This window comes from Phaseolus vulgaris, chromosome 10, assembly GCF_000499845.2.
Source record: "Phaseolus vulgaris cultivar G19833 chromosome 10, P. vulgaris v2.0, whole genome shotgun sequence".
Classification (NCBI taxonomy): domain Eukaryota; kingdom Viridiplantae; phylum Streptophyta; class Magnoliopsida; order Fabales; family Fabaceae; genus Phaseolus; species Phaseolus vulgaris.
The window spans coordinates 8,729,738-8,801,826 of NC_023750.2; the positions used below are offsets into that span (position 1 = coordinate 8,729,738).

Sequence of the window (72,089 nt, forward strand, 5' to 3'; positions counted from 1 at the left end):
AAAATACTCATAATGATGCCTTTTACAAATCCCCATGGAAGGATAAAAATAAATTCTACAAAAACTTTTCCTTCCAATTTTTCAAAAGAAACCACTTCTCACCATATAGTTTCTAAAGACAAACCTTCCACCTCTACCCCCAAGTCACCCACCAAAACCTCAAGTATATAATGTTTTAAATGTTTAGGTTTTGGGCACATAACTGCCAATTGTCCAACCAAAAGAACAATGATGGTAAAAGGGGGAGTTGTAGTGAGTGAACATAGTTCCCAATCCTCAAGATCTGACTCCCCTACCTCTTCAAGAAGCCTAAATGAGGAAGATTATGAGTTACTATGTGAGTTGATTTTTGATTGGCACATTTTATAGGCTACTATTTTGTTTAGGCTTTTTGAATTTAACAAATATGGTGAGAAACCCAAAGAAGATTCCCACTGGACACAACCTTAACCAAGTGGTTAAGTAAGTGTGCAGGTTCACTTCTAGAGGGCAAAGAGAAAAAACACAAATATGGTGACAATGATAAAGATAACTTGCGGAATTAAATGAACACAAAGATGAAGATAACAAGATAATAACCGAAATTAAAAGGACATGAGATTATAATGGAGAAAAGAAAAGTGGCGCAAAAGAAGAACATAAAAGAGAAAAGATGAAAAGGATGAAGAAAGCTTATGGAGAATGGGTAATGAAGCATGCCACTTGGATGATGGGTTACTCCAAGATAAGTGGTGAAGAACCGCCACTTGAAGTGTACACACACTCAAGATAAGACCCTTTAGGAGAGAACACTCAAGCCTCGCTAAACACTCATGCAAAGTTTCTTTAGTATTTCCAAATTCAATGTGTCAAATACATGAGGCAAGGCACTCTATTTATAGGAGAGAGTGTCTTGGAGAGCAATATAGAGGGGTAAGAGTGTCATTTGTGAGAAACCTTTTAGAAGGTAGGTCAAAGTGGAGTGCCTCCCAAGCTAGCCTACATCTTCGAAGGTTAAGGGGCAGTTTTGGAAAAGGGTTTCTAGAAGCTAGGTTTTTGGTGGGTTTGACACAAGCCCAATATTATACTAAGTACACCCTATTTTATATTTATTCTTCTAATTGCACCCCTAAAGTGAGCCTAATTTATTTACATACACTTGTCTTGTGAAAAGAATAGAAGGAAAAACATCTGATATTCTGGTTTGTGTCTGGTTGTTCTTTTGTTGAGGCTCTCTTGAGGTTTGGTGGGGCTTGGTCTTGTATGCTGAGATGATTGTCCTAATTGTGAAGTGTTTGTTGTGTCCTTGGTCATTTACTTGTCCATATGGTTTGTATCATACCTTGTGAAGGTGATTGGTTAGTAGTAAGGCTCATGCTTAGCCAAACTCAAAAACCTTTTGATGAAAGTCAAAGGCAAAATATTTTTCATACAAGATACCTTATTAATAACAAATTATGTTCATTAATTATAAATGGGGGTAGTTTCACAAATGTGACAAAAGGCAAAATATTTTTCATACAAGATGCCTTATTAATAACAAATTATGTTCATTAATTATAAATGGGGGTAGTTTCACAAATGTGGCAAGTACAAGAGTGGTGGATAAACTTGGATTAACCACCATCTCTCATACAAAGCCCTACAAATTACAATGGCTTAGTGAAGAGGGAGAAATAATTGTCAATAAACAAGTCCTCGGAGTTTTCTCCATTGGAAAATATAAAGATGAGGTATTGTTTGATGTTGTGTGAATGGAAGCAACTCACATTCTATTAGGAAGGCCATGGCAATTTGATAGAAAAAATTTACATGATGGTCTTACTAATAAAATATCTTTAAACTTCCAAGGGCATAAAGTCATATTAAAATCTCTCTCTCCAAAAGAGGTGAATGAAGACCAAGTTAAAATGAAAGAGAAGGGAGAAAATGAAAACAAAAAAAAAGTGTTAAGAAAAGCCTTCTCATCTCCTCCTAAGAGGTCAAAAAGGTAATGCTAGCTCGCAAGGCTATCTTCATAGCCTATCCTAAGAAAAACCTAAAGATAGAGTCGGCAGTAGATAGTTCTAAAGGCTTTGACCCTTTGCTAATGGAATTTCAGGATGTGTTCCAAGAGCCACCTAAAGGATTAATCAAATCGATTTTATTCCTCGAGCTTCTTTACCAAATAGACCTGCATATAGAATTGTTCTTGCTGGTTGACATGGTCATCGGTTAACTCTGGGAGTAGGTCATTACTCTGTCTGCCCCTGCTGGATTTTGCTATTTCCCTAGGATGTTGGAATGCGGCTCCGTTTGAAACAGAGGGGGTCCTACCTGTTGATTGCACTTTGACGATCAAGTCAATACTGGGCTAAGAAACAATGAGTAAGTAAATAGTTTCAGTCTTAGAAACGGTGTACCTTTACCAGGGATCACGAATCCCCTTTTATAGAATATTTCAGGCTACCTCATTGTAACAACCCCCCTCTCACGAGAACCTTATCTCGAGTGAAAGTAGGTCTGATGGGAAGACATTCTGTTACATTGCCATACAATCTTAGTGTAACAACCGCACAAAATCTTCCTCCTTGGAGTGCATAATCTTAACAGCATGGCCGGCAGGGTACCAACTCATGTACCAGCATTACGGGGCCCATCTGAGCTGACCTGCTCCACGCAGGTGCCGGTGTCCGATCACCTGAGCACCGAGCCCAGTACTCTGGTCCAGAACAAGAATCAATCCAACTGAGGCCAAAGAAATTCAGCAACAAGTTGAGGAGTTATTAGCCAAGGGGTGGGTCCAAGATAGCATGAGTCCTTGTGTTATGCCTGTCATTCTTGTCCCTAAAAAGGATGGGAGATGGAGGATGTGTACGAATTGTCGTGCCATAAATAACATAACCATCAAGTATAGGCATCCTATCCCTAGATTAGATGACTTGTTAGATGAGTTACATGGGTCTCAAGTCTTCACCAAAATTGATCTTAAAAGTGGATATAATCAAATCTGAATTAAACTAGGAGATGAATGGAAAACTGATTTTAAGACCGAGTTTGGGTTGTATGAGTGATTAGTCATGCCCTTTGGCTTAACCAATGCTTTGAGCACCTTCCTGCGACTAATGCATCATGTTTTAAGACCTTTTATAGGCAAGTTTGTAGTAGTCTACTTTGATGACATTCTTATCTACTGCTTGAACATAGAAGACCATAAAGTGCATGTTAGGCAAGTTCTAGAAACCCTTAGGAAAGATGAGTTGTATGTCAATCCGGAAAAATGTGTATTTGACATAGACCATATAGAATTTCTAGGGTTTGTAGTGAGTTCCAAAGAGGTGCATGTTGATGAGCAAAAGGTGGCAGCAGTTAGAAATTGGCCTACACCTACCAATATTTGTGAAGTACAAAGCTTTCATGGATTAGCTCGTTTCCATAGAAGATTTGTGAAAAACTTTAGTAGTTTTGTTGCACCTCTCAATGAGATAGTAAAGAAAGATGTAGTGCTCAAATGGGGCCAAGAACAAACAAATGCTTTGAAACCTTGAAAGACAAATTAACCATGGCACCCATTTTAACACTCCCCAACTTTGCTAAAACATTTGAGATTGAGTGTGATGCCTCTTACATAGGCATTGGAGCTATCCTCCTTCAAAAGGGCCACCCCATAGCTTATTTAAGTGAGAAACTTAAAAGTAGTCATCTCCATTACTCCACCTATGACAAAGAGCATGTTTTTGCTAGGGCTTTGCAAAATTGGCAACATTATCTTTTTTCGAAAGAGTTTGTGATACATAATGATCATGAATCTCTTAAATATTTGAAAATCCAAAGTAAGCTTAATAAGAGACATGCTAAATGGGTAGAGTTTATTGAGCAATTTATCTATGTGATCAAACATAAGCAAGGTAAGTCTAATATGGTGGCGAATGCTCTTTCTATAGGACATACCTTGCTTAATGTCTTGGACACTCAATACTTGGGGTTTGATCACATTAAGAAAATTTACAAAGATGACCTTGACTTTGCTTTCATCTTTCAAGAGTACTCAAAGGGAGGACACAAATAATTTTTAATACATGATGGCTTTCTCTTTAAAGGGAAAAGACATTGTGTGCCCCAAGGGTCTGTGAGACAATCTCTTGTCAATGAGGCACGTGAGGGTGGTTTAATGGGACACTTTGGGGTAGCAAAAACCTTAGATACATTGCATGAAACATTTCTTTTGGCCTCACATGCACAATTTTGTACACAGCTTCTATGATAAGTGCATAGCATGTAGGAAGGCTATGTCTAAGGTGCAACCCCATGGTTTATATACCCCTCTTCCCATACCGGACATGCCTTGCGTAGACATTTCTATGGACTTCATTTTAGGTCTTCCCAAGACATCTAAGGGTATGGATTCTATCTTTGTGGTAATGGATCATTTTTTCAAAATGGCCCACTTTATTCCATGCCACAAAGTAGATGATGTTTGTCATATTGCAAATCTCTTCTTTAAAGAAGTTATTCGATTGCATGGGCTTCCTAGAAGTATGGTATCTAACAGAGACTTTAAGTTCTTGAGTCACTTCTAGAAGACATTATGGGGAAAACTTAACACTAAACTTTTCTTTTCTACTACTTGTCATCCCCAAACTAGCGATCAAACAAAAGTGATAAATAGAACTTTGGCCCAAATGTTAAGATGCCTTATTTTCGGGAACCCTAGGGTGTGGGAAGAATTACTTCCTCATATTGAGTTTGCTTATAATCGAGTAGTTAACTCTACTACTTCTCAAACCTCTTTTAAGGTTGTGTATGGGTTTAATCCCCTCACACCCCTTGACCTACTTCCTATTCTTGTACTTGATGAGGTTTTGTGAAAGGATGGTTTTGAAAAAGCATCTATTATTAAAAACTTGCACTAACATATCAATAGCCAAATCAAAAGGAAGGTAGGCAAGTATGCGCAACATGCCAATAAGGGGGTGCAAAGCATTAATCTTTGAACCTGGGGACTGGGTTTGACTTCACTTGAGGAAGGATCACTTCCTTACTCAAAGGAAATCCAAACTCTTGCCTCGTGGTGATAGTCCCTTTTAGAGAGTAATTCTTTTAATGTTAGTGATCTAACTCCTTTCTCTACAGGTGTTGCAAATTCTTGGACGAATTCTCTCCCACCCGAAGAGCATGATAAAGACCTGACATATAGAGCATTCCCTGACCAATCCCAACCTTCCAGGAGGATGACCCAAAGTATGACACAGGATCTAGGGCTAGGTCAGGACCAACCACTAGTCAATGCCTCAGAGCATATCATTCCTCAGAGGATAACCAGGAGTAGAGCCCATGTGATGGGAGTTGAGCACCAACTAGTCTCTTTGTTTTTAATTTCAGTAGAATTGGTTTTATATAGCATAAATAGAAGTGTACTTAGCAACTTGGGCTCATGCCAAGCCCATAGGTTAGGAAGGTAACCTAAGCTTCTAGAAATTAGGTCTAGATGGAGGTATTAACCTTGGTCAAACCCTAAGGTCGCCTCTCTCCTCTCCCATTTCTACCCCTCTCTCATCTTGCTCTCCAAGTCACTCCTTCCTATATAAAGCGTGCCTCCCTCCATGTATTTTCACATTGAATTTGAATATAGTAAAGAAATTATGCAAGAGTGTTTTTGTGAAACTTGAGAGTTCTCATAGTGGGTCTTATCTTGAGTGTGTGAGCACTTCAAGTGGCGGCTCTTTCACCACTCATCTTGGAGTACCTCCTTCTCCAAGTGGCGTGACATCCCTTCTTCTTCTATAAGCTTTCTTCATCCCTTCCTCTTTTTATCTTCTTTTTGCACCATCCATTCCATTCCTCTTTATGATATCATGTTTGTCTTTTAGTTTTGGTTATCACTTGTCATTCTTCATCTTATATTCTTTCCATTTTCGCAAGTTACCTTCATCATCATAATCACCATATTGTGTTTTCCTCTTTGCCCTCTAAAAGTGAACTTTCACACTTACTTAACCATTTGGTTAAATTTGTGTCTAGTGGGAATCTTCTTTGGGTTCTCACCTTAAATTGTTAATCTCAAAATCATAATCAAAAGAGTAAACTCTAAAATGTGCCAATCTAAAATCAACTCACATCACTAGGCTAGAAGATTTGGATGTGGAGGGGACGTTGTCCCAATATTGAATTTCTCTTTCAGGGATGTTGTGTCTTTATATATTGTGTTGTTTGTTTGTATTTTATTTAAAATTGTAGAAATATTAGATTTTGATGGTTTAGTATTTAAGTGTTGTTTTTCATGTTAAATAGACTTTTGAATGTTGTGGATCACATTTTGAATGATATTTTATGATGAAAATGGTATGGAATTTAATTCATACATTTGGGATAATGTATGGACTAATGTTTGTTTGTGTATTAAGTATTGATGCATATGTGGTAACAGAGATCTCCAAGTTTCACTGATGATCTAAGTCACATAAACTAAAATATCAGGTGGTGAGAAGCTGATAGGGTAGTTCATGCACACAATGACATATGAGATGCATGAACTTACCTTCATCCTTTCTCTTGGATTCATTGGTAATCTTTGGATCAGGTGTTAGTCTCTGATAGGGCTTACTTAATAGGGTCTTCCGGAAGGCATTAGTTGTTATTATGTTTGTTGAATATCATGGATGTGTAGATCCATGTGATTGGTTTATGTTGAGATTTGAAGAAGATTGAATAATTGAGAAATTGATCCATGTAATCAAGTTTTCTCTTTTGATTTAATTGTGCATATTATAAAATTTTATTTTCACTAGCTTACCCTTACTTTTCTTTTTGTGTTGTGAACTGCAATGATTGTACTATGTACACGAGCAGATGATCATACAGGTGTCGGAGGATCTTGAAGACTTTAGGATGTTGTTTTGAAACTGATATTGTAAATATTTGTATTTTGATAAGCTTTAATGATGTATTAGAAATGTTTTGAAAAACTCTAAGCTGGTATAAAAATGATGTAGAACTTATATTGTAATACTTACCTATATTTTTTGGGTGTTACAATTTTTTTTATAAGGATTTGATTTGAGCATGCCTGAAATGCCCAATTTTAATTAATTTTATTCTTTATTAATAAAAAAAAATATAAATAGATCTAAATTTGATCGATCTAGATTCGTTAAATTTTAGGTAATGTACTAAAAAGATTTTGTACTATATAAAGAAAAGTTGTAAAAACAAATCATGAAAAAAAGAACATGTTAAAATTTCATATCACTTTAACTATTCACATGATGGTTATTGGTCCACCAATTGGAATCTATTAAAACTTATACCAAAATAAATTTATTATATGACAACTAATTAATATTTTGTTATTATATTAAAATATGAAAATATCATAACCTTTTTTTTTATATAAAAGAACGTATTTTACCCTTTCATTAAACCAAGTGAGCTTTTTTTATAGTAATTAGTCTAGTTTACTTATTTCCGTTTCTTCACGAAAGTAATTATGATTTTGGGTAAAAAAATTCTTTTATAAAAATAAGTAAGCTATTATGTGAACAACTTTAAAATAAAAGTGTATACACATATAACTTTAGTACAAAATAATATAATTAAAGTTATATAAAATTATATTATTTTACATTAAAGTCATCACATAATATATGACTTATCCATTTTTATAAAGAAATTATCTAAAATTATAATTTTAAAAAAATTACTTTACTTTCGTGAAAAAAAACTTATTTCACTATTATAAACAATTTTTTTTATTTGTTTATGCAAATATTTTTATAAAAAATCACACAATATATATATATATATATATATTAAAAGATAACAATAGTGTTGTCAATTTTTCAATAAAAAATGTTATTTGTGCCTTTTAATTGAAATTTTAAGATAAATTCATTTTTACTTTTCTAAAAAATAACGGTGTAGATTTGTATAGATTAATTTAAACCCAACCACTACCTTGTTATTGAGATTATTTTATTTCAATAGTAGTACTTTTTAAATCTTGGATTAATTTGAACCTAACTAATACGTTATTGTTGAGTTTATTTAACTCAAATTGCTTTTTTTAAAATCTAACTAATCCAACCTAGTTCCAAATTCATTTTCTGTGCGATAACACAAGCTACCTAAAATAACGGTCCAAGGCTTCCTAAAATTAATTTTTCTTATAAGAGGGCAATAAATAGAAATTTTTCACATTACATACACCTAAAATTGAATAAGAAATTAGGGTTCTTCTTTGCTTAATAACTTTTTACCCTTGAAAAAGAAAAGGAAAAGAAGTGTTTTGTGGTGATTTATCCAATCATATCAACGTCCATCTGTGAGTAAAAACGAAGATTACGTGTGTATTGTAAAGCTGACAACATAATAGTGCAATCCAGTTGTTACATAAATTGGCCTCAGATATGGTCTGTTTTCCTAAAAGACTAAAATAAAGTTGTATGATGACTAAGATTTGGCTTTAGTTCACTTGGATTTTAAAGTACCAAGATATTCCACATGCAAATGGATAAGATAAAGCCTGAGTTCTTTCTTCTTTCTTCTTGTTATGTTATTTTTTTTTCTCATTTCTTTTCCCAAAGTAGCTATATAGCTAGGCTTCAGACATAGATCAATATATGAAGCTTTTCATCATGTCACTTTCCACTGAATTATCTCATCTAAATATCTAATTTTTTCTCATCCTTTAGAAGATGTTAAAGGTTTATGCATTGTATGGAAGAAAAGTAACGTTTTTACATCCATACAGGATAAAATATTTGACATATATTATGTACTACAATTTCACTCAAATTTTCTTTTTCATATTAATTTCACCACCATGTGTATAAACTAATAGATTTTTTTTATTATTTATATAGGAATTTGCTGCTACATCTGGATATCTTAAAGGGATTTGTATCTGATTTGGATTTGTAATTACTGTATAATCTGTGCTCTATCTCTTAGAATACTAGTATTGCGCAAAAATTGTTTTTTCAGGAACTTGATCTGATAGGCGGAGAAAAATATTTATCTTGTTATATAATTTTCATATAATGTGTATCATAGTTATTTGGAAGTGATCTTTTGGTGAAAAGGGGTTTGGAGATGTTGCAGGTAAAAGCATATAACTTTGTTTTCTAGTTTTACATTATTTTTTTAATATATTTTCTACATATTGTGTGAGGTTTTGTCATTTTGTGTTTTGTTATGGTGATCTATGTTTAAAATTTTTTTTTATATGAATTGGATCATATTTTTATTTTTATTCATTCTTTGTCGACAAAAATAATATGAATGTGATGATCATTTAGGTTACTAATATACATGTTAATTCCACGACAAGTAGCGCATATTGTTACATATATCAAAATATTGAAATTTTACTAAAATTGTGCTATTTTGCACTAAATTTATCAAAATGAACATTTGAATAGAAAAACATTTGAATAAAAAATTGTAGATAGATAAGTTGTGCTTGGGTAGCACAACTTCATTATTAAGAAGTCATCCTTTCCAAACACGACTTCAATTGAGTGCAAAATAATTTTTACAAAAGTTGTTAGGACACAATCCAACTATGGTTCAATGAAGAAGACTAAAGAAGTTGTTTGTTTAATCAGTATTGTTAAGTTTTTTTAAAAAGGTGAAATCATTAAGAACACAACTTCAGTTCAATTTGAATAATATCCAACCCCACCAACAAAATTGTCTTATCTATAATGTTGCACGAACAAAATAGATAGACTAGTATAAACAAAACAATATACATGGTTTGTCAATAGAATAGATATGGTCTACTAAGAACACAAATACTAGACAATATGATATTTAGACAATTTATAAGAGCAAAAACACTAGACGATCATTGTCTTCTCCTATCTTTATATAGCCTTGTATCTTTCTTCTATAGTTATGTTATCAAATTATATGATTTTTCGAAAGTAATCATAATATGGGTTAGTAAGAAAAAAGATAACTTAAACTATTAATCTTCTTGTCCTAGATTTTTCGCGACACTAAAACAAGACATCAAAGATTTTCAGTTGTTCAAAATATTTTCGTTTAGAAAATATACAAATATGTGTACGAACTTGATAAAAGATAATTGCAAATACTAATTTGATCAAATATGTTTAAAAAAAGATAAACCTTAGAGATATCCTAGAAAGAAAGATTAACAAAGTGATTTTTAATTTCAAACTTTAACTTTGTTTGTGCAAAATCTCTTTGATTGAAAACATAAATTGTATATGTGTATATTAAACAGAATTTGTTCAACTTTTTAATAAAAAAAATGATACACATTCAATTTGTTCATCCGATCGTCTAATGAATATATGCTACAAATTTACAAATCGTCTAATAGATTGTATAGCATACTATAGATTTTGTGTTTCTACATCTCAAGTGAGCATTTGTAGTAATCCAACGGAAAAGGAACCAAGAAAATCCAAGTTAGGGAGTCATCACTCAAAGATAATAACCAGATAGTGTTGTATACTTTTGTTGTGACTATTGTAAAATATACTCTCTTTGTTAGAATTCTTATTTTTTTTTGTATTATTTTACGTACTCAAGTTAGTGTTTGATTGTCTAATGAAGATTTCGGGGTGAGAAAGTTGCATGTTGGAAAAAATGGGAGATTTCCTTCATGTGAAAGTGTCTTATTTGAGCAATTTTTCTAAAGCAAAACATTTTTGCCAAACAAAATTTCTCGTGGTGTCATTTTTGCTCAAGTAAAAGGTTCTAACTCAAGCAAAATATTGACGGTGTAATATGACTTATAACGACGAGCTTTTCGCTCAAATGAAGAGTTTTCACTTAAGCAAAAAGTTCTCACTCACGCAAAATTGCAAGTAGTGTTGATATGACCTAAGGTGGTGAATATTTCATCCAAACAACAAAGTTCTCACTCACGCAAAATTGCAAGCAGTGCTGATATGACCTAAGGTGGTGAATATTTCATCCAAACAACAAAGTTCTCACTCTAGCGAAAGTTCTAGCCATGGAAATTTTCGCCCTAACAAAAATAAACTAGAAAATCAACCTACTATTAGGTTTATTTTCGCTTAAGCACAAATTTCTTGAACAGGTGAAAATCAATTTGATTGATTGGGTGATAACTCTTTTACAACAAGTGTACCGAGTCAAAAATAATAGTTTGTCTCTAAGGACGGATATTGAATCCACAAGAAACAATTATTTAAAATCTAATAGTAGCATTCACTAAGTATAAGAATATTACAATATTTTGATTTGATTTGATATTGACAATAGTTTGCATGAAAATTAAATAAAAGCAAAGTAAGCGAGTAAAAGATTTTAATTTAGAAAATTGGGAATGACGTTAATCCTTCTCACTCGTATGTAGTTTTAAACATATAACATTCCATATCTTGATTGACATTGATGCACATATAAAAATCATTCATATTGATTCCTCACATACAAAATTATTAAGAGTCTCCTAAATATCGATTCCTCGCATATTTATAAAAAATCATTATCATTACGAACAAATGTTATAAAAAATTTAACATTCCAAATACATTTCTAGCATTCAAATATGTTAAACATTATCATTTAGGTCAAATGCTTAAATGTATGTTCCAGTCAAATCTAAGGATCAAAATCATGAATAGTTTCAAGCTTTGAGAATAAAATGATAATATCAGTCATCAATCAAGAACTGAATATTATAGATAAATATCACCTCAATACATAAGAGTTTTCCAAAGAAATGAATTAACCACTCATGGTGACTATAACAAACATGGACAACAAGCAAAGATGATCATGAGTGTTTCTCCTTGACAATTGCCTCCTTTAGGGATTCCTTCATTTGGTTACTCCCAATGATGTCTAAGGTTATTCCTTACACCTTTTATTTAACCTAATTGAGCTTAGACTAAGTGACATCTCGCTTAAGCGAGATATTACTTGCTTAAGCGAGTTTTACGACACTTTGTCTTTTCTTGACTTCAATTTGTCCATTCTTCTATAGTCCTTTGTCTCTATCTTTCCTTAAATTCCTGAAATTAGCTGAAAATAACACAAAAATGGAAATAAATCATTCTTATTCATCTCATGATCCAAAAAATTGTAAAAAGGTTCAAATTCCTAAATTAAAGATTGAATTATAACTCTATTAACAATTAAAGTCCATAAGTGTCTAGCTTTTTGCATGAGATATTACTAAATTATGACACTTGTCAGTTACTATTAAAATCCATTTATATATCATAATAAGTGTGTTTAATGTCTTTTTAACGGTTTGAATCCAAGAAGACCTATAGATAACTGATAACTCTTAGGAAGTACACACTCAACTCAACTTTTTATGCTCTCTTTTCTCTTATAATCACAAATATCATATATTCTTACTGACTACTGACTTAAGCATCATATAGTCTTTTGCAGGTGGACCTCCCTTCTCTCATTGTGATCCATCAACACCATGAAGTTATGTCCACATAGAAGTCTTTTCTTCTCCACCTCAAAACTCTCCTAATTCATATCCGAAAAAAAATATTTGGCATCTACCGTGGGACTCAGGTAAAACTTTTCCTAGACCACAAGATTTATGATTTTTACGATAAGCCAATTCATCACATCATTCTCGGCAGCAAACCAAGAAATGAATCAATGAGAAATAATACTCTGATAGCACTAATGATTAATAAACCTAATTACAAACAATTACAAGAAAAATATTCAAAGAAAAAACTTTTATCATTTGGAAGGTTTTATACCAATAGTCACACATTAATAGATGTGTTAGATGATAACATATGTCAGACAATTTAGCTAGACTTAACACTACTAAATCTTTTCCTAAGTAGACTATATTTTGTGCTCTTCATCATACATATAATTCAAAAGTTAATCACCACAATACATTTTTACTTATATTTAATTAAATAGATATATGAAATCCTATTTATTTTATATAGATTTATTATGCCATATTACTTTTAAAGTATTTTTTTTCTTGATTTTATTTAAATACAAAAATATGATATAAACATATTTTTTTATATTTTTTATTTACATCTTCATTTAAAGATAATTTTAACAAAATAATAAAAAAATTTATTATTATTCAAGAGATTATTTAAAATTTAAAATTCTCTCATACTACATGATTTTGGAAAAGTGCTTATAAAATATGAGTCTTAAGATTAATATAATAATTATAATAAATGAATTAGAAAAAGAGATTTTAAAATATATAATGAGAAATAATAAATAAATAAATATAAACATATTCTTCTTATAATTGTTTCAAGCAAATTGTTGATATAACAATAAACATTGCTGTAAAAAATTGAGTTTTCTTTTAAACAAAACTTCTAAATATACAAAATATAACTTATTTATGTGTTTTATAAATAATAATAAATAAACAAATAATTAAGAAGAAACAAGATCACAAATCATATATAAATGACAAATAAACAAAATCATGAAAAGAATAAAAAATAGAAGATCTTAAAATAAATAAAACCCATAATATATATAGAACGTCTTAATTAACATTTGAACTACTAAATTTAGATTAATAATTTTAATGAAATAATTGAATTATTTTTCTCAAAAAAATTAATTAATTTAAATTAATATATATATATATATAATATATAATTCATTTTAAATAAAAATGGTTTAAAGTTCTTTAGAAACAAATTATTCAGGTAAAATTAGTATGAGTTTTTTTTTATACAAAATTTATCTTTATGAAAACATAAATGAAACTTCATCCATCGTCTGTTTCCAAGAGAATTAGATAAGAGTTACTTAGCATGACATGACATATATAAAAAAATCACATTTGACATTTTTGCATGGAAGAAGCAATTTATTATGTGAGTGGCGATCATTGGACTGCAGATAAATAAGCCTATCAAGTTTCTGCTACTATTCTGTGTTGTGTAGGGCTAACTCCAATTACGTGCTTGAAACATGCTGCTGCAATAAGAGAACCGTGTCCACCATAATTTAACAGTTCAAGGCAAAAGTGGTGATGATACAGAGAAAGAGTTAAATGGTGTCACTTCCCCCGATACTCTTAAGAAAACCATCACCACTGTCATCGCATCGCTGACACAACATTATGGTCTGCTTTCCGAGGAAGTAGGTTGTTACCTAAGATGACTAACTTAAATTCGAGGTATATGTTTTCAAGATGGGATCTCTCATTTCATACATATCTGCTTAATATTCAATGCTTCACTTTCAATTTATATGATCTACATTCAAACCAACAAAATATTTTCTTTCTGTTAATGATCATGCTTTAGTAGTATAAACTTGCACACCATGTTCATTCTAAACTTTCCTTGTTGAATAACAATCATAATACAGTGTTCAAACCAAAAGCTCACACACATAAATAATAAAAGTAAAAGTTGCTTGTCCCACACAAATTCTTAAGGTTATTATAATTATTGTCCCTTCTCCATCTCTAATTCTAACTCTAATTTTGACACAAATAATATACAGGATAAAAGGCATTTTTAAATAATGATTTTAGTAATTTATGATTTAATCTCAATTAATTCTTGATTCACAATTCTCATATCTTTAATTATTTTTCAGATTTTAAAATATCCAAATTTTGGTTCAACATTAGACATTTATTTCTATAATTTAATTAATTAAATTTGTTATGAAACCTTAGCATGAAGATATACATTTTAACAAAATAACATATTAGATATGAATTTTAAAATTTTGAAATTGTAAGACTAAATTTATAAAAATTAAAGATTATAAATTAAAGGTACACTAGTTAATTGTAATTTATCTTGATAGTTATATCTTTTAGTAATGGTATTTCTTTAACCTTTTTCAAAGTTTTTCTAATCCATTGAGTGTAATGGAAGAATTACAACAACAAAAGTATATTTTTTTATTGCCAGCAAAGAATCGTTCTATAGGTTTTTGATGTATCTAAACCAAACATTTAATGTTTATTTTCTTCAAAAGTATGTCATTATCATACTTTCTGCAATATAAGTATGTACATATATTATTTAAAAAAAAAAACTGGTGCAAACTTGTACATGTTATGCTCTATTATTACATTAATTAACATTATTAAATTATTTGTTTTCAGCTAATATTTAAAAACTGGTGCAAACTTGTACATGTTATGCTACATTAATTTTTTTTGTCTTTTTTTAATTTTTTAGTAAGAATCCTAGAATTGTATAACATTTTCAAAACAATAAAACAATCACTTAAAAATACTTAAGGTAGATATTTAAGATTTTGAAAAATTTGCTTTAGATGAAAATTTATGAATAATTTTAACAAATTAAATCATGAATTTCTCTTTACGGAATAACATTTTGTTACTAACAAAAGTTTGTATTGGGACTAAATACTTTCAATAATCATGCATCAACATCAAGTATATGTTGGGGGTGACGTAGTTTTATTGGTAAAAAAATTGTTAAAGGAAAACATCTACTAAAAAGATTCTATTATTTGATGACTTCTTATCAAACTCATTAAATATTTTTTTTAAAGAATGATCAAAGTTACAATACAAACAAAATATATCCTAGGTTGTTTGAAATATGTCATCTATCTATCTTACCTAATTGTGTTTTGCATAATCTTGTTTTAAATAATACATTATGGATTAACAAATGACTTTTCTAACTTATTAAGACCTATAAGATATTTATTATATTAAAATATGGAAGGAAAAACTAATATTTTACTTATACATCCTTCTTGATGCTAACAGTAGTTGACAAAATCTCATATGTTTTTCGAATAGACAGATTATATCTTTCTCGTCTTTTATTATTATTATTATTATTTAATAATTAATAATATAATAGATGGCTTTTGGACTTACCCAGTATTTAGTTTAAAAATATTTTTATTCTGTGGAATGTGGCTATCTTTCTTTGTCTTTTAATTTTTTTTTTATCTTTTTAATCCATTAATTTTTTGTGAAATATTTTTTTAAAATTTAGATTGAGGATCAATCACGTTATAAAAATTTGTAACTTACTCCATATTTATCACATAAATTTGATTAACTGGCATATTCTTTTTAAAAATTATTAAAAATTTAAATATATTTTTAATATTTTAAATTGTGAAAACATTTTTATTTTAATTATATAAATATTTTTTTTCAATTTTTTGGTATATTGTTTTTAATAATTGAATTTTAGAAGACACTAATGTATAATTTAAAATATAATATAATACATTTTTATTTTGAAACTTACTTATAAAAAGGTAAGAAAAACTGTAAAGATTCAATAATAAAATATGCTATTAAACCTTATTTTTAATTTTATTTTAAAAGGTTGATCATGTATTTGTTTATATATATTTCTAATATCTTACAAATTATTTTAGTTTGAATGTATATTTTACCACTTGAATATTAATTTTTTTTAAATGTTATCATCTATAATTTTTTACACAATTTATTATCATATTTTTTTATTTTTACTCATTTTATCAAAAAATTAATTGAATAAAAAAGTGCTAACACCTCCTTATAAAGACTAGTAGTTGTATCATTAAATATTGCAAAACTATGATATGCAAGCACTGAAAACTTTTTGGTAAGTTGTGGTGAAAATAAAGACAATTGAGTGATAAAATGTCCTGTTCAACCAACTATGTCACCATACATTTGACTCTCTTCTTTTACTATTTAAAGAAATTTGTTGTAAATCACTTTAATATATATATAGAGAGAGAGAGAGATAGAGAGAGAGATAGAGAGATTTTAGATGAAGATATAGTTGAATAGTAATTCATATAGGTGGGGAGAATTAGAAGATGACATAGAGAAACATGACATGATTTAGTTAATGGGAGTTTAATGATGATGACCTTAATTTCTTGGTTGTTAATAAATGGTCAGAACAGAGACACAGTGGATACAAATGTCTTCCTTATCAACTAGGGTGTACTTTGGAGATATTTTTTTCATAAACAACTCTTCAGTACTGTCCAAACTTGTAAGGAAATAATATCCAAAGATCAAAATGTATGGTCTAAAAGCAACCAACACAATAACAAGACCCAGTTCTATTCATCACTAACACTTCATGAATCATGACACGTTTTTCTCTTTTTTTTCATTTCTTTCTCACCTGAAAATTAGTTAAACAAAATCCAAAAAATTCTTGCCTGCATATATGGCTACCATTTACATATGTTGTTGAGGTTGAAAAGTGACATGAAAGAAAATGTAAAAAAAGGAAAAAAAAAAAAAAGCTTTGAAGGTACTAGTTCTCCACCTTGAAATGGAGACCCTTTTGATTTTCTTTTGACATGGCCAATAATAGAGAGGGCCTAGCAATTAAAGGCTTTCAATGAATCTGCAAAAGTTAGCAGGTTTCAGGTACTCTGAATTCTTCTCCCAAAAGGAAAACCAGTGCATTCAATTTAGACTAATGTAAGGTTCAACCCTATCGCCATAGTATAGTCAAACTCTCTTTCACATCTATCCCTTATCCAGTTAAAATCATATAGGTAAAACCAACTCATTTTATAGTCATAAAAAATAATACTTAAATTTATTTTTATTCTTTATTTCCATATATAATTAGAAGATATTCACTTAAATTAAGAAATTAAATTTATTTACTTGTATCTAAGTACATTAAAATATTTTTTTCAAAACAAGTGCTTGTAGTGTAAGTCCAATGTGTCAACATAATTAAACCTTTCCGTCTGGAATTTGGATTCTATATTAAAATATAATTTCTCCATCACTTCAGGAGTTACAAATGTCATGCAGAAAGCTACTTCATGTACCATGCATTACATCAGAAAACATGTAATAAGAAGAGGATGCACATGCATGAAAAACCTTTGAATCTGTGTTTTCTGCATCTCATTGAAGAAACAACATAGGAGCTATAGCTAGCCACAAAATATATATATATATATAGATAGATATAGGTGGAAGGTTAATTATGTCACATAAGTAGATTTAGTGACTGCTATAATACAGTGAACTTGAAGCTTCATGCTTCTTCTATTCACAAGTTTATGGAAAGAGACACTTAAATAAGATTATAACAAAACAAGTAGAACACGCATTAAGCAAAGTTTTTATAAAAAGCTACTACTATTTATAAACTTACAAAACTAAATTAACCCTTTCGACAAGCCTAATAAACATTATTAGTATATCTACTCTCTTGCTCTTGCTGCTTAAGGATGCTTTTGTTTCTTGTTTCCTTTCTTTAACACATTACATCCTTCAGAAGCTTGTACCTTCGTGTGGAGGGTCTTGGTGAAGGGGTGGGACTCTTCCCCTTCTCCAAGTTCGAACCACTCTCTTCATGGTGCTTGATCTTCTCCCCAGAATATTCCGATCGAGTGATGGTTCCGGAGTGAGTTCCAGCCACTGATTTCTTTGAACTCGACCCGATAGTAACACTATGTCTTCTGTAGTTTCTTCCCTCACTTTGACACCAATCACACACTGCTATTTCAACCAGTTCCCCATAGTAGTTGCTACAATACCTAGACGATGATGAATCAAGTTAAAATAAACCTCGTTTAAAAAATCGGCAAAGAAAAAAAATATGCTGTGTGCATGTATATGTTTATATGTTTTGAAGTTGATGTAATATAAAGGTATAAGAAGTGATGGGCATGTGTATGTGCTGAAGACTATGCAGATGTGCATATGCATGATGGGGTATGATGAGAATCAAAGAAAGAAGAGATGTAGTTACATGTAACTATCAAATTAAAGGTATGCTGGTATCACATGATAAAGAAAGAAAGATGCATGTGTATGTATGGTATGAGATGATTGAGGAGGTGTGGTGAGGAGATGAGAACATACGAGTGTTGGAATCGGTGACGACATTTGTTGCAGCGGAAAAGCTTGTCAGGGAAACCAACGTCACCACACATGCAGCAAACGGTTTGAAGGTCCACCATGGTTGATGATAGATCACTGAGTGAGAGAAAGAGGCAAAATTTGGAAGAAGAGAGAGAGAGAGAGGGGAAAAGTGGAGCAGAAGACAGAGAGAAAGAAAGAGTGTTTATATAGAGAAAGAAGAGAAGTGAGATTGTTTGATGAAGGAGTCGGTGTATCTATGTCATGTAATAATAATATTATTTATTAATAATAATAATATTGTGAGTTATATATAAAAATTAGAAAAAGGATATATACAGAAGGAGACCACAGGTTGCTTGCAGTCGTTTTCAGTTGAGGCAGGGAACCAAGAGAGAGAACCTTAAAAAAGAAAGAGAGAGGAAAAGACATAGTGTCCTGTCCTGTGGCTGAGGTTGCTTGATTATTGTTTCTTACCTATATATACATATTCTCTTCTTTTTTTATCTTTTAATTTTCTTTTCTGTGATGATTTTTTTTTCCTTTTAAAAGGGATGGTAAAAAAATTAACAGTAGTCCTGATAACAAATGATATAACAGGTTTAATAAATTCTTGTTATAATATATATTTAAATAATTTTGATATTTTATTAATAACTCAACCTTATAAATTTACAATATACATGTATGATTAAATGATAGTGTAATTTTGTTTGATGTTGTTTATTTGGTGAGTAGGTGTCAGTGTCAGTGTGTTTGTTTTTGTGTTTCAAGAGTTGTTGTCCCTGTGGTGGGTTTTGGAATTTGCATATAAAATAGAGAAGTTGGGGGTAAGAAAGGTGGTAGCCACGAGAGCCACGCTCTTGACACTGAGAAACAAGCATCATCAGGAATCAAAGATTCGTGAAGTCTATGGTGACAAAACGTGTATAATAATAAGGCAAAACCCTCCAATCTATACAATATTCTGAGTCCAGTGTTTTGTACAAAAGGACATGCCTTAAAGAGTTTTGTTTTGCTAAATAAGCTTAATTATAGGCACGCGAAGCATAATAAAATCACTTTCAACACTTTAATAACAAATAATGAAATCATGCTCTTTTCAAACCCTTCTCATCAACCCTTTTCTTATCTTAAATTAATTCACATCATAAACTACGTTTTCGTGTCTAAGATATTCTGGATTTTAAACTTTGATTTTTTTTTTCTTTTTCCTTCTAAATCAAGTCTTGGTGTATTAAATGAAGAAAGTGTTTATATAATAAGGATTTGAGGTTGACACAAATTTGATTACAATAATTTGCTCTAGGGAGCTTTAAAGTTTTTTTTTTAATCATACAAAATTTATAAATAAAAGTTGACAAATTCTTAACATATATTGTTGTTGTGCTGTGTGTTTGACAAAGGTGATTGATGAGATAATAGTTTCATATCACTAGATGATCGATGACCCTTTGTTTAGACACTAAGTGGAAATTCAACTAATCACCTATTAAGTCATTTTAATTGCTACTATTTAATCAACTAAAATTTAACCAATAGAGTAACTCTATTGCAATAATCATTCTATAGTTGATATTATTTAATTATCATTTTTACCAATAAATACTTTGGTAATACAATTTATTTCATTAATTTTTTCTGATAAAAAAAACCAAGAAATACTTTGATTTGGATTAATACTATAGGAGATAAAAAATGAAAATATTTTCTTCCTTTTCTAAAGACATTTGGAGTGTTTAAATTTGATATTTATGACTCTAATTAAGGCAAGTATAATAAAGAAGAAATCGGTGAAACTTTGCAATTTCAGTAACATTTCAAACCAGAAATACTTCTAATTCAACTAAGGTTAATATATATATATATATATATAATTAAATATTTCTTCTCTTCTTTACAAAGATAAATTTAGAAAAGATTCGTCATTTTATTATCGAATCTCATATTTGGAGGATTATTTTTTTTTTCTTTCTCTTAACTAGCCATACAAGGTTATTCTACAGTTAGGAGGAAAGTGGGAAAAAAAGGAATGAATATTTACTTATTAAAAAATCTTTCTATGGATTCTTGTATTTATGTTCCCACTTTTTTTCTATAACTTTATTTTGTTCATAATACTTTACAGATAATATTTCATATTTTTCATTTCTTACAAATTTAGTGTATATGTATATATAAGTTCCTTTTAATTATTACAAAATAATATAATTATAGTTTTTTTATTGGATTTAGGATTATATCATGGTAAATCTAAGATTCATTTAATAAATTATAAAATTCTACCTTATGTAAGTCTTACGAGAATATCAATATATGTCAGATCACCTATCATCGTTTGATATTTTTATAGAGAATATTAAATTTACGTCTTAATTTTAGATGTTCTGTATATGCATGGTAGTTATATATATAAAAAAATACAATAATTAAATGAGATTTGATCCTTTTTTTAATATTATCACGATGAATTCAGAATTATTTGATAAAAAATTTTATATATTTAAAAATATTAATTATTTAGTAAATTTTATTATTAATAATTAATTATCAGGTTGAATGCCATTATCATTTTATTTCCAAAAAAATGTAATTAACAAGTGTTCTTAAATGAATATCCCACGTCTATTTGTTTTGTTGTCGTTGTAAGTGATACTGAGTAAAAAAATTCTAGTTTTAATTATCAAAAGAATGTTAATATCTCGACATTTTAAAAATTAATTAAAATAATATGTTGAATATGATAAATAAATAAATAAAAGTTGATGTTAACTGGTTGATAGTATTAAATTTACATCACATATGCAATTTTGAAGATCAAGTTTATATAGTGTTAATTTAACTTATATTAATTTTAAATACTATCGTTGAGTAAGTCGACTTTAATTAGTATGACTAAACTGACTCTATATTTCATTATTAAATTTTAATTTGATTTGTAATTTATAAGACCATTAATATGTCCCTGTATAATCTCATCTAATAGATTAAATATATAATAAATTTCGATATCTAAAATAATTAATGGTAACAAATCTAAGTATAACCTACTTAAATTTGAAACTATAAGTTAAAATAAAATAATATATTGAATAATTGTTAAGTTTTCTTTAAGTGTTCTGAATATATTTTAAATTATCTTATATCTTATATTTCATACTAAATATAATATATGTACCGTGTACCGCCCAGGTGGTCGGAAGTGATGACGTGGCAGCAAGATATTATATAGGCGTGTTGAACGGGGCACCTGGCTGGCAGAAGGGAAGGAAGTCGGGGGGCTCGTGTAGTCGCAAGTTATTAAGTTGGCGTGCTCCGATCTCTAGCATACCTAAACCGGCGGTCACCAGGTTTGAGATGAAGTCGCCGGATGCGAACCCAGACGACCAAGTGATTGGAGATCGCCGAAAGAAGGACATCGCCGAAGGATCAGGGAAGCTTGTTCCAGGCTTTCGAAGCAGAGGATGAAGTCGTCAGATAGTCATTCCCTAGCTAGCCAGAGGTTGAGGTCGAGGAACAGCTTACCCGAGCATGCACGATGAAGCCAGTGAAGTAGATCATGATGGCGGCCGGCGAGACCACAGGGAAGGTGTGTATGAAGACACCCGTACTCGCCACGCAGAAGAGATCACGCTCCAAGGCAGTTATGCGCTGAGTTGCTTCCTGCATAAGTAACTTAGCCGAAAACCTGAAGAGTAAGAGGTGACGCCCAAGTCAAGAATGCTCCAGATGATGACACGTGTACAGCTGGATGCGAGCCACGTGTCCAGATGTGTAACTGTCAGGAGAGAGAAAGTGCACAGGTACATAAGAGATTCTAACGAACTTCTGAGGTATGCGCGTTTTTAGAATACTTCTTTACGCTTGCGAGAACTTGAGTACGCTGAGAGAGAATTTTGCACGGTTCCTGAAGTTCTTAGTTTTCTCTTAGTATTTTGGTGGTTCAGTCGCTGACTTGGACGTCGGAGCGTGATCGGCCGCAGCGGCGCCGTTCTGTCTTTTGCAGGTTCTTGAGGTGAATCAAGGCGAAGGACGGAAGCTAACACGGCGCAAAGTCGATCCAGATTTGACGAGGCAAGGCTCTTGCGTCCTAGTCAACAGGCAGGATCAATATATTTTATCTGTAATAAATAATTAAATAAATATGACTATAATATAGTGGAAGAAGAAGGTTGAAATGAATAGAGAATGATTCTTGGGGAGAGAAATGACTTATTTTTTAATAAAAGAAACTTCCATTTAGTGAAGAAAAGAAAAAAGTGTGATGAAAGACATTTGAGTGTAAAGCTCTTTAGAGGAAAAAAAAAGTGGGAGAAATAAATTCTGACTCATTGATACAAATTAGAATTGCATGAATCATAAGATTATCATGTTTAAAATATATAAATACTTGGATCAAGAATTTTTTTTATCTTTTTTTATGTTAAATTCACAATGAAATTTTTCAATGATATGGATTTACAAGGATAACATTATACACTACTATTGTATGCGTCCAACTAGTTTTAAACATTTTTAATTCTAATAAACTCTTAATTACATACTACATGTTTCATCATATAATATAATCAAACCTGTATAATTAATATATATATATATATATATATTTGTTTACACAAAAATAGTAAAAGTCAAGTACAGAAAGGTAAAATTTTTGACGGATAATAAAATATAAAATAAGGAAAAATGAAAAATGAAAATAATGAAAAAAATAAGAAAAAAGAGAAATGAAAATACTCTATACATATATAATTAAATATTATTAATATTTGGGGACCTCTTTGAAGTAATATTTATCCCAGCAAATCAAAATCACTGAAGATACTGCAAAATACAAAAGACAAAATCAATAAATGATTGTCAGAATAATGACAATTTTCTTGAAGGATGGAGTTGATGTGCAGAGTAACACAACATGTAAATTAAATAATGCCATTTGGATTGAAACATATTTTTACTTCTTCTTAATCTGAAAAGAAATAAAAAAAAATCAAATTTCAAAATAATTGATAATATTTCCCTTTCTACTTGAGGGAAAAGAAGATTATGAATAAAAAAAATTTAATTTTAAATAATTACCATGTCAATTATTTGAATTCGTGAATAAAAAACTGTGGAAAAGCAAATTTCGGGTAGAATTTAACATCTTGAAGAATTAATTTGTGATACATCTTGAAGAATTAATTTGTGATGTTCAGGTGAGAGATAGTTCAAATTAAAAAAAAACATCCAGATTTTAATTAAAAAATATGTTTATGCATTTTTCCTATTATATGCCAATGGAAATTTAGTGTTTTCAAATCTATGTGAGACTCGATGAATTTTCTCTCAGTTATATGTTAATTCAATGTTGGTATTTCTTGTATCTTCAATATAGGTTAAATAAATTTCACATGGTATCGTCATGATGTATAGAATTTTCAAGTCTGAATATATAAAATTTCAACACCACTGCTCAACTTGCTTAAGAAGAAAAACAAACCATTTATAAAAATTAAAACTATAAGCTAGAAGATCCGTAATCACCGTATTGTCCAACTGAACTCGACCCATCATGCTAAGAGATTTACCTTTCCAAGAAACAAGCTTTAATTTGACTTTATCAGCCAAAGGTCGAAGAAAACGACCCCTTGGAGCACCAAAAAAGATAGACACTCCTAAATAAGTGAAAGGCAAACAACCATGACTACAAGAAAGAATACGCTGAATTTTGGTGACAAATCTTGCAGAATTATCCATGGTGAAAAAACTACTTTTAAGAAATTTAGTATTTTCAATCTCTTTGAGACTCTATGTATTTTCTCTCAATCATATGTTAATTCAATGTTTGGTATTTTTTTTGGAAATCATTGTATCTTTAATATAGGTTAAAAAAATAGTACTTAAGGGATGTCTCAACCTTATTATAAAAAGGAAAAGTTATAGTTCCTAAACGTCACAATCCGAAAAGCCTATAGACATCTTACAATTATTTTACATGGACACCAAAAAGTTGGTGGAATTAGAATGATTAAACAAGAATTGCATCTTAGCATGATCAACCAAACATTTAGTAGAGATCTTTTCTACCCTCCCAAGAGAGATGAACCAAACAAATTTACACCTTCCAAAAACTTACATGTAAAATAAAGCTAGCAAAAAGTAATTAGGACAGATGCATCTACAACCATGAGATAGGTTTGCCACCATTTTTAGCCAAGTTGCAAACCAGTGTGATGGTGATGCCAAAACCAAGGAAGATCAACCTGCAAAAATAGAAAAACTTTAAGGAGAGATAAGACTAGCATCATACTTGGCCACATTACCTCAAAGAAAATATGGTTAATTTTTTCACACTCCCTTGAATACATAGGACAAAGAAAATTTGTAATGCCTATACCTTTACGCCTAAGTTATCATAATGTTGGATGTAAAAACACTCTTCCATTCATTGGAAATAAAAAATGTTTCTGCAATAAAAGATAGAAACCAAAAACAAATAGAATAATCAACTCAACACTTCCTTTAATTTTGTTTTACAAAATTGGTCAAATTCAATTGATAATAAGAAATCTCAATTTCTTCCCCTTTATTGGTTTAGTTAAACCATTGATAATTTAATCATTAGTAAAAAACTAAATCAGCTTCAATCTTCAATTTGATCTCTCATATAGTAAAACATAGTCTTGATGTGCTTGTTTTTTCCATTTGTCATTGGATTCTTCAACAAGATAATAATAGATTTTCACTTCTTCAATCTTTTTACCCTCAACTCTTTCGTAAGTTTTTCCAACCATATTTTCTAGAAAGCACACATCACAACAATTATGTGCTCAACTTCATAAAATGATTATTTTTTTACTCCACGGTATTAAAGTTCCTTCAATGAACAACACAAACTTGTTGTTCTTTGTATATGAAATAAAATTCCCAACTCAATTGTCCTCTTAATCAAAATTTTGTTAGTGGTGAGAAGATGAGATGCCCTAGGTTTCAGCATGTATCTCAATATAAAACCAACAACAAACTTGATATTAGACCTTGTGTGATAAAAACATCATAATAAATTAGTAATGAGTTTATTTTATATTTTGCTGGCATGTTCATTACTTTCTTCTCGAGAACCAAACTCAAATTTAATGGAGTGACGGTTGAATTACAATTCACCATATTGAACCTCTTCAATATTTTTGTTACATATCAATTGATGCTTTATTAATCGTACAGTCACTAGTAAATTTGAAACCCAAGAAATAAGTAAAGACTCTCAAGCTGATCATCTCAAGTGCACACAAAAACTTAAAATAAATGCTAAAATTACTTGTTTATATTATTTTTTAGAACACTTATTTTATGTTAATATAGAAAAAATACATAAAACTATTAGTAAAAAGCTCATTACAAATATTTTGATTTTTGAATATTTGATAGATTAATTTATGAGAAATTTATGCAAATAAAGGAGGATTTAAGAAAGGAACAAACTTGATCCAAAGCCCTAAGCGAACTTTTAGTTCTCTTAGTAAGTAAAGAAGAATATGGAATGCGCTACTGCTAGAAATCCATTAAGCATTAGTGAGTTATGAACTATCTATGTAAGAGAGTATGATAACACATTCAAAAAAAAAATTTCAAAACTTAGTGTTTGTGAGACGTTTTCTTATATGTCACTTAACTTTCTTATTTTTACTTAATATGAGACTTTCAACTCATAGTTGAATTTGTAGGAACCAATTGAAGGAAATACGAGAATGCAAAAGGTTGTAGAAACTGATTGAAGGTAATTGCACGAAATTACAAAACTGCTGAACTGATATCATACATTTTGATTTACTCAATAATACATATAATAAAATTACAATTAATAACGGTAAAATAGTTTAAGGGTAATAAAATCAGAATTAATAATAATAAAATCAGAATTAATAATAATAAAACCAGAATTAATAACCAACAGAATTCTTAATTGTCTCTTCTTCAAGTGTGACTTTGGATTTAACCATAAATTTTACCACAACGGAACATGCTTGTCTTGGCCAACCATCTCAACCCGTTTCCCTTCACCCTAATTGTTGTTTGGTTTTTACCATAACAAAACATGTTTGCCTTTGTTTAAGTCAGCCACCAAGACAAACCATTGGTTCTTATACCTTCAAATCTACTCATTAGATACTCTAGTTATTTTAATAAAAAAATGTTATAATGTACATGTTTGAAGGTTTATTCACTTAAGATAACCTCAGTAATTTGTTGATAGTAGTTAGATTTGGTTTCTTAAAAGCTTTGATAATGAAAAACATGTCATTAAGCATAAAATTTCATTTTACTTGACAAAATTGAACCAACATCAAAACTAGAGGATAATCCAAAAAATGTGTCAAAACATCAAGATTTTATTTAATGTAAGACAGACGCCGACTGTGGGGATCGAACCCACAACCACGTGGTTAAAAGCCACGCGCTCTACCGCTGAGCTAAGTCGGCTCTATGGGTTGGAATGCCTCTTATGTGCTACTTTTTTTAATTTAATTCATCGAGTATGAGGAACATTATATAAAAAGAAGATTTACATATTCATTGTCTCAAAATTTTAAATTAGAAATGGTGTCTTGAATCTCTTATATGAAATGCTCATAAGAATATGGTTATCAAGAACCTAACAAAGAATATGGTTAACGTGGAATGAATTAAGAAGATATGATGGTTGATTTGTAATTTACTTTCATATATACATACATTTTCTGTAACCTATAGTGAACCATGGTTTGCATTGTTCTTATAATATTGAACTAAAAACCAAAAGCATATATTCTTCTACGTATATAATGTTCCATATTAGTCAAAAAGTTAATTTTTTTTTATCATGGATATATAGTAAGTTGCTAAGTATGCTCAAGTTGTAGCAAAACTACGTTCATATACCATATCCAAATTACATTTCTTAGTTTTTGAAAAAAAGATTTATAAAAAATATAATTTTTTATAATATATATATATAAAGAGATAAAATAGTAAATTAAAATAAATAAATATAATAGTATATAAATTCCTTTTTCTCTCTCTCTCTCTCTCTCTCTCTCTCTATATATATATATATATATATATAATATTAATGAATATGTGTGGTTGATTTTACGTAAAATTTCTTCATTATTGAAATAGAATGACAATTTTCTCTCTCTACAAAGAATCTCTTAATCTCAACGTATTCCCACCAAGGAACAACGTTTTACAACATCACTCAATTCCCATTAATGATCTATTGAAAATAAAACTCATTAATATTGGTCTTATGAAAATATAAACTCTCTCACACACAAAATCTTTTACTATTCACTCTCGAATGAATAGTTTTATTTTTCACTAATTTCTTTTATAAGTAAAAATTTAATACAAGCGAAAGAGTTTACATATACTATTCATCCAACTTCTCAATAATTTAAATAAAAATAATTGTATTTTGACATAATGTTCTAATATAATGGTAGTGTCAATAAAAAAAACCTCGTAAAGATTTATAAAAGTAAATTATATTAATGTACTTTAAAATGAATATTAGGAACTAAAAACAATATTTTACACAAAATGAGAATCAAATATTAATATTTTACCCATACTAAAATCAAGAGAAAAAAATGGTATATTTAAAAAAGAGACTAAAAGAAATATTAAAAAACTAAAATTGAACTTCAAACATTTAAAGGAAGTAAATTTTACCCTAATTTTATGGACCACTTATTTTGAATGATAAATTCTACCATTGATAGGGAAACAAAGAAAAGTTTGGCAGCCACCATTTTAGCGAGATTCATGCATAAATGTCACAAACGAATCCTAAGGATGAGTTTCCACCATTCCCTCTTTTACTTCCATCTATTTGTTCTTCAATTTACTTTTAGAATTTTTAATCAAGAAAATGTTTTTAGGAATTGTTACTACCTTTACAGAATCATATATAGAATCTCATATGCCAAACTTTACTTTTATATTTTAGCTATATCTCTTAATTTAATTTTAGTTTGATTTCACAACTCACTCAAAAAATTATATTTATGGACTATTACAACCCATTATCTTTTTTTATCTTGATTTATATCTTTGGCTTTTTAACAAATATTCTTTCTATCTATTCTTTTAATATTTATTTTTCAATTTAATTTCAATATATTTTTTTTAAATATCATAGTTCAAATAACTTTGATCACAATATAAATTATTTATAATAAATCCATAATATTATTTACATGTTTTAAAATATAGTTTTTTTAAAAATTAATTACTATACAGTTTATATGTATTCAAAATTTTAATTATATGAAATAAAGAAAATCAAATATTGGACAAAAGAGATAATGATTTGGGTAGTGATATGTTCACACTATGCGTATACATACTCCCATTTAACATCAAATAATTTTTCAAAGTGTACATCACATTTACTAAATTATTCTTTGCAACGTCAACCTCACTTGTCATAAGGACAACATTAATTGATTGAGAGTTTTTAAAAAATGGATGTCTAATAATTTTTTTCCTAATTATTTATATTCATTAATAGTCAAAATAGATAATCAACTACCTCTAGTTAGGATCTGTTTTGCCCCAACCTCATCACTCGCTCGCCAAAAATGGGATGGAGCGAGGCGGATTAACCTACCAAAGTTATATGGACTAATATTGGTAACACGTTCCACCATATGGTGGGCTGGCGGGCTAGCTAGTCACTTTTTATTTTTTTTATCTATTTATTTGATTGTAATCATTGATATCACTTTTTAGATAAAAAAAATACAAGGATAAATAATAAAATTTAATCAAAACTTAATATTCTAATCAAATAAGATTTAATGTCTAACAAAATAAAATAAATATCAACAATATTTTAATAAATTAAATTATGTATAAAAAATTAATGTAAATAATTTTTTATATGAAACATTGACACACACCAATTTTAATTCTAAAAAGTATAAAATTCATCTTAAAAAAAGTCAAAAATAAAATCGGATTTAGGTTCATCAGTTTTTTTTATGGGTAAATATTTTTGATTAATTTATTATCAACTTTTAGGTATGAAGATAAAGAAGAAGAAAATGAAATTAGTTTCTCTATAACTTAAAATTAACTTACTCTCAAGATAAAAATATAAATAGAAAAGTCTTAATCCTATATCAATATGATTGAAATTCATTTATTTATTTTATTCTTTCATAATGTGATTGTTATTTATTTTATTTTTTTCTCAATAAACTGAAATTAATTTATAATTAAGAAAATACATTTAAAAAGTATATTCTCTTAAATTAATTTATTCATAAACTCGTATAAACAAATTTTATTTATAATCTCTCAAAAGCTTTTTCGAATAAACTTCTGGAAATATATCCTTAGTCTTAATTATTTTCGTTTTAAAAACAAGTGAACCATTTTTACTTTTGGTGAGTGAACCATTTTTACTTTTTGGTGAGTGAACCATTTAATCGAGAATAAGAATCATCTTCCTCTTTTATGTTCGATGCTTCATGATTTGTTAAACTCTACCTAATGTATAATTGTTAATGGTTAAATCTTTTGTTAGAGAAAACAAATGTTCTGTTGTTGCAGAGGCCCCCAAAAGAATCTCCATTCTGAATAAGAAAGCCTTCAATAGTGCCTTAAATAAAGGTTAATCCATATTAATAAATCAATTATTGCAATAAACTTACTCCATTATTACCTAATACATGAAGAATCTAATTATTTGTTATATTTACATCCCTTATAAAATATATTTGTAACTGTATAGACAAAGAGGACCTAGATTATATATGGAATTGGTTGTACAATTGTTGACGTGTCGGTGAACTCCTTGCTCCTTCATTCGGTTCTCCTTCCTCGAATGTTGAGTCTCGGTTTGGGTTGATCTGAAAAAGGTACTCTAACGATCAAGTAAGTACTATGTGTAAAGAATGTATATTCTTAAACTAATAAAAACATACCTTACACCTCTGCAAAGGGTTTATTTAGAGTGTTGGTCATGGGACCTTGTTATGATGGGTTGAATATCAGTTGTCCACTGATGTGTGTCGTGATCCCTGATTTGTAGGGAGATTTATTGGTACATAGATATGTTGGAATATCTGGAGAATATCTGTATCGTCTTTCAGTTAATCAGTATTTAGCTGATTTGTCGGAGATATTTCCCGCATAATCCGGGACATGAATATGACTCATAAAGGACTCTTTGTAATTATCGATGTTGTCATTTATAGTGCTTTAAATATGCATTGGCGTGGTCAGTTGGTCTGCGATACCGACTGACTAAATCGTCTAGTACTGACTGGTACACTTGCCCCCCAGGCTCGAAGAAGCATTAGTTTCTGAAGAGTCGAGATGTGACTGTTGGGTGCCCCAAGGTAAGATGTGACTGTTGGGCGCCCCGAGGTAAGATGTGACTGTTTAGGGCATTTAATGATGTTAGGGATGTGATATGCGCCTTTTCAAAACGTCGACGGACATTGTTCAATCCAAACGATATAACGACCACTGATTTGTGTCGATTCATATACCAAGCGTTGTGCGCCTTAGATGTGAAGTGATCTAACAGTCCGAGAGGTGAATTTTTGTATTCTCTCTCCTCTTTGACGATCTATAAATAGAAGTGTTTGGGAACCTTGACGAGTTTGTTGCTTTCATCTTCTGTGCTAGAGTGGATCAAGCGTGATCCGAGTGTCGATTCTCAAGCAATTCCTTGTCTATCCCGTGTTTTACTCAAAAAAGGTTAGTAATGTCTTCCTTTGCTGAGTCTTTTGGATCTATTGTGAATCTTGTGTCTTCTGATCCTACTCACCCCGTATCTGGTGGTGTGAGAAATAACTTGAACCAGTCGATCAGTGTTGCGTCTAATATACATGACTACGAGTGGTTTGACCCATGCGTATTAGATGTCATTGTTATTTTTAGAGTTCTGACTATGTTAGATGGTTTTTTGTCTAAGGTGTCTATTTTGAAACCTGACGCTCCCTCAGATGTGGTTACAACTGATAGTTGCAGTCACTCCGACCGAGTCTGTCACAATCAGGAGAATGCTCCTTAAGATTATTTTTTATGTATATATTACTTTTTTCAATAATTTACATGTCTTTCTTCCATTTGACGAGTTTACAATGGGGGTCCTTCGGATCCTTAACATTGCCCCCACTTAGTTGCACCCTAATTCATGGGTAGGCCTTCAAGCCTTTAGGGTGATTTGTGATATTTCAAGTTGAGGTCGACTCCGCAATCTTTCCTTTTCTATTATAATTCTCGTCCGCTTATCCCTGTTAGTTGGTTATCCTTGACCAGTCATCCGGGCAGCATCCGTTTTGCTCCTTACACCTTGTCTTACGAACACTTTAAGTTGAGGTATTTCAAAGTTTTTATTGAACTGGACGACAAACTTTTCTTTTACAATGCGGAAGGGAGGGCAGTTTCCTTTTCATTGGACTCGAAATCCCAAATATTATATCCCCTGGTTGAGGTCCTCGATGACTCTTCAGGATAAAGAAATCTTTTTTGTTCTCGACCAACTTCCCAACAAGCTTCCAACTAGGAAGTTTGTTTCATTGTTTGAGTCGTCCAAGAAGTGGACGAATCTGACCAGTATGTTACATTTCGACATATGTAAAACTTTATTCGATTTTTTGACTAAACTGTTAATTCTTTTATCTTGTAGAATATTTGGCTCATGTCGACCCAGAATCAACAAAGTATTTGAAGTAATTGAAACGTCAAGCACTCAAGCGCCAAAAGGTATCACTGGAGGTACTTAGTGCGGGAACCTCGTCCCCGACCGTCGAAGTGGTGTCTCCTACTGAAACCGTGCCTCCTTCTAGCCTGAGAAAGAGGTTCGTCTGGGAAAAATGCCTAGCCTCAAGCATATACAGGGTCGTCTTCCACACCTTCAGTATTGGCCAGTTGTCTACCACTACCCCAAGGTGTTCAAATCGGGATGACATTTGAAAAGAAAAGCATTCTGGTCACTATTGCGACAGATGACTTTGTAGAGGGGATGACCGAGATGTTAAGTCGCTCACTGGTGGTGACCCATACACTTGGTGGTGAACTGAAAAGCAACTCGACCACCGTGGTAGCCAAAATTAGCCGAGCCCTCTAACTCTCTGAAATCTACCTTGGAGGCCATGGGCACACTGGACGAAAAATTCCGCTAAGTTAGTGCTGAGGTTGACGAGGCTAAAGTAAAGTGCCACTCTAGAAACCGAGTTGCAACTAGAAAAAGTCATTTCAGCAAAGGTTTCAGAGGAAAAAGGAATGTTGGTCGCGAAGTTAGAGGAATCTGAGGCTTTCCTTCTATGTATTAGCAAAAAATGTTTTTTCCAAAGTGTGTGCCAAGATGCATTTTATCATGGCATGCCAATTAATGATGATCGCTACGATGTCGAAAGGGATTTAATGGAATGTGCCTTCATGACCGAATTGATTTGTTGAATTTTTGGAGGCTTCAATGGAGGAAATGTGCAAGGATGGCTCTCATGGAGCTATGGATTCCTTGATGGTGCATGATAGGTAGGGAGAGTGATTGGTTGAACCATATCACTTGAGCTAGGTGAAGAAGATTAAAGTCTCTATCCTAGAGAGGCAAGACAAGGGAGTGAGAAGGCTAGAAATCTTGGCAGCAATGCACTCGTTCATTAATCTTTCAAATTCATGAGCCAAGAACCCCTTTATATAGCTTTAGGATCCGACCATTGTAAACATAATTTGGTGGGAAATTAAAATGGAAAAATGTTTGAAAATAGGTGCCTATTTGAGCTCACAAGGGAGCGTGACATGGTATGCATCATGTGACACAAATTAGGTCTAAAGGACCGACCAAGGTTTAATTAGGAGTTTCTAGAAATCCTAATTTAACCTAGGTTGGTTTTTAGATTCCTAAATTCAACCTAATTACATTTAAGAAAAATTACAAGTAAAATTCCTATTCTACTTTTGACAAAAAATAAATTCTACTCTACACTAGGTTTATGGCATTTTTGAACATGTATAGGAAAGTTTCTCTGCCATCAGTAGCAGAGTCCCAATCATCTTGGATCTCCCTTGTCATTGACCTAGTTGTTGGGCCTGAGCTAGGCCGTCTTCCATCATCCCCTCCCTCTTGAAGAGGATTTGTCAGATCACATGTTTCTATCTCTTCGTCTTCACCACCTGCAAAAGGTGTTAGATCCATAACATTGAAGGTAGTATGTAATCCATATTTCTCAGGCAGGTCAAGTTGATATTTAATTTGTTGATTCTTTTGAGGACTTGGAAAAGACCATCTCCCTGGGGACTAAGTTTCAACTTCCTCTTAATAGGGAATCTATCCTTCCTAGGTGAAGCCAAATCCAATCTCCTTCCTCAAAAATCATCTTTATCTCTTCCCCTTATTGCTATTTTTCATGTATTTCTCTGTTTGTTGTTGTATTTGTTTCTTAATGCTCTTATGCATTTTCTTTACAAATTCAACCTTTGTTACTCCTTCCTTATGCACAAATTCTTGTGGATTAGGTAGAGGTAACAAATCCAAAGGAGTAAGAGGATTAAATCCATACACAACCTCAAATGGAGAAATATTAGTAGTTTTATGAACTACCCTATTATATGCAAACTCAATATGAGGAAGGTACTCATCCCAAGATTTGTGGTTGCCTCTCATGATTGACCTAGGCATAATGGAAAGAGATATATTTACAACTTTAGTTTGCCCATTCGTTTGAGGATGATAAGAAGTTGAGAAAATCAACTTAGTTACTAGCCTTTCCCAGAGAGTTCTCCAGAAATGGTCCACAAATTTAGGATCTCTATTCAAAACTATGGTCTTAGGCAAACCAGGTAGTGTTACCACTTCTTTAAAGAAGAGCTTAGAGATGTTGTTAGCATCATCCACTTTATGGTAGGGTATAAAATGAGCCATCTTGCTAAACCTATCCATTACCACAAAAATGGAATCAAAGCCTCTTTGTGTCCTAAGGAGTCCTAATATGAAATTCATGCTTATATCTTCCCAAGGAGCACTTGCAAAAGGTAAAGGAGTGTAGAGTCCATGAGGCATTTTCTTAGACTTGGATTTTAAACATGAAATGCATCTATGACAATGTCTTTGAACATTTTTCCTCATGTGTGGCCAAAAGAATTTTCCTTTTAAAAGATCAAGAGTTTTATCAACTCCAAACTGGCCCATGAGTCCTCCTTCATGTGATTCTTTTACAAAGAGTTTTCTATGTGTTCCTTCGGGTATACAAAGTTTTCCTTCTTTAAATAAGTACCCCTCATAAACATAAAATCCTCCTTGTGTTCTATGTTGGCACTTAGCAAAATTGGGTGCAAAATCCTTATCTTCTTTATAAAGTTCAGGTATGTTTTCAAATCCAAGAATTTGGGCTCCAAGTTTAGAAAATAGGACATGTCTCCTTGATAGAGCATCCACCACGATATTTGTATTTCCCTTCTTGTATTTGATAACATATGGAAATTGCTCAAGAAATTCCATCCAATTTGCATGTCTTTTGTTTAACTTATGATGACCCTTCAAATATTTCAAAGACTCATGATCACTATGTATGACAAACTCTTTTGAAACTAGATAGTGTTCTCAAGTCTGCAGGGCCTTCACAAGTGCATATAACTCTTTGTCATAGGTGGGGTAGTTGAGGGCGGGACCATGAAGTTTTTACTAAAATATGCAATTTGGTGCCCACCTTGCAACAAGACAACACCTATTCCTACTCCCGATGCATCACACTCTAGCTCAAAAGTTTTTGAAAAGTTTGGTAAAGCTAGAATGAGTGCATTTGTGAGTTGATCTTTCAACCTTTGAAAGGCTTGCTCATGTTTCTTCGTCCAACAAAACGGAGTGTCTTTCTTCACTAACTCATTGAGTTGTGAAGCTAGACTTGAGAAATTAGGAACAAATCTCCTATAAAAGCTAGCTAAACCATAAAAGCCTCTAACATCTCCTACATTTTGTGGGGTTGGCCACTCTTGGATGGATTTCATTTTCTCTAAGTCAACATGTACCCCATTTTTGTTGACTATGAATCCTAAAAACACTACACTGTCCACACAAAAAGTGAATTTATCTATATTAGCAAACAAACTATTTCTCCTAAGCACTAAAAGAACCTCCTTAAGGTGACTTAGGTGGGACTCTAGGCTTTGACTATAAACTAGTATATCATCAAAATAAACTACTACATATTTACCTATGCAATCCCTAAAGACATGATTCATAAGCTTCATGAAAGGGCTAGGTGCATTAGTGAGTGCAAAAGGCGTCATTAATCACTCATATAGTCCAAATTTGGTCTTAAAAGCAGTTTTCCACTCATCACCTTCGTTGATTCTTATTTGGTGATATCCACTTTTAAGATCAATCTTAGAAAATATAGTGGACCCATGCAATTCATCAAGCATATCATCAAGTCTAGGAATTGGATGCCTATATTTGATGATGATGTTATTGATGGCTCTACAATCACAACACATTCTCCACTTGTCATCTTTCTTAGGCACCAACAAAACAGCTACAACACAAGGACTTAGACTCTTTTGAACCTAGCCCTTCTCCAATAATTCTTGAACTTGTGATTTTATCTCCTTAGTCTCCTCAGGATTAGTTCTATAAGCTGGTTTATTTGGTAAACTAACTCCCTGAACTAAATCTATTAGATGTTCTATACCCCTAAAAGGTGAAAGTCCAATGGGGCCTTCCTTAGGGAATACATCACCAAATTCCTTTAAAAGCTTTTTCACTTGAGGAGGTAGCTCACAAACTTCAGAAAGTGTGGCAATGCATGCAAGTGTTCATTTACAAAGAAGAAGGCCTGAAAGTTTTTCAGATAGAAGTATCTTTTCAATTTTATTTTCAAACTTTTCTTCTTTCTGAATGACCTTGTGGGAAGGAACACTCTTCTCCCACTCTTAGCTTTCTCCCTAAGGTGTTTTACTTGTTGTTATATTTTCTATTCTTTTTTTATTTTCTCCCTTTTGTTTCATTTGTACTTGGTCCTTCAACACTTGTGAGGGTGTTAAAGGATATAGTACAAACTTCTTTGCCCTATGAGTGAAAGTAATCTCGTTGGTAAGACCATTATGCATTATCAATTTTCCATGGTCTTCCCAATAAGATATGACAAGCTTCCATGGGAACTACATCACATAAAATTTCATCTTTATAATTTCCCATAGAAAGGTTGACTTTCACTTGCTTGTCTACAATTAACTCCCCATCTTCATTTATCCATTGAATTTTGTAAGGTTTTGGATGAGGTATTAATTGTAGATTAAGCTTTTCAACCATCCTAGTTCTACCACAATTGCAGCAAGAGCCACTATCCACAATGAGAGAACAAATGTTTTCTAAAACTTTGCATCTTGTATGAAAGATGTTCTCCCTTTGTGTTTCATGGTTCACACTGGGTTGATTGTTGAGGGTTCTTCTAATCATCATTAATTTCCCCTCACATGGATATGCTCCCTCACTATTCTCTTTTTCTTTCCCGCTAGACTCATCATCTTGGCTGCTATACTCATCCCTCCCTCTTAAGATCATGGTTCTCCTATTTTGGCATTGGGATGCTATATGACCTCTACCAAGACACTTAAAGCATTGGATGTCTTTAATGCGGGTTTGTGGGGTAGTCACATCTTTTCTTACACTTTTGGGAGTTTCCTTGGATTTATCTTTTGAAATACTATCCTCCTTTCTCTTCTATGCTTTCTCTTAGGATAAGAGTTAGAGTAAGAACTCTCCTTGCGACTTGATCCTTTTCTCAAATTTTGTTGCTCAACTTTTATAAAAAGTTGGATCAAGTCATTCAAGTCCCTATAGGGAAAGAGTTCCACTTTATCTCTAATCTCAACATTGAGACCACTTAGAAACCTAGCTATGGTGGTGGTTTCTTCCTCCCTAATAGAGGCTCTCATCATGTATAGCTCCATTTTATGCTTATATTCCTCTACACTCATGCTCTTTTCTTGGAGTCTCTCGAGCTTGTCCATTAACTCCCTATTGTAATATGAGGGAATATGGTAGCATCTCAAGGATCCCCTAAGGTCATTCCAATATTCTATGGGAGGGTCCTTGTGGAGGCGTCTATCTCTCTCTAAGGTTGTCCACCAATACATAGCATTTCCTTGAAAACTTAAGGTGGCTATGGGTACTTTCCTCTCCTCACTAACATGGTGGCAAACAAAAAGTTGTTCTACCTTCATCTCCCAATCTAGATATGTTTCAACATTTTCCTTTCCATAAAAATGAGGTAAGTCTACCCTGGTCTCCTTTGGGCTTTGTCTTCTAGTTCTTCTAGGTGGAGGTTGATAATATTCATTCATTCTAAGACTCTTCTCAGCATGTGAGTCACTCAACCTAGAACTAGATGCATGTGAATATCTTTTTATTTTTTTGATGTATTCATCCCTTTCTTTAACAAGTTTCAACTCTTCTTCTAAGATTGCAAGATAGGCATCTTTTTCTTTCTTTTCTTCCAAAATTTTAGCATCATGTTGCAATTGTCTAAGTGATAGTGATTGAAAGTCTTTAGCCATTTGTTTTAAAAGAGATTTTATAGAATTTTTATCACTTTCACTAGGACTAGAAGAATGAGAAGACATGTTTAAAGTTATGTAATAAAAGTAATTTCCAAAAAGAAAGATAATTGGAGTGAAGTAGGTAACTTCCCAGGAAAGGGAGGTGGATCACTAGGATCTCTTAAGTACCAAGCCTTTCCTTGTCATATACTATCCCACAACACTTTCACAAACCTTTTTCTAAGCAATTTAATTAGAGTAAAATCAAAGACGAAAACAAAATTTTATGCAAGAAAACAATGCAAAACAATAAAACACTTGAAAGAAAATTGCTAACTAGAAAGCTTTAAAACTAGTTGAATTCCTAAGGTGAGGCTTCTTGGCACTTAGAACCTTGAAGACACACTCACCGTCTAAGACGAAATTAATCCACTAATTAATCAAGGTTTTACAAAATACAACACAAATAAATACAAAGAAAATTAGATCAACAAATTTTGAGGCACCAAAATTTTAAGACCTATTTTATGAACTCCTTCACTTGTAGCTCCTTTGTGTATATTTTTTTTATAAGTTTGGTGTTGTCCCTTGCTATACCTCTTTAGGATATTCAACCTTGAATATTCAATTCTGCAATTCTTTAGTGATATAGCTTTCACCAAGAAATTTCAGCTCCACTACTCACAAAAGCACTTTTTAGGTCACTTCCACCAAAAAGAGGTCAAACAAGTTTTAAAGCTACAAAAATCAATTTAAAAAATAGGACTACAACAAATGGAATTGATATTTGACATGACTTGAAAGAATATTCAATACAAATGACAAGAAAAAAATTAAGGTACACAAGAAAAGATAACACACAAATTGAAACCTAGAGAATGACATTAGAATAGATGAATAAAACCAAAATTGCACTAGAGGATTTTTGTGTAAATTTTTTCTCAACTTGCCGAATTTATGCTGGGCAGAATACTTCAAATTTGAATTTGAAATTTAAGCCACAGAAACATTAAAGTTTAAGCTCAATGTAGGCTTGGAATTTCACAAAAACAATGCGCCAAATAATTGCAATATTTTTTTTCAATTCACTATCGCTTCAAATTTTCTTTTCAGAGTCTGAATTTTGCACTGTGTTCGTTTTTTATTTATCATTTTCTTTTCTATTTTGAATTTTGCTACACTTATTTTTTTCACTTTTTTAAAACATCAAACTGCTCAAATCCAGAATCTCAGAATTTTTCACCAATGGAATTAATTTTTATAAATGTTTTTAGCCAGCACAAAAATTGTGAAATAGAGGAATTCTAATCTGAAAATAAAAACAAAATTGAAAACTTCAAAAACACAATGGAATTATGTGGAAAATGAACTTGTATGGAACTAACACACAAGCATGAACTCAAATCTGGAAAAATTAAAATGCACCAAAGCTCAAATTCAAAATAGAAATTGTACTCAAATTAAAATCAAGCAATCAAAATTAACAACAAAATTACTACATAGAATTGATGACAATTTTGGATGCACATGACATTGACATTACTTGAATGGATTCAAAAATTTAAATGACTCAAATCAAACAGATTTGCACCGATTAAAAACATCAATAAGACTTAAATAAATCAAAAACAAAACAGCACACACAATTACTCAATAGAATCCCATAAAATTTGCAACACGAATTGTTCAAGACTAATTGAACAAAATGAACCGAACAAAATTAAAAAACAACAACACAAACATAAAACCAAAACTGAAAGAACAAGACAATCAAGAACATGATGAACAACGAAATTAAGAACAACATAAAAAATAAAAGAAGAGAAGACACTTATCTATTGACGAGCCTTGGCTCTAGATACCAAATGATGGAATGTGCCATCATGACCGAATTAATTTATTGAATTTTTTAAGGATTTGCGGAAGCTTCAATGCAGGAAATGTGCAAGCATGGCTCTCATGGAGCTATGGATTCCTTGAAGGTGCATGATAGGTAGGGAAAGTGTTTGGTTGGGCCATATCACTTGAGGTAGGTGAAGAAGAAGATTAAAGTGTCTATCCTAGAGAGGTAAGACAAGAGAATAAGATGGCTAGCAATCTTGGCAGCAATTCACTCATTCATTAATCTTGCAAATTCATAAGCCAATCACCCCTTTATATAGCTTTAGGGTTTGGACATTGTACACATAATTTGGTGGGAAATTCAAATGGAAAAATGTTTGAAAATAGGTGCCTATTTGAGCTCACAAGGGAGGCGTGACATGGTATGCATCATGTGACTCAAATTAGGTCTAAAGGACTGGCCAAGGTTTAATTAGGAGTTTCTACAAATCCTAATTTAACCTAGGTTGATTTTTAGATGCCTCTCAAGTTCTTCCTTTTGGTCTTCTTATAAGATACAAATATGTTGTAAATAAATTGGGCTCACTTTAGGGGGCCAAATAGCAAAGATAGGCTAGAATAAGGTGTCTTTATCATAATAGGGGGTGTGGGTAGCATTTTAGCTTGTTCCTAGTCCTTTCGGAAGACATTTTGACCTAGTTTCTAGAAGGACAAGGCTAGGATGCGGGTTTGACTTAGACAAACCCTAAGGCTGCCCATTTTTTCCATTTTCCCATCCTACCCCTTTATCTTGTTCTCCAAGGCTCCTTCACCTATAAATAGGAGGCCTACCTAGTGTATTTTACAAGTTGAAATTAATAGAAGAACAGTTACTCTGCACAAATTCTGTGAGGTGTTACTAAGGTTTGAATTCATCTTAGCATTTAGGTCTTATCTTGTGAGTATTGAGACCTCTCAAGTGGCAGCTATCTTCATTTATCTTGGAGGCCAATCACACTCCAAATGGCGTGTTCCACTTCTCAAATCCATCACATAAGTTTTCTCCTTCCTTCACATAAGTTTTCTCCTTCCTTCATCTGTTTTTCCATTGTCATTCCATTTTTACTCTTTGTATCATGTTCTTGTTTGGTTTTCCTTGTTTCCATTCGACAATTCTATTTTGGTTTCTTTTCATTGTTCTTTAATTCCGCACCTTCTAGCATCATTTTCACCTTATAATTGTATTTTCCTTTTGCCTTTGTGAAATGAACCTTCACATCTACTTAACCACTTGGTTAAGTTAATGTCCATTGGGGATTTTCCTAAGGTTTTCACTCTTAAATTCCTAAAATCTCAATCTAAGTAAAGTGTCAAACCATAAAATGAACAATCCTAAAATCAACTCACATCAGGAATTTTCTTGGGCTCGGATGTGGGTATTGAACAATTTTAACTTCTACACTTTAATCCATGCCTTTAACTTTTGTGATTATAACTTGATGTGGCTCATCAAGCCTTTAACTCCATTTTCCAATCTACGATTATTTTGCGAGCACTAATTAACGATATCTGACCAAGCCTTTGGGTATTCACCCTTGATTGTTTATGATTTGATAAAAGTTGACCAATGCCATAATTAATAATAGAACTTTATCCAATGACGAACTTTAATTATTTGGACCGAGTTGTACTGTACACTCGTGAGACAATAATTGGATTAAGACCAAAATGTTGTAATTTCAACTAACTGATGAGTTGAGCTTGACGAATTTGGTTGAAGTAAAGACTCCTTTTGAGTAAGATCGCTCGAATACAACTAATATTTTTTGTAGTTGTAATTGACAAGGTGTGGCCACCGAGGGCATGGCGAATTGATTAAACTTTGTATGCCTATGCGATTATCTGCAAAAGTTTTTTGTTTAATTGGTAGTAAGAATAAATACCTTTACTGAAGGCGCACATATGTGATAAGATTGCATTGGTTGAAGTTGTGTTAATGCCGACACATTTAAGGGTGTAGACGTTCGTCGAGGATTGCTAGTAATTAAGCGGGTGCCATTACCGGATAGTACGCGTTCGATCGGTAAGGGTCGCTAGTAGTTAAACGGCTCCCTTGACCGAGCGTTTGATCGATAAGGGTTGCTAGTGGTTAAGCGGATGTCGTTACTGAGTGATAGTTGTTCGGTTGATGAGGGTCGCTAGAAGTTAAGCGTCTCCCTCGACCTAGCGGTTGATCGATAAGGATCACTAGTAGTTAAGCGGTTTCCGCTATCTAGTGATAATTGTTCAGTCAGTGAGGGTCGCTAGTAGTTAAGTGTTGCCGTTATCGATTGATGGTTTGACGGTGTAGTATGTAGTAGTCTTTCGGTCGGTAAGGGTCGCTAGTAGTTGAGTGGATGCCATTACCGAGTGGTACCTGTGTCAAAAGTGTATAGAAGATGCATGATAAGGATATATAACTTTAAAGTGCCTTGTTAAAACCTTTTCGATCGAAAACCCTACTTAGGGATAAAACACTTGAGTGAGGAAAGAGTACATTGTCTTTATTAAAATAGTCAACTGTAAAAAAACTTGAGATGCGTGGCATTCCACATTATCGGTATAGATTTTCCTGAGAAAAATTCTAGGTAATAGGCTCCATCGGCCGCTGTTTCTGAAATGCAGAAAGGTCTTTCCCAATTACTTGAAAACTTGCCTTCATTTTTCTGGGCGTCGTTACGCATTCGCCAAATTAAGTCTCCCTTTTGAAAACTTCGTGGTATTACTTTTGAATTGTATCGCCTTCACGCCTAAATTTAGCATGCCTACTCCCTTATTATGCTTTTGTCTCTGAGCTTTTTTATTAAGTCGAGACTGACCAACAAACTTTCTTTGTTGAGGTTGAGCAGCATTTACTGTCAGAGAAAGGGTTCTTTGACTTCAACCAGGATCATAGCCTCTGTTCTGTTCGTCAAACTGTATGAGGTTTCCTGTGTGGTGGACAGTTGTGTACATCGATAAGCCCACAAGACTTTGAGAATCTCCTCGGTCCGCTTGTCATTAGTTGGGCTAAGTCTCTTCTTTAATTCCTAGAGAATTACTTTGTTGGCAGCTTTGGCTTGGCTGTTAGTTTGAGGGTGTTCTACCGAACTCATGATATGTTTGATATCTAGCTTCTCATAAAAATCATCAAGTCCCAGGTTGATGAACTTTCAGCCATTGTCAGTGATGATCACATGGGGTATTCCTAAACGACACAATATTTCTCCATACAAAGTATTGAACATTCTGAGTTATGATTGCTGCCAAAGATTTGGCCTCTATCCACTTGGTGAAGTAATCTATCCCAACTAAAAGAAATTTACACTGCTCCTTACCTGGATTAAAAGGTCTGATGATATCCATTTCCCATTTCACAAATGATCACGGGTAGAGAATGTAATGAAGATTTTTGAGCTTCTGGTGAGATAAATTGTCGTACTCCTGACATTTGACACATTTTCGAACAAAATAGGTTCAGTCTCCCTGCACGGTTGACCAATAGTAACTTGCTCTTAACACCTTAGCGGCCATTGTTCTCACCCTCGAATGAGTGCCACATACTCCCTCGTGTATCCCTCGCATGACATAGTCGGCTTGGTCAGGAGAGATCCATTTCAACAGCGGTCGAGTGTATACTCGGCGATAAAGATCTTTCTCAATAAGAAGAATTTGAGCAGCTTCTTGTCCCATTGTCTTCTCTAATTGAGTTTCGCAATCCCCATTGTCTAAAAACTGTTTGATGGGCGTCATCTAGTTTAGTTGTACATCAGTTGTCATACATTCATCCAAGCCAACGTTCGGATTCTTGAGGTTAATATAGATGAACGACTGGTGGAGGCCCTTTTTCTTGACAGTGGCTAACCATGAGAGCATATCGCCCAGGTATTGTGTTTCTAACAGATGTGCTCAATTCTTACGTCATTAAACTTGGCAATTAAATTCTGAAAAAAAATGGTAGTACCTCTGAAACAATGATTCTTTTACTTCAAATTCTCCCTTCAACTGTTTGACAACGAGCTGGGAGTCACTTTTGCATATAAGTTTTTTGGCCTCCATATCTAGTGCTAGATTGAGAACAGTTATAATGGCTTTATACTCCACTTGATTATTTGATGTTTTGAAGTCAAATTTTAAAGATTGCTCGAGGAGGATATCGCCCGATCCCTCGAGCACTACCCCTGCACCGCATGATCTGCTGTTAGAGGCCCATCGACATGCAAGATCCACTACGAATCCTCTTCCTCGGTCAAATGAGGACTAAGCTCGGCTGCAAAATCAGCCAAAGCCTAGGATTTAATTGCCCCCTAGGTTTATATTGGATTTGAAATTCGTATAGTTCAACGGCCCATCCAATCATATGGCCGGCCAAATTCGACTTTGTTAATATCTTCATTATTGGATAGTCGATCTTGACTATTATACGATGATTCTAAACATACATGTGCATCCTCCTTGTTGTTATCACCAAGGCCAAGGCTACCTTTTCGATGATTTGGTAACGTACCTCGGTGCCATGAAGTACCCAAATGATGAAGTAAATTGGTCGCTATTCCTTTTCAACTTCCTGTATCAATGCTGCAATAGCTACATCTTCTAACACAGCAAGGTAAATGATTATGGGCTTTGTAGCATTCGACTTTTGAATAACCGGCAGGGACGCCAAGAAAGCTTTTAATTGCAAAAAAATCCCTTCACACTCGTTCGTCCATTGGAAGTTAGCTGCCTTGCGTAGAAATTGTACTATAGGCCGTGTTTTCTCTACTAGCCTCAGTCCAAATCTAGAAAGGGTTGTTAGCCGCTCAATCAGTCTTTGAATTTCTCTGACATTCTCAGGGGTACAAATCTCGGTGATTGCCCTACGTTTCTCCGGGTTTGCCTCTATGCCACGATGAGTGAGGATAAAACCCAAAAAAATTCCTCCTTCTACCCCAAACGCAAATATGTCGGGGTTGAGTCTCATGTCATGGTCTCAAAGAGCTTGAAACACTTCCTATAGGTCTTGGATGTGTTGTTAGGATGAGTTAGATTTAACCACAATGTCGTCCACATAAACCACGACATTCTGACTAAACATTGTTAGAATATATGGCCTTTAACGAGAGGGGGGTGAATTGTTTAAGAAAGGTTTTTGAAATATTTTCAAAGTTTAAAAAAATTCTTTGTATGAATCCATAACAGAAATTAGGTTAGCCAAGAACAAGATCAATAAAACAGCAAAGCAGCAGAAAAACAATCGGTTGTTTATACCAGTAAAACTAAAACCAGAATGTAAATGAGTTTAAGGGTAAGAGAAAGATACACCAACAGTTTATACTGGTTCACTCTTAAACCAAGAGCTACATCCAGTCCCCAGAAAACCACTGGGTAATCCACTAAGTAATCAAACCAGATTACAACTCACAATCTACCAAAGCAGTGACCTTGAACCCTTCAAGAAACACACTCACTTTGACAAATCACACACCAAGAGTATTGATCTTGACCACTTCAAGAGCACACAACACTCATTGGCAACACAACACTAGAAATACATAAAGGTTGAGAAGATATTACACTTGTTTACAGAACAATCTGAAATCAATACAAATGCAATCTTATTCCACTCTCTTAGAAAACCCAAAGCTTTTATGTGAATGTTCCAATCTTGAATTAACTCTTTCACCACTGAAAAACTCAAATCTGTTTTTTTTTTTTTTAAAACATAAACAAACTATTTATATTTTCCAAAGATTGGTCAAAGCATTTAATGAAGGAGCGTATTCAGATGGAAATCATTTAAAGCACATTCAACCATCAAACCAGAATTCTGTTAGGATTTTCGAAGAAACAATCGGTTGAAACCATGAAACAACCGATTGTTTGGTTTGGCAGTTGAGTCAACCAAACTCAAATAGTTTTCAACCTTTTCAAAAACTCCTAAGAGTAAAACAACCGGTTGATTCGACAAAACAACAGGTTGTTTTTCACTTAGTTTGAAAAACACTTTATTTCAAAAAGGATTTAAAACACATTAGCTATAGATTCAACAAAGGAGTGGATTACAAATAAAACTACCCAGATCCCTTTCAAAACACAGCAGCAACACAACCTTGCATCACACACATAGGATTTGGATTCTTCAAAGCACAATTTGAATTCTTCAAAGCACTTGATCACTCTTGATCAACAAACATCCCATTGAATATGTAATCCATCATGCTTTGATAGGTGGAACCTGCATTGTTTAGGCCAAACGACATGACTTCATAATAGAAATTGTCATAATCGATCATGAACGTCGTTTTTTTTTTATCTCTTGGGTGCATCTAGATTCGTTTATATCCAGAGTATGCATCCAAAAAACATAGAATGTTGTGATCGACCGCTCCATCGACAAGGCAGTCTATGCTCGATAGAGGATAATAATCTTTCGGACAAGCTTTGTTGAGGTCGGTATAGTCCGTGCACATTCTCCATTTTCCATTGGATTCTTTTACCATGACCACATTGGCCAAGCAAGTGGTATAATACACTTTTTTTATGAAACTAGCTTTTACTAACTTCTCGGTCTCTTATCGTGCGGCATTACGTTTCTTTATGCTCATCTCTCATTTCTTCTAACCGATTGGCTTAGCCTCTTTATGGATAGAGAAACGATGTGTAATGACATTCGGGCTCACTCCGGGCATATCTAAAGTTGTCCAAGCAAACAAGTCAGCATTATCAATTAATGTTTGGCTTACCAACTTGTTGTCGTCCAGTTTCAAGGAAATCTCCACATGTGTTGCATGTTCTTCATCCCGGAGGGGTAAGGGGAAAAGCTCCTAGCCTGGCTCAATGCAAGCTTCGTCGAGTCGAGGGTTAAAGTTGACAAGGGCGACCATGTGTTCTTTAGAAATTCTTTCTCGAGATCGATCTCTGGTTGACCTTCCAGATCTTTGCGAGTGTCCTCTTCTTCTAATAGATCATCCACGCGAGGAGGCCTTGTAGAGCCGATTGGTTGGTTCAACTTTCAAACTTGCGACATAACATTCACAAACCATCTTTTGATTGATGTGGACTGTAATTGTGTCACCGGTTGCCGATGGAAACTTCATTTCCAGGTGGGGAGTAGACATTATTGCCTTCAGGCGGTTAATGGACGACTGACCAAGCAATATTGTAAGAGGTATTTGCATTTATCAGGAGATATCAGCCTCTCTTCCCTGAACATGGTGTACAAGTCAATGAATCCTCGTGTGTCCACTCGTTCACCAGAAAATCCAACAATCTGGTTGTAGGGTTGGATTTCTGATTCTGGAATCCTCATTTTCTTGAAAGTCTTCTAGTACAGAATGTCAACCGAGCTGCCCTAATCCACCGACACCTTGGTGATAGAAAATTTGTCAATCTCCACAATGATGACCATGGGGTCGTCTTGGGCTGGGTCGATGGCGGTGAAGTCGTCATCTGTGAAATTTATTCGTGGAAACCTCGGTAAGTCCTTGATGGTTACTGAATGGACCGACTGAATTGTCTGAAGGTGCTTCTATCAGGGGGAACTAGAACATCCTCCTCCGGCGAATCCTCCAACGATAGTGTTTATTTGCTCCGCAATGTGTTTGGGACTTATGCTTTCCAGGGAAGGACTTCTACATGATTTCCCCTCCTTTCGACTGATGCTTTCGAGTGGGATCGTACCTGATATGGTATTGATGACCTTCCAGACGTTGTGTTGCGACTGATCATTCCTCCGAGGACTCTCGCTATGTGACTGATTCCAATGTACAAAACTTTCACTCCTTTTCCTCTGCTTGGCAGGGCATTGGTCATCATCAAAACGACGTGATCTTTCTTGTCCACGCCACATATACTGCTTCTTCCGTTCCCTGGGAGAATACCTATCCCTTTGTGGGGATCGGTATGAGTTGGTGTTTATTTGAACAAACCTGCACAGATGAACAACTTTGATAAACTCTTCTATCTTGTCCTTCAATGCTTAACAACCTCGGTCGTGTTGTTGTAGTTGCGATGGAACCGACAGTGTTTAGACATATCGATGTTTCTCAGACTTTGCAATTGTTTTAAGGCCAGGAGTAATTTGGCTTGTAGGGCCTCGTCCATAATTTTACCCCTTGCAACATTCAATGGTGTGTAGGTATGGAAATGAGATCCTCGGTTTTCTCTGAACCTGTCCAACCGACCAGATGTAGATCGGTTTCCTTTGTCTTTCTCTTTTTCTTTATCTTCTCCATTCTCGGTCCAAACACTTTTGTGGAAGTCGCGCAATTCCTCAATCTACACAAACTTAGTTGCTCGGTTCCGCAATTTGTCAAGATCTTTGGACGGTCTCTTGATTAGACTGTTGGTGAACTGGCCAGGTCGGAGTGTCGAGACCAAGTGATGCATGGCTATCTCAAGCATGAGGTTTTTTATGCTTAGAGAGACTTTACTGAATCTCTCCAAGAATGTACACAAAGATTCCCTTTTTTTCCTGCCTTATGTTGAGGAGGGCTAAAGATGACATATGATGCAGTCTACTCATAGCATATTAGGTGGTGAATTTCGTCGTCAGGGCTTTGAAACTGTCCATTGAGTTTGGTGGGAGCCGAGTGAACCAACTGAGTGCTCCTTCTTAGAGAGAAGTCGGGAAAACCTTACACCACACGACCTTGTTCGTCATGTAGAGATTCATTTGCATCTTATAAACGTTCAGGTGCTCGTCCAGATCTGTGGAGCCATCACAGAGTTTGATGCTCAGTCCCTTCCATTTGGAGGGGAGTTGTGTTTTTTCATAGCTTTGTACGCTTTGGAGGTCGGTGCTCCATCATGATTTTATCCTTAAAAGGCGCTTCAGCGGGTTGGAGGAGGAAGGAATATATAAATTTCCCTTTGTCTCGACTCCTGAGTGATGTGGGACCATATTGGCGATATCGGAAGAAGCCCCCTAGTCGAAGTCTAAGGGGAGTGGATTCCCCCTAGTTGAAGGCCTTGGGACACATTTTCGTTCCCACAGATGGCGCCATCATTTCGACCTCAAGTTCGAGAGATAGAATCACTAAGGTCAATCACCGCATCCAATGTATTATCCGCTTTGGAGGTCGGTGCTCCGTCACGATTTTATCCTTAAAAAGTGCCTCAATGGGTTGGAGGAGCAAGGAGTATATTGGTGGTACCCAAAACCTTATGGTCGTGGATTCGAGCCCCACGGTGGGCGCCGAATAGCTCATTCCTTCGATTCTCCTTCCTTGAATGTTGGGACTCGGTCGGGGTTGACCTAGAAAAGGTACTCCGACGATCAACTAAGTACTTTGTGTAAATAGTGTATATTCATAAACAAGGTTATCAAACTCTAGGGTTAACTCGTAAACCCTTACGAGTAAACCCATACGAGTTTAAGAGTCAGGTGAAGGTTGGCGAGTCAACTCGGGAGTAAACTCGTTTTTTAGTAAACCTGAAGTTGACTCAGTCAAACTCGGCCAAACTCACTAGTTTAAGGCCGAGTCACCGAGTTGCGTAAAATGGACCCAAAACGATGTGTTTCCTTATGATTAGATTTAGGGTTTAGGGTGACGCTCACGATCTCATCTTCTTCACTGTCGTCATCGCCGCAGCATCTCGTCGCGCCGCTCGTCGTATCGCACCGCGCCATGCCGCTCCTCTCATTGCACTACTGATCGTCGCACCTCACCTCGTCGCGATTCTCGTCACACTACGCCATTCGCGAAGCACTTCGATAGGTAAGTCTTGTTGCTGCGGTGAGGACATATTGGATTAGGGTTTTTAAAATTAGGTTTGAGCTTTTAAAAATGGGTTAGGGTTTTTTTGTTCATTGGGTTTGGGGCAAATTTTTGGGCATCCTGAAGTATTTTTACTGCTTTGGACAAATTGGATTTTTGTTTAATTTTAGGGTAGATTGGCTAATTGATTGTTTTTAAAAAAAAATTGGCATATATAGTAAGATGTCTAGAACTAGTTCAAATTCAGCATTTTCACTGCCACTTAGAAGTAAGAATGCCACCTAGAAGTTATTTTATTGGTGTATGAACTTGATTATTTCATTATTATGGATTTGGTATATGAATTACTATTTTTTTGTTAAATTTTTTATGTGAGTAGACTCTTACGAGTCTGGTTTACTGGGCTCCCACAAGTCACAGTAGACTCTCGAGTCTGATAACCTTTTTCGTAAATTGATAAAAGCGTACCTTACACCTTTAGAAAAGGTTTATTTATAGTGTTGGTCATGGGCCCTTGTTATGATTAGCTAAATATCAGTTGTCCATTGATGTCTGTCGTGATCCCTGATTTGTAGGAAGATATATTGGTATATAGGTATGTTGGTATATCTGAAGAATATATGTATTGTCTTTCTGTTAATTAGTATTTAGCTGATTTGTCGGAGATATTTTCTGCATAATCCGGGACATGAATGTGACTCATAAAAGACTCTTTGTAATTGTCGTTGCTGTCATTTATTAAGTGCTTTAAATATGCTTTAGTGTGTTCAGTCTCTTAATGAGACCGAGTGATTGACTCCTTCGGTACCGATCAATACAATATTTATCATTAATTCTAATGACATTGTTATTGTTCGCAGTATTAATATTTAACTATATCTAGATTATCTATGATTAGAAATCTATAGATGATTAATTAATTAATTTCAAGTTACATCATTAAGATGTATCTAAATAAAAATTTATTAAAATAGTATAAATAGATAGTGATTTTAAGATGTATAGTACTTATATATTACATCCTTACTATCTTATTTATTTATTAAATATTTAACACGAAGGACAAAATATCTTAGGGACAAGAAAAAAAATTTCAAGTTGGGCATTTGGAAAGATATACCTAAACATGAAAAAGTTTTTGTTAAAAGATCTTGTAGGTTCAACTCAACAAGATCAGTATTAGTTAAATGCACACTTTATATTGATTATAAATCTAACCTATATAAAATTATCAGTGTTAGAAATCTTACTCATAATACTTGTACCGTCCCGTATCCGGAAGTTGACTAAGTCAAGGTCAAAGTCAACGGCTAGAGAGTCAAAGTCAACGCAAGGCGTCGCCTGGGTGGAGAGACGCCAAGAGGAAGCGTCGCCAAGGCAAGGCGTCGCTTAGGTGAAGGCGTCGCCCAACCAGGGCGTCGCCAGATCAAACAGTGCTAAAGTAAGGCAATCACGGTGTGGTTCCCCGATACCCATGGGTAGGAAAGACCATGGAGGGAGCGACGCCGTGGGAAGGCCTCAGGTCCCAATAGCACGGGGCAGCGATAAAGAGAAGGAAAAGGTGGCTTCAAGGCCATAGTAATAGTACCAGTGAAGGGCAGCCTGACTCGTGAAGTGCTCCTGCCGCCCCAGAGACGCCCGTGGGGCAGATACGACTCAAGAGGAAAGTCACGCCCAGGGCAACCGGGTGCAGAGTACAAAAGGAAGGCAGATACGCTCTCAAAGTAAGTGACTAGATACTTGGGGGCATGAGTTGGCACCCAAAAAGTCACCCCTAGCGCAGTAGCACTCTCAGCAGGAGGACTCACACGTAGAAACGTCCCCAGATGGGCAGAAGCGTCCCCGGATGGGGTCATGGCGTCGTGAGGCCCTCCACGTGTACGACAGCCATGCCAGAATAGAAACACCCTTTTAGTCAGGTGCCAGGTAATTAAAGGTTATTCAATACAGTTTCCCTTTCGAGCATTCAGGTACTATAATGGCTCCCGAGCGTTTCAACGTCTTAAATGCACTACGTTTTCTAATTAAGCGCTTTAATGAGTGCATTACGTTTGTGATTAAAAGCGCTTTAAGACGCTTTAAATGCTTGGGCAGTTTAAATAGCGCGTGGAATGTTGGGAAAAGGGTTGGAACTTTCGGCAAATTTACCAGAGAACTCTCTAGTTGCTTGCTCGTGCTTCAAGGTTACGTACAAGTGACTGGGGAATATTTTTTCCTAAAGGAGACAACACGCACATATACACAGTTCTTTTACCACCTTCAGAGTACCATACGCGGTGCTCAGACACATAGGTGGACAGTTTTTGGTGTTTCTTGCTGGCTGACTTGAGCGTCGGAGTGCACACGGCCGCTAGGGCGCCTTTTTGTCCTCTTTTTTGCAGGAATCCACAGGCAACCAGTGGGAAGGAGTCCCTAGCTGACGGTTGAGGTCGCGCACGAAGACGTCCCGGTCAACCGGACGGAACATTTGGCGGTCACCGTGGGGCCGAAGAGGCTCCTTCGCCCCTCAACTAGGGGGATCCACTCCCCTTAGACCTCGACTGGGGGGCTTGTTCCCGTATGCCAATACAGTCCCACATCGCTCAGGAATCGAGGCCAAGGGCAGTTTATATACTCCCTCCTCCCTTCACCCTTCGAGGTGCCTTTTAAGGACAAAACCGTGACGGAGCACCGACCTCCAAAGCGGACAATACCTCGGATGCGGTGATTGACCCTAGCGATGCTGCCCAACGACTTGAGGTCGTCATGTTTCTGTCGACCTTTAATAAGTTACGGTTGTCCCCCGATCTGCTGAGTCCCTATACGGGATGTTTGTACGGGTTCGGGGATAACCAGGTAGAAGTCCGGCGGTACCTGGAATTGAGGACTACGTTCACAGACGGAGAGGCCTCCCGTACCGAGAGCATCCGGTACCTCGTCGTGAACGCTAATTCTGCCTACAATATTTTGCTGGGCAGACCGGCGTTAAACTGTCTGAGCGCGGTGTCCTCCACCCGTCACATGAAGATGAAGCTGCCGGACCTCAGTGGCCGGGTGATAGTCATCAGGTCAGACCAGGAGGAGGCGAGGAAATGCTATGAAAACAGCCTGAAAACGAAGAGAGGCGTATTCATGGTGTATGAACGTCCGCCGAGTGTGGACGCGACGATGGTTGAGGCGACGCCCGCTGGGCTGATGCCTGAAGAGGTCATAGCGGAGAGGGCGATGCCCGAAGCAGATGTGCAAACGGAGGGAGGCCCTGACAACACGGCGCCCGTGGAAGAGGCGACGCCCATGGAAGAGGCGGCGCCCGTGGAAGAGGCGGCGCCTGTCGAAGATAACAGCAGGGAGCAGCCTGCGGCTAGCGCCGTAGAAAGGGAGATTGGTGGTAAGACTTTCAAGTTAGGAAGTTCGCTAAGCACAGAGGAACAGGAGGGGGTGGCAGAAGTGATTTCGCGCCACCTGGACGCCTTCGCATGGTCCGCCTCGGACATGCCAGGCATCGATCTCGATTTCCTGTGTCACCACCTCAGCATGGATGCCACGGTCCGCCCCGTGCGTCAGAGAAGGAGAAAGTTCAATGAGGAACGACAACAGGTGGTGAAAGACGAAACGCAGAAGCTGCTGAGCGCTGGCCACATCAGGGAGATTCAGTACCCTGAGTGGCTCGCCAACGTCATCTTGGTGAAAAAGGCGAACGGAAAGTGGAGGATGTGTGTTGACTTCACGGACCTGAACAAGGCATGCCCGAAGGACTCGTATCCGCTGCCCAGCATTGACGCCTTATTAGACAGTGCGTCCGGCAGCAAGGTGCTAAGTTTCCTGGACGCCTTTTCAGGGTACAACCAAATCAAGATGCACCCAAGAGACGAGAGCAAGACTGCATTCATGACGGAGACATGCAGTTACTGCTATAAGGTGATGCCCTTCGGGCTGAAAAATGCGGGCGCCACGTACCAAAGGCTAATGGACAAGGTCCTGGCGCCAATGCTTGGGAGGAATGTGTACGCTTATGTAGACGACATGGTGGTGGCGTCGCAAAATAGGGTGCAGCACATGGCAGACCTGGAGGAGTTGTTCCACACAATATCCAAGTACCGCCTCAAGTTGAACCCCGAGAAGTGTGTTTTCGGGGTAGAGGCCGGTAAGTTCTTGGGTTTTTTGCTCACCAAGAGGGGGATAGAGGCGAACCCCGACAAATGTGCGGCTATTATCGCCATGCGGAGCCCGACATCGGTAAAGGAGGTGCAACAGTTGACAGGGCGGATGGCGGCGCTCTCGAGGTTTGTTTCCGCCGGAGGAGAAAAGGGGCACCCATACTTCCAGTGCCTCAAGAGAAACAGTCGCTTTGCATGGACTGGTGAATGCGAAGCGGCTTTCATTAAGCTGAAGGAGTACCTGGCGACGCCACCGGTCCTCTGCAAGCCGGTAACGGGCGTGCCCCTCCGGTTGTATTTTACTGTAACGGAGCGGGCCATCAGTTCTGTGTTGGTCCAAGAGCAGGATCAGAGTCAGAAGCCCATCTACTTCGTTAGCAAGGCCTTATAGGGGGCTGAGACGAGGTACCAAGCACTAGAGAAGGCGGCGCTGGCGGTAGTGTTCTCTGCTAGGAGGCTCCGTCATTACTTCCACAGTTTTACGGTGGTGGTGATGACCAATCTCCCTATACAGAAAGTGCTGCAGAAACCCGATGTGGCAGGAAGAATGGTACGCTGGGCAGTGGAACTGTCAGAATTCGACATCCAGTACGAACCTAGAGGATCCATCAAAGGGCAGGTGTACGCAGATTTTGTAGCAGAACTTTCGCCCAGAGGTGAGCAAGAGGTGGAAGCGAGTTCGCAGTGGCTGCTCTCGGTTGATGGCTCTTCAAACCAACAAGGGAGCGGTGCAGGAATAGTCTTGGAGGGACCCGACGGCATACTGATCGAGCAGGCCTTGCGTTTCGCCTTCAAGGCAAGTAACAATCAGGCAGAATATGAGGCCCTGATAGCAGGAATGCTCTTGGCCAAGGAGATGGGCGCACAGAACCTCCTGGTGAAGAGCGACTCTCAATTGATTACGGGGCAGGTGTCGGGTGAGTTCCAGGCGAAGGACCCACAGATGGCGGCGTATCTAAAATACGTCCAGTTGTTGAGGGGGGCGTTCAACGCTCTTGAGTTGATACACGTCCCGAGGGAGCAGAATGCCAGAGCTGACCTGCTCGCAAAGCTGGCCAGCTCAGGCAAGGGGGGTAGACAGAGGACAGTGATCCAGGAGACTCTCAAAGCTCCGCGTCGTTTCGTGGAAGACAACAGGGTGGATGTCCTCCAGATTTATACATCAAGGGGAAGGCCGAGGAGTCATTCCTCTTTGACCCAAGATACGCAGAGGGCGCCCCGCATCAGCATATACGCGGGTGTGCCTGAAGAAGAGCAGATGCAGGTCTGTGTTTTGTCCAAGGGAGACACCTGGATGACGCCTATAAACGATACCTGGCGGATGGGGCTCTTCCAGTGGACCCTGAAGAGGGTAAAAAAGTCAAAAGAAATGCCGCAAGATATACTTTGGTGGATGGGGTGCTGTTCAGGCACGGCTTCACTCACCCTATCCTAACATGCGTCAGTGGCGATGAGTGCACCAGGATAATGGCGGAGCTACACGAAGGCATCTGCGGAAGCCATGTAGGAGGAAGGTCCTTAGCCTCCAAGGTAATACGCGCAGGTTTCTTTTGGCCAACAGTGAAAGAGGATTGCGCACGGCACGCCCAGCGGTGTAGGCAATGCCAAAAGCACCCCGACTGGCACAAGGCGCCGCCAGAAGAGTTGCGGTCCATATACAGCCCGTGGCCTTTCCATACATAGGGAATTGACATCCTGGGCCCTTTCCCACTGGCAATCAGGCAGATGAAGTATCTTATCGTCGCCATCGAATACTTCACTAAGTGGATAGAGGCAGAGCCCGTGGCACAGATCACGGCGCATAAGGTACAGCATTTCGTGTGGAGAAACATTGTGTGTCACTTTGGCGTACCCAGGCGCCTGATATCTGACAACGGGACCCAGTTTGCCAGTCAGCAGTTGAGAAATCTGTGTGCTGAAGTAGGAATCAAGCAAGTGTTCGCGTCGGTCGAACACCCCCAGACCAATGGGCAAGTAGAGTCGGCGAACAGAGTTCTGCTGAGGGGGTTAAAAAGAAGGTTAGAGAAAGCCAAAGGGGCGTGGGCGGAAGAGGTGCCAAGGATTGTATGGGCATATCACACCACGCCCCAATCCTCTACTATGGAGACACCTTTCAGTTTGGTGTACGGGTCGGACGCAATGATTCCAGTAGAAATACATGAAAGCTCACCACGTTTTCAAAACTTTGTGGTGGAGGAGTCCAATGAAGAGAGGCAGGTAAACCTGGATCTGCTAGAAGAGGCCAGGGAAGAAGCTAGAATAAAAGCTGAAGCGATGAAGAGAAGAGTAGAGCGGCAATATAGCTCTAAGGTAAAGCCGCGACAGTTTCAGGTGGGCGACCTAGTGATGAGGAAAGCCCACCCATACGAGTTGGAGAATAAGCTGTCTCCCAAGTGGACCGGGCCCTTCAGGATTACTGAGGCTAAGGGCAATGGTTCGTACAACCTGGAGACCTTAGATGGAGGCCCCATCCCGCGCAGTTGGAATGCAGCCAACTTAAAATTTTATTTCAGTTGACTTATGTAAGCAGTATGTAACAATTTAGTTGAAGGGGACGCTCTTTTTCCCTCTCGGGGGTTTTTTAATGAGGTCACCCTAATAAAAGGAAAAACCAGTTTGAGAAAAAGAAGTGCCTTGGTTTTCAGCCTTTATCTTTCCTTGTTTGAAGATTATGTGATGCGCTGCCTAGGCCATGGCGTCGCCAAGAAAGAAGGCGTCGCCTAGGTCATGGCGTCGCCCAGAAAGAAGGCGCCACCCAGATAAGGGCGTCGCCCTGAGCAGGCGTCGCCCAAGTGAAGACAGGCATCGTTGGAAGAACGAGACGAAAGGAAAGCGTGCAGTACATGAAGCATATGCAAAGTGAAGTAGCGTTACAAAAATCAAGTATGACATTGAAAAATTGTTGTTACAAGCAATGTTCAGTACAATGGGAGCAACACAAACGAAGCAAACGCTACAAATCATGCAAAAACACGAACAAGCCATTTCTCAGCGCTCATCAGAGTCATCACTGGAGGAAGGCGAAGCCTCTTTTCCAGCCCGCAGCGCTCGAGTAAGTCGTGTCCTTTTTTCTTGGTTTAGTTTCGAACCTGCACCAGGGGAAAAGACGTGTTAGAGACACCATGAAGAAAGACAGGCACAGTTAGAAAGTAACGAAGGTCGAGTTTCCTAAGGCAGTGGTTACGTATGTACTTCTCAAGAGTCCCAGCGTTGAACTCCAGGCTGATCACCGTAGCAGAGTCAAAACCTCCCGCCTCAGCAAGAATCCGACAAGCTATTTGATCACTTGGAGCCAGATTCTTGAGGGGTTTGGCTTTGAGGACCTTTTCCTCTCTCACCCAGTACAGCGGAAACCCATCCAGAGCGTCGGGAACAAGATCAGTACGGCAGATCTTGAAGAACCGGCCTTTCCACCCCGTGAACGAGCTTTGAAAGGGTGTGAAGAGAACTCTTCCGGGTACATTGCTGAGAGTTACCCAGAGGTTGTGTCTCTGCCTCTTCACCTCAAAGAAGTGAAGAAAGAGGTCAACCGAGGGTGCACAACCCAAAAACCCGAAGAGAACATCGAAGGCTTTGACAAAGGCCCAGCTGTTGGGGTATAACTGGGTCGGAGCAACGTTGATCTCCGTCAGCAGTTCCTTCTCGAACCAGGAGAAGGGTAAGCGCACCCCGATGGTCTTGAACACCACCTGGTAAAAGTAAAAGAAAGGGACCCCGTCGTTGGCCCGTTCGTCTCCACACACTGGCTCCCCCAGAGTGCAAGGGAGCACAGCGATGTCGTCATCATGCCTCCTCGCGAAGGCCCGGTGGTCATAAGAACATGACTCCCCTTTGTGCTCCCGTATGGCCCTGGTAGAGAGCAAGCATGAACACTCGTCAAGAAGTTCTTTCGAAGCCCAAGGGTACAAGTCTTTGGGGCGAACCCTGGAGGAAGCAGCGTGAGACGACATTCTTTAACAAGATCAGGACTGCCAGAAATGCAAGAGTTGAGTGAGGGGAGCGAAGGCTAGAACAACCCTTCAACAGAGAAGAAAGGGTGCAAGAAGGAAGGGTGCAAGAAGAAAGAATGCAAGTAGGTTATGAAGAGTGAGAAAATGATGAAGATAGTTCCAGAGTTTGAAGAGTTAAATAAAGCAGTTAGAGCGCCAAACGACGTGAATGGATGCACCGCACGATTGATACACGTGGCAGAAGATGAAAGGGTGACGCTGGCACCACTGGTTTAAATCAGAAAACGTCATATCAGCAGAATATCCAGTGGTACGATGCGCCGTCGAAAGTAAGTCAGGGGTACAGCAGGAGTCAGAAAATGGAATGACTGAATGCCCCATCAACCATACAAGCAGCGCCACGTGGATCAAGTCGAATGACGGAACGTCCCATCAGCTATACAAGGAGCGCCACGAGGATGGCACAGACAAAACTTTGAGCTCTTCGCTGTCGTCAGGCGTCGACCAAGGCCAGAATCAAAGTCAAAGTCGAAGTAAAGGTAACGCCCGAGGCGTCGCCCGGAAGGACGTGAAGGGCGACGCCAATGTGAGATGTCACGGGCGTCGCCAACCCAAATACCAACTGCCTTCGCCTCCCCGATACCCACAGGTAGGAAAGACTGTGGAGGGAGACGAAATCAAAGAGGGCAAAGTTAGTCACTGGCGTCGCCTCCCCGATATCCACAGGTAGGAAAGACTGTGGAGGGAGATAAGACCGCCAAACGCCAGCGAATCGCTGGCAGGGCGTTCCCCGATACCTATGGGAAGGAAAGACCATAGAGGGAACGAACCCCCCCCAAAGCACACGACGTTTTAGACACCCGGGGACGATACGGCGCTGCTGTAGCAGGCCTCTCCTTAGGCGTGGGCGCCGGGGGCTAAGAATCATGGAGAGAACCGTTTCGGTGTTAGAAACACCTCGTGGACGATACGGCGTCACTAGGTGAGCCTCTCCACGGGCGTGAGGGTTGGCACGCGGCCTTTCTCGGTCATACAAAGCCGCCCAACGAAGTGAAAGAAATGGGCAGAACACAGATAAAATAAGCGAAGCGCGCAAAGGTAAAAGATGGGAATGAGATCGCACAAGCAGAATCGTATATGGCAAAGACATAAAGGGAATCATGCGCACACCCCAAATCAGTAACAAGAGTGCGGGTAGTTCAAAGGATTACAAATTTTAACAGATAAAATCAAAGACGAAGGAAAAGTATAAAGCAGTTAAGCATGAAGCTGAAGGTGGCGGTTGAGAGGCAGCGGTTCAGTCATCCACATCCATGGGCACGACCTTCCCGTCGACGACATGGTGCATGGGGTCGCAGTTTGAAATATTGATGCCAGGGTTCTCACAGGACGCCTGGGTCAGAGCTTCTTGGAACCCCTCCTCGAAAGTACCCGCCATCTCCTGGATAAGGGACTTTTTCTCCTTCTCCAGCTCCTCAACGGCGGCATCCCTAGAGGCCACCTGCTTCTCTAGAGCCTCCTTCTCAACGCGAAGTCGACTGACCTCGACCAGTAATTTGTCGTAGTCAGCCCGGAGAAGGTCCATAGCTTTGGCCTGCGTGGCCATTTCCCCTTCCATCCGCTCCATCTTGGCAGCCTGTTCACAGCAACGGTCCTTCAGGTCCTTTCGAGTTTCTGCATCCGTTTTGACCAGTTCCTGAAGACCTGTTACCTGGACTTGAAGAGCAACTTCCCGAGTGTAGAAGCCAGCCTGGAGCTCCAATGCCTCTGCCAGTTGCCTCTCAGTTTCTGCTTTGGACTCTTGTATTTGTTTCAGAGAAGTTTGATAAGCTTCGTTCTGGCGTCCCAGGGTCCTCATTTCCTATTCCAGGGTAGTTGCCTTTGTTTCCAAGGCCTGGAGAGTTTGAGATTGCAAGACCGCGTTTCTGGCCTGGGCGCGCCATTCAAGGGCCACCGCCAGAAAGGCCCCCAGGTAGAAGGGCATGCCTTCCTTCCTGTCTGTACTCTCTGGCAGAGTCCCGCCGCTGAAGCCCCTCATTAGATGCATAATCGGAGGAGGGATGGCGATGAAGTCAGGGGCGGCAGCGACGGAAGCAGGGGAAGCAATGGTTTCTGCCGGCGGCGGAGGCGGGGCAGATTCGGCGCCTTCGCCCCTTTCCTCTTGGAGTGTCATTGGAGGGAGTGAGGTCGCGCTCGGGGGGTTATCCATGAAGGGATTCCCTCCCTGGGGCGACGCCTCTACCGAAAGAGGGACCCGCGCAGATTTTCTTCTTCTGAAGGGAGCCACGCCTTCTGAGTCCTCATCATCCGACAGAACCTCCAAAACCCGTTTCCCTTTGTCAAGGGGAGTTGGAGCCGGTGACGAGGCCGCGGCTAGGGGAACAGCGGCGATGGGTAGAGGAGAGCGAGGAGTCTGAAGTGCTGCAAGGCTGCGAGGAGACGACGGAGGTGAGCTCGAGATAGCCTCAACAGTGATCGGAGGAGGTGGCGACAGAGTCGGTGGGGGAACCGGATCAGCAGCAAGGGTGGAGGAGGCGCCCGCCTTGGCGGCCCGTGCCTCCTTCATTGCCTTCGCCAGCATCATTCTCTTGGAAGCGCCCATCACCGATCCTACATCAAGATTGACCAAACAGCAAGAATTAAGACCAAAGTAACTATGCAAAATTACAACACACATGGAGGCGTGAAATGCAAGCAACATAGCACACTATAAAATGAGTATAAGAGTCCAGGGGAACCAATGTTCGATAGCAAGTTGTTCACAACAAAAGGATGAGGGGAGAGCCCCTTACCAAAGTAGGTGGTCAGGGCGTGAGCATTGTACTCGCTAGCGACCAGCTTCAAGGTATCGAAAACGATCCCCAACCCAGCCAAGGCTTTGCTTACCTCCCTATCGGCGGGAGATAGCTCTTCCAGGGTCTTGGCCCTGAGCAATTTAGGGCGCTCCGTCCAGTAAAGGGGGAAGCCATCCAAAGCTGTGGGATCATGCTTGGCGCTGCACACCCTGAAGAATTTCCCTTTCCAGTTCTTGTAAGAATTCTGGAAGAGGGATAGGAGGATCCTGCCTGCGATCCCGGAAAAGCTTACCCAGAAGCTTTTCCCCTGTTTCTTCACCTCAAAGAAATGCAGGAAGATATCTACAGAAGGGGGGATGCCCAGGTATCCACAAAGAATTTGGAAGCCCCGCACGAATGCCCAGCTGTTGGGATGAAGCTGGGCGGGGGCAGTGTTGATTTCAGTGAGAAGCTCCCGTTCGAAGGGAGTGAATGGGAGACGCACTCCTACACGCTTGAACATGGTCTGGTACATGAAGAAGAAGGGTTTCCCCTTTCTAGGTCTGTCGTCCAAACAAACAGGTTCCCCAGGCCTGCCGGGACGGACGGATATGTGGGCGTCGTGGGTGCGGCAGAAGGCGTTAAAGTTGTACAAATGGGGATCCCCCCGGTGAGCTTCCAGGTCCTGGAAGGAAGTCAGGCTGGTGCATTCACTCAGGAGCTCGTCGGGGGCCCAGGGGTAGAAGGCTTTGTAGTTGGACTTGGGGGTCGTGGGAGAAGAATCAGGCTCCGCATTCGCGCGCATCATGGTGAAAATAGATAGCTGGAGAAAGAAGAGAGGAAAAAGGGTTTAGCAAGTTTAGCCATGGCAAGAAGGGGAAAGAGCCCCAGGAAACGTCACCCACGCGAGAAAAATCAGAGGAAGAAGAAGAAGCGGAGAAATGCAGTAATACGAGAATAACAACAGTCCCAGGCAGTTCAATGAATCCTATAATGCGACGAAAGGGAAGAGTCGTGAATACCCGAGATCGTACCTTTGTTATTGGAATGGAGGCAGTAGATGAGCGCAGCAAGGAGAGAATTGCGATTGCAGAGAAAAGGGGTTTCGAAGGCGATGAACAGTGCGGAGTTGCAGAGTGAATGAATGTAACAGTAGGGTGAGCGCGGGGTTTGGAGTAACTTAAACGTTACATTTCGCAACTCGAGAGGCGCTAACCTAGGGCCGTGGGATCGTGCCACGCGTCAGGGGATCAATTACCCAAGGGAAACGCAAAGGTCCCTGGAGGATGGCCGCGCGATGGGCCACGTGGCGCGCGATCAAGGGTAGCCCAAAAGGTATTATCATCCTCATTTCAGGGGATGTCCAATCAGTCATTAAGAATACCCCTGTGGTTCAGAAAGTGTCACGTCAGTAATTCGAAGAATTGCTGAGTCAGCAGAGAATGCCACGTCATCCGGATGGCACGTGGACGTCGTGGGCGAGGCTTTAGTCTTGACGCTGAAGACAAGTCTTCGGCTTAAGACTGGGGGGCTTGTGTACCGTCCCGTATCCGGGCGTTGACTAAGTCAAGGTCAAAGTCAACGGCTGGAGAGTCAAAGTCAACGCAAGGCGTCGCCTGGGTGGAGAGACGCCAAGAGGAAGCGTCGCCAAGGCAAGGCGTCGCCTAGGTGAAGGCGTCGCCCAACCAGGGCGTCGCCAGATCAAACAGTGCTAAAGTAAGGCAATCACGGTGTGGTTCCCCGATACCCATGGGTAGGAAAGACCATGGAGGGAGCGACGCCGTGGGAAGGCCTCAGGTCCCAATAGCACGGGGCAGCGATAAAGAGAAGGAAAAGGTGGCTTCAAGGCCATAGTAATAGTACCAGTGAAGGGCAGCCTGACTCGTGAAGTGCTCCTGCCGCCCTAGAGACGCCCGTGGGGCAGATACGACTCAAGAGGAAAGTCACGCCCAGGGCAACCGGGTGCAGAGTACAAAAGGAAGGCAGATACGCTCTCAAAGTAAGTGACTAGATACTTGGGGGCATGAGTTGGCACCCAAAAAGTCACCCCTAGCGCAGTAGCACTCTCAGCAGGAGGACTCACACGTAGAAACGTCCCCAGATGGGTAGAAGCGTCCCCGGATGGGGTCATGGCGTCGTGAGGCCCTCCACGTGTACGACAACCATGCCAGAATAGAAACACCCTTTTAGTCAGGTGCCAGGTAATTAAAGGTTATTCAATACAGTTTCCCTTTCGAGCATTCAGGTACTATAATGGCTCCTGAGCGTTTCAACGTCTTAAATGCACTACGTTTTCTAATTAAGCGCTTTAATGAGTGCATTACGTTTGTGATTAAAAGCGCTTTAAGACGCTTTAAATGCTTGGGCAGTTTAAATAGCGCGTGGAATGTTGGGAAAAGGGTTGGAACTTTCGGCAAATTTACCAGAGAACTCTCTAGTTGCTTGCTCGTGCTTCAAGGTTACGTACAAGTGACTGGGGAATATTTTTTCCTAAAGGAGACAACACGCACATATACACAGTTCTTTTACCACCTTCAGAGTACCATACGCGGTGCTCAGACACATAGGTGGACAATTTTTGGTGTTTCTTGCTGGCTGACTTGAGCGTCGGAGTGCACACGGCCGCTAGGGCGCCTTTTTGTCCTCTTTTTTGCAGGAATCCACAGGCAACCAGTGGGAAGGAGTCCCTAGCTGACGGTTGAGGTTGCGCACGAAGACGTCCCGGTCAACCGGACGGAACAATACTCTAAGTATAACTCGTTTTTTTAATAACTATCAAACATGAGTTCTATATATATATATATATATATATAATAAATAGAGGATGCTATATATGTTAACCCATTGAGTTAAACTCTTTGATAGAAGTGTTACACATGTATATGAATTAGGAAAATAGAGAAATTCTTGTGTTGTGATGATTTAGGTGACATTACATGAGGTCCATTTTAATGATCATTATTGTTTGTCGTTTTCTGCAAAATGTCCCACCATAAGAGAAATTAATGCTTTTTCATTAACACGTCACATTATTGAAATGAAGGAAGGGATGATCCATGCATGTCCAAACTGATATGAACGTAGAAAAGGACACTGATGGATCTTAGTCTCCCAATTTCATCATCAGATTAACTCTTTTCAATGTTTCTTCTTCTGATAGCAGAGATAAGGATTATTGTGGTTGATTACTAAAGAGGGAGTCGTTTCATATCACTTATTTTACATACAAATTAGTACAACATATGTGTAGGAGAAAGATAAGCTTATATTATAATGTCTTATCCTATAGAAAATTTTGGAAGATTAAGGCTATACGGTGAGTGTAATTACGGGCCTGGAAAGTTTTATAAAATAGGGTGACAACAAACACAACCTTGGTAAAAGAGGAATATTGTTGGATAGTATTTTATGTGTCATATGTCCTAGGAAGAAGAAATAATTTGTCACCTATTCTTTAGTTATAGGGTAGGCAATATGGAATTTGTGTTATACATGGATTAATAAACTTATGATACGTTATTGTTGACAAAAACACATTTTACATAGTTTAGAACACTAAGGTTGTCAACAACAAATAAAGATTGAGGATGCATGTGGATTGTTGTAAATAAGGGAGATATGGAGGTATAGGAATAACATAATCTTTAATAATGGTAGAACTGACCGCTTGAAATTTACGTTGGTTCAATTAAAGGCATGATCATATATCATTGGTAAAGAACACTTAGTCGAATTTAAATATTTTGAATGGTGCATTAATGTTTTGATTTGTTTGAATTCTTTAAAATAGTAATTCTCATAATTGATAATATTAACTTGAAATCTTAGTTGTGTAGGTCAAGTGGGTGTTTTAATTGTGCAGGGGTAATATTGTGGAAGGAATGTTGGAAAAGTAATTGTCGTAGGATCCCATACTAGCGGGGGAAAATGCATTATGACAAATGGAATAATTTTGCTATGCAGCGAGAACGATTGATTAGAAAATTATGTAAACAACAACGAAAAAAATAAACACGTCTATCTTGGTTTTTGAGCTTTATAATTCTGTTTTACTGATTGATTGAGCTGTTTTTAAGAAAGTGTTTGGCCAGAAATGTTTTTTTAACAGCAAAACGTGCAATCTATTTTGCATAATTATATAATTATGCAGACTATCACTCTGTGAATGGTTTTGTTGGATTTTATTCTTGTATAAAGGTTGTGACACCCTAGAATGCCTCCTTTAATTTTATTTATTATTCGATGATAAAAAAATCTTCAAATATTTAAATTTATTTTTTATTAATAAAAAAATGACTATTTTAACATGTGGAAAAAACTATAATATTTTTAGATGAAAAATAAACATTGAAATTATGTTTAGTTTAAATATATTATTTTGAATCTATAAAATATATTGGTGAAGAAACCACCCAATCTAATCCTTGAAAGTGCACTTTCTGAGTAATTCTATTTAATACATTGTGACCCTTCAAGGCCCCATCACCATCCCTCTCAACCACCCTCTTTAGTTCTAAAAAACAAATGCTTCCATCTTTGTCAAAAACCACATCAACTCCGATTCGTATCTCTCCTTTTCTTCATTTTTTTTTGTCATTTATTAATTTCGTTGTCAAACAAAACAACAAGGAAAGTATATAACATCAAACCTTTGTTAATGTTAATTAACACCACTAATTGCAGTCACTCAATAACACTCTCGTGGCTAACTAAAACTTAAACATCAAATCATAAACAACTTGTTCCTATCAATACAAATTTTGGGTTTGAGTTTTCTAAATAGAAACAAAATTCTATTGAGTTAAAGATCATACGTCAAGCTATACCTAACAAACATTAATTATTTAGAAAGTTAAGGAATATTTTGCCCTAGTAATATTTAAAAAAAAATAAACGTTAATCACATTATAAGACACCCAACTAACCCTGCTTTGTCTAAGTGGAAGTTGATGATCCATTTTGAACTATCACATTCGATCATAAAATTAATCCCGTAATTATACTTTTTTTAATTTAGAATGGTCGAATCCCCTGAACTTGTGATGCAGCCATCTTATTTTATTTTCGTTAAATATATTTTTAATTTCTTGTAAAATAAATGAATTTTGATTTTAGTCTTTATAAAAAAATTGAAATAATTGTTTTCGAGTCTTATAAAGTGTATGGATTTCGGTTTTAATTTCTATAAATTTCTTTCTTTTCTTTCTTTTCCTCCTTCTAATATTTGAAATTATTATTTTGATCTTTAAATCTATTTGAAGATGGATAAATAAAATATTTTTACATGTCTTATTTTTTTTAAAGACATTACTTACTAACTTTAGATCACAATATTAGTTGGAATGATTTATACACTGTTTTATGTATTTTTATCTTCGGAAGCAGCACTTGATTTTACACATAGTTGGTATGATTTATGCCTAGTTGATTTGATTTTTTTGGTTGTAGGTTTTTTAGTATTGTGAAAATATATAATTAGGAATGTGTAACTGGTTTTTCTTTTGGACCAGTTAGTCTCGTATAGTTTTTTTAAGGTTGTAACAAAGCTGTTTTATTATTATTGAATTGTTTTTTTTTATTCGTTGGGCTATAGGATTGGGTTGTAGATTATGCTATGAACATGTTATTTTGTATAACAATTTGAACACCCTTTAAATATGCCACGTTAATTTATTTTATTCTTGGTCAATAATAAAAACTTAGTAATATTAATTATGTTTTTTAATATTCTCCTCATTTTAGATATATAGGTTTTAATTATGTGCCTCTAAATTTTCTCTAGTTTTCCTAGATTTTTCACTTCTCTTTTTTTCATGTTTTTACTTCTTTTTTCTAAATTCGAATATCAATTTTTGATATGTCCGGTTACTATAATTAATGTAAGTAAAGTTAGAGGAGTATTGAGAGAAGTTCTTCTCTTTGTTTTTATTCTTCAAGATTCTTTCAAACTTCTTAGAAAAGAAGAACAATTTTTCCTCCATAGATTCCTCTTCGCTTTCTTCTTCTTTGTTTAGTTAATGAATTTAGAGGCAAACCCTACTTTTTCTTATTGCTCACTTCTAGTTCAATGTGTATACTCAATTTTAGCTCATGTCCTTTCAATTTCTAAAACAAACATATTAGATTAATTGTAAAAAATAAATATTTTGATTTTTAGATTTCAACAACCTTTCGTTGTAATGATCTCGGAACTTTGTAAAAGTTAAAACACAAAAAGAGGTTGAATTGTCGTCTATTTTTTTTTATCGACAATAAAAAGTCTAATAAATGAGAGTATTTGAGGGATACTACAACCCTATTACATAAGATACCACAAACATCCTAAGAAATTGGTTCTATGACCAACCAAAGTAACTCATTCCACTTAAACCTAATGGTCCCTTGCACAGATAAAAAAAACCGAATCTAAACCACAACAAGAAACAAAGATATAGAGTAGTTAATTTTATCAAGAACAACTAATTCTATAAAAAATAGTTGTATATTGGGCTTTTACATTTCAAATACAAATGAATCCATACATAAAAGGAAACCCTTGCAAAAACTCTACTAGTTTTATGCAGAAAACCTTCCTTAGACTTGCATATTATACATCAGCAGCTTCCAAGATGTTCTTAAAAGAAGTCACATGCCTTCTACTTCACTGCAGTCTTTAATTCATATTGGAATTATCACTAGTGCAGAAATGAAAAACAAATGCGGCTATTTTAAATTTACAAATGCGGTCATAGAACCGCATTTGATCAGCACGCATTCGTAAATCTGAAATTTACAAATGCGGTCATAGGACCGCATTCATAAATCACATTTACAAATGCGGTTACTTAAAATAACCGCATTTTTATATTATTCTGAATGAGGGATGAGGGTTAGGGGTTTAGGATTTATGAATGCGGTCTTGGTAAAAACCGCATTCATAAATCACATTTACAAATGCGGTCATTTACCAAGATCGCATTTGTAAATAGTGTTAATTTTTTAAAGTGCAGTTTGTATTGTGCAAAAACCATATAATTTAATAACCTGCATAATGATCAAACCCAGCCAGACAAATACAGAAATATACTAATCAATTGAAATCATCAAAATGTACATTTACAAGTGATCAAATTACATATAATAAAACCACTATTGTTTACCTATGCTAGAGTTATAAAAATTAATGAAATATGTGGACCAAGAATCTCTAACATATGAAATGCCTTCCTCATTCATTGGTGTTTCTTCTGTGAATAACTGCATTGCAAAGTTGACATAAATTAGTTTTTAGATATATATATATATGTTCAAGAATTATAAAAATGATTTAACATATATAGTACCTCTTTCCAACCAGTTTTAACACCTAGTCTTATAATGGTAATCATCCATTGCATAATGTAATAGCCACACTCATAGCTTCTTGGTTGTTTATTACACTATAATTCAATAAAAAGTAATATGTTAGTATATTGATAAACAATGACAATAGAGAAAGAAAAAAATTACAAACCTTTATTCTTATGTAGTTCAAATTATTTGAACTGGATCGACCTTTTAGGATGTTATATCCACGCCATGAACTGGTTAATACTAAAAACCTCGTTAGTAGATGGTTAACTAGTAACATACAAAGTTAAGTTTATACTATACTTACTTATCAATGATATCCTTAAATTTTGTGGGAATCTTCTTGTGTAGGGAACATAACCACACAGCAGTCTTATCAACCATTGATAAGACAAGTAACTGCCAATGATGCCTATATCATCAATGAAAAGAGTTAGTAAATATTTAAAACATGAAATAATAATAATTGATGACATATAATTAAACTTACTCATTAATATAAGGGCATAAATAAATTTGTTTTCCCTCTTTTTCCAGGGTGTTAGTGATGTATGCTTGAGTCTCATATGAGTTTGGTCCAACGGGATTAGTATATGCAGGATCTAAGAATCCATACATATTTTCCTTCCCCTCAGTGATACAAACTCTATGCAAAAACCTACAAGTTTTTAGTTAAGCATAATCAATAATAATTTAACATAAAGTAAATTGAATAATAGGTAAAGATACTTATATCATAAAAAATTGAATTATACTTATATTGAACTCCTGTTTCCCATATATAAATTCTGATAAATCTGTGTTGTAAATCATCAGTGGCAGTTCAGGGTTTATTTGAAAAAATGTATTATCCCACGGAACTGGAAAAGGATCATTGCCAATCTGACTAGCAATGAGACGTAGGGAAGCTATAGGATTGTCAACTGGAACCTCAATAGGATTGTCAACTGGAACCTCACGCTTCTTTTCCGGACTTGGTGGCTGAAAAGGTTTCTACAAGATAAACAACATTTGTATTAAATTATATGTAATATATAAATATAAATAAAAAATAATATAATGAAACGAAATTATTACTTGAGGTTCGGGCATAGATCGAATGAGCTCTCTGGGCCAGGCAACGAATGTCTGAAATGCATCGGCCACAGTGGTTACCTCATCTGAAGGTAGTGGAACACGAGCATAAGGAAATCGTACTTTTTCAACTGTTACCTTCGCCACATCAGGGGAGAGAGGAACGTTATGTAAGGTGGTGGCGTTTTTATAGACTTTTCCAAGTAACACCACCCGAGGAAGTTTGCCGCCCACTACCAGTAGCTCACAATCCTCCGTCTGCCCATTGATATCATCCCCTGATGTTGGAGGAGCCGCACAACTCCCCTTTGTGCTCTTGGGAGTGGGACTAACAAGGGGTTCAATCGGCTCAGCACAAACTTGTTGCGATAGAAACTCTTGTCGCATTCGATCATTCTCCTTTTTCGTCTCCAGCCATATCAAATCAGTCTCCTTTCTCATCTCCTCCATTATTTCTTCACGTAACTTAGTCTTCAGTTGAGTTTCGTTCTTGGAGGAGGAGGATGGTTGTCATTCTGAAACTCCAAAATATAGTTTAATTCCGACCCCTTGTCCAGTTGCACGAACACGACCAGAGTGTTCAGGTCGTCCAATTGCTTCAACCAGGATATCGTGACGACCTTCAGCAACAAATTTACCGTCGGATTCCAAGGAATTCTGCAAGAGTACACAAAAATCATATTTTCAATCATTAATATAATTAATGCTTTAAAAAAATGAAAATAACAAAAATAACTTACAATTTTTTCGATTATAACCCCGGATTGCTCAGAACTTGGTGCACCCGACTTTTTAATTCGGGCCCTCTTCCATTTTACATGGCGAAAAGGTGGTGATGGAGGAGAAGTGACCCCTGTTTCCACATTCTCAGACAACGTCCCCTGTTGAGATTTCTCCTTTTCCACCATCAGTGTTTGCTCAAGTTTTCGATACCCCGAACGAGACATAACGTGCGGGGTAAGATTCTTCAAAGCTATCTCTTGAGCTTTCTTCCAACGATCCTGTCATAATTGAAATAAACAAACTGAAGTAAATAAGATAAACTTATTAATGTTATATAAACAAAAAAGTTACTTCACTTACCATCCAAGCCTCATTTTCACGGCTTTGTCTAAAAAGACGCCCTGTCTCTTCATCAATATGTTGGTACTTTAAACATGGATTTTTGTCTTTAAGGTCGCCAAAAATGTATCTCGAAGTCAGTCTTGACTCAAAGGTACGAAATTTGAGTCCGATATTGGATATAATCTTTGATCGAAGCGGTTCCACATCAGGAATTTCAAAGTTTTCCTGCAAAATAACATCAGCAAATTAAAATTAATCAATGAATATTAAAAAGCATTATATCAAAATGTAAAGCTTACCAGAACATCCTCCTAGATCATGTTCCGGTCGACCTCTGACACCTCATCCCATGAATTAATCAGAATGGAGAGCCTCTCACGAGAAACAACTCCAAGATAGCTCATAAACTCATCTACCTTAGGACCAAAAACCACTCCAGTGTTGACATCAATGTCAACACGTGTCTTCTCACCAGCAGCACGTCTCAATGCGAGACGCTTCAATCTAGTAGGTCCTCTGTTGCCTCATCCGGATCGAGGTTTGATTGGGGTCTGATCGTCATCCATGTCTCTGTTAAAAAAATTAGGTAACAAACATTAGTTAATCTGCATCGAATTAAAATCTTATAAAAATAATACATAAAAATGTAAATAAAAAATGCTTATTTACAGGTTGCATGGAGGTTGAAAGTTCATATGTAAATTCCTTCACTGTGGTCTTTACGGGGTGCATGTACATCATCAACTACATCGTCATCTTTATTAATTATCTTTGGTGTGAATGAACAGGGGTCACCATTTTCAATATCATCTATGGTCTCCCCTTGTTTTTTGCCGTGTAAAACGACATACCAATGTTCTGACGTAGGATCTTTCACGTAGAAAACTTGAGATGCTTGTTGATCCATTATAAATGGCTCATCTCGATACCCTATCTTTCGAAAGTCCACTAGTGTGAATCCTGAATCATCAATTTTAACCCCACTTTTATTGTCAACCCATTTACACTTGAAAACTGGAACGGAAAACTTAGTGTAGTCAATCTCCCATATCTCTTCTATAAACCCATAGTATGCCATTGATCCAAGTACTGGATTTGTATCTTTCGAAGTCGAAAACTGCATTGACTCGACTTCAAGAGTAACACCAGAATTTTGAACTGTACTCTTTTCATCCATGGACTTCGTGTAAAATATACAATTATTCACTTCGTACATCAAACTTCAATCCAGCAGCCAACTAGGTCAAGGTCTCTGATGCCGTTGAATCCTTGAACACCTCGTCTTTAAACCAAGGCATGAAAGTTCTATTATGTTCCATCAAGACCCATTTCTCTGCTTGTCTTGGGTTATTTGCCTTCACAATGGCTTTATGAGCTTCTATGTATGGTACAACTTCATCTGTGTTATTCAATATGTACAAATTTGCTTGCAAGACTTCTGATCGAGATTTGCTTACAATATTCACACCACGTAAACATTTACTTGTAGAACGCCTGTGGTGCCATGAATTAGCTGGAACACCTATTGGATTTGCTTTTGTCATGTACTCTGAACAAAATTCAATACTTTCTTCAGCTATGTACCTTTCAATCATTGAAGCCTCTGGACGATAATGATTTTTCACATAACCTTTCAAAATTTTCATATACTGCTCAACAGGATACATCCATCTTAAGTACACTGGTCTACACAATCTAACCTCTCTTACCAGATGCACAACTAGATGAACCATGATGTCAAAAAAAGACGGAGGAAAAAACATCTCCAATTCACACAAGATAACAACAATTTCATTTTGAAGTTCATCTAGTTTTGAGGGATCAATGACTTTACAACAGATGGAAGAGAAGAATGAGCACAAACGAGTTATGGTATGTCTAACATTTTTTGGCAAGATCCCACGGATAGC

At 36.4% G+C, this 72,089-nt stretch overlaps 1 protein-coding gene and 1 non-coding gene across 2 annotated transcripts; both read right to left on the reverse strand.

Moving 5' to 3' along the window:
* Nucleotides 1–17,854: 17,854 nt before the first annotated feature.
* LOC137818793 (uncharacterized) lies at nt 17,855–19,042 on the reverse strand. The gene is made up of 2 exons (XM_068622402.1): nt 18,791–19,042; nt 17,855–18,462 (listed from the first exon to the last, which is right to left on the reverse strand). Exons 1-2 carry the CDS (start codon nt 18,886–18,888, stop codon nt 18,180–18,182), a joined length of 381 nt encoding a protein of 126 aa, XP_068478503.1. The 5' UTR covers nt 18,889–19,042; the 3' UTR covers nt 17,855–18,179.
* Nucleotides 19,043–27,178: 8,136 nt separating this feature from the next.
* On the reverse strand, nt 27,179–27,250 carry TRNAK-UUU (transfer RNA lysine (anticodon UUU)). The gene has a single exon. It is a non-coding gene; the product is annotated as a tRNA-Lys (tRNA).
* Nucleotides 27,251–72,089: the final 44,839 nt, after the last annotated feature.

What these genes read in the sequence shown, in the direction of transcription:
- LOC137818793 (XM_068622402.1), bottom strand. Translation starts at nt 18,888, where the DNA reads ATGGTGGACCTTCAAACCGTTTGCTGCATGTGTGGTGACGTTGGTTTC. An exon ending in CGTCACCGATTCCAACACTC is followed by an intron (nt 18,463 to 18,790) that starts GTATGTTCTCAT and finishes ATCATCGTCTAG; the next exon opens with GTATTGTAGCAACTACTATG.